This window comes from Calonectris borealis, chromosome 22 (genome assembly GCF_964195595.1).
Source record: "Calonectris borealis chromosome 22, bCalBor7.hap1.2, whole genome shotgun sequence".
NCBI lineage: Eukaryota > Metazoa > Chordata > Aves > Procellariiformes > Procellariidae > Calonectris > Calonectris borealis.
This window is the reverse complement of record NC_134333.1, coordinates 8,098,049-8,150,529: the sequence shown is the minus strand read 5'-3', so window position 1 is coordinate 8,150,529 and position 52,481 is coordinate 8,098,049. Positions and strand designations below refer to the sequence as shown.

Below are 52,481 nucleotides of genomic sequence, written 5' to 3'. Positions count from 1 at the left end.
GGTCCAGAGGCGTTACTTGTCCCCCTGCTTTTTAGCTCTTAGCTGCGTCGAGAGCCTTTGCCTTTAATGCTTGGGGCGAAAGGCTTGTCAAACTATTTGGGAATTTTGGGGGCGCGCATGGGCGAGGGGTCGGGAGGTGCAGAATAAGGGGCACAGAGGTGCTGCACGGCGAGGGGCGGACGGAGCGACGCCCGCGATGCTCCCTTCTCCCTTCTAGCTCTACGTTTTCTCCGGCATTTATCACCTGGGAAGCACTGGCTTTGCTTAAAACTCCTGCTCGATCCAAAGTCGTGGGTTCGGACCTTCTGAGTGTATTCCAGAGAGCTACCTGCGATTAAAGAGGATCTGTGTTAAGGTAGGACGAGCAATAGCAGCGCTTACCTGCGAGGTGTCCTCCACGGGAACGCTGGGGTGGGGTGAGCTCCGCGGTTCTGACCAGGACTGTTAATCATACCCAAATTATTCCTTGGTTAATACTGGTCATGTCCAAGCAGACTTGATCACCCGAGCGGGTAGTCGTGTGTGTATATGTATACACATACCTCTATATGTCAGTATATGTGTTTTCTTTGCTGTGGAGACATTCACGTGTGTTTTGTGATCTCCTGTGGTTCAAGCCTCCGGCATAAAAGTATTTGCAAACAAATTGATCAAATGAGCAAAGACTAAAAGGAAATGGTGATCTCTCTAAGGAAGAAGAGCCTGTGGCTGCTCCAGGCTTTTATGGAGTTGTTTGTTGGGGTGTAATTTCGTGGGAAGCCAAGAACCTCGTATAAACGTTGTGCTTTTAGGCTCGGATTCACAAGACTCCTAAGGACGTGCTTTTAAACAGGGAAGCCACCCTTTTGAAGTTAATGGGGCTGCTTCGATGGTAAAATGAGGCATGTGCTGAATTTGAGCCTAAATATACAACTTTATATGAACTTTATATAGTCATTGTTTAGCGTTCAGTTACAGCTGAACTAATAACGCAACACATTTCGCTGACATCTGTAGCCTCTTCTTGCTTATGGCAGAGATGCAAAGTGGCTGTGACTTTTATACGTGATACGTATTGGGGGGAGAGAATATTTGTGACTTTTTAAAAGCTATGGCTTGAAAGAAGAGTTTCCCCTGGTGAGCCTTTATCCGCCCCGTGATATTGCTCCTGTGCCTTCCTGGCTGCACACCCCTGCATGCCTGGCATGAATATTTGCACAGCGCAGATTTTATATTTAGTTTCCCCAAATACTTGTTCGTGCAACTTTGAAAGCAGCTTTCTGCCACTGTTTGCGCCAGTAAAACTTGGCGATGCGAATGTTTCTGGAAGGCAGACAGGAGAGAGGGCACGAACATGACTGAGGGGAATTCACTTAGGAAAAAATCCAGATCAGATATTCCGACAGCTTTGTGCTGGATTTCCCTAATGGTGCATTGAATTTATTTGGTGTGTGTTTGTTGGGTTGGCTTTTCACGTTGCCTGTGCCAAAGCAGTGGTGGGCTTTAAATGGCTTTGCTTCGGCACCGCTATTTACTCTGTAACGAGGTGAATGGCAGCGGAGTAGAAAAGCCCCATCTTTGCTGTTTTCCAGCTCCTGCCCTGTCCTGCCGGAGCCTCAACCTTTTCCTTTTCTTCTCTTATTCATGACTCCCTTGCTAAAAAAACCCAACCCCAAACTAGCAAACATAGGACGTCTTCCCCCGTCTGGAAACTTTACATCTCCTCTGCTGCTGGTCCAGCTCCGGTGGGACGAAGGAAGCAGCCGGGGGGGTTTAACCCTCTCCCAAACCCGCGTAGATGCCTGCGGAGAAGCACGGCCGCACCCGTGCGGGCTCTGCGGGCACCGCTGGCTTCCTCAGTCGGGCTGTCCGAGGCGGGTCGTTGGCGTCTTTTCTCCTGCCCCCAAAGGGTGATTTTTGTGGGCTGAGCATGAGAAACCTGAATTTCTCATTTTTCAATGAAAACGCTAGGTCGCGTTTTCTTAGAAGAGTTTTGCTTTGCCCTCACCTCCCTTCTGAAGAGGAAATGCAAGAGAAAGCGAGTCTGGCTTCAACCAGATTTGGTGAAGAACTGGGTTCTTCTATTTAAAATCTCTGCTGGAAATGAAGAAGAAGAAGAAAAAAAAAAAGCCTCACTTGTACTTTTTCATCTCTTTACTTTCCCTCAGACAGAAGAACGGAAGCATTTTGATTTCACTTGCACTTTTCAGTGGAAAAAACATCGCAGCTTTACCCCAGCTGGGGCTCAGCCGCAGCCCCGGCTGCGATTCCCATCCTGCTGCAGATCTTTGGGTCGTCCTTGCCCAGACCCGCCAGTGCTGGTGCCAGGGCTCGAAGGGGCTTTGGGAGCTCCTCGCTGGGATCTGGGCTGGGATATGTGCCCGACACGATGGGGACAATTGTGCTGCTGGAGGTCTGAAACCGCTCCCCCCCCGCCACCTTCCCACCCAAACTGGGAGGACTGGCAGGTCTGAGTACGGCGTCACGGGTTTTAACTTGAGTTTTGGCAAAAGGGTCTCCACCCTTGAATTAAGTTCGTAAGATAGTATAATCTGTGTTGTAACTCCTGGATTCTCCCTTTATGAGTCCGCTTTGATCTCGGAGGGCTTGTCTGCGTGCAATCGCTGCACTGGTTCAACCTGATTTGGCTTAAAACAGGCTTGGTGCCGCTGGCACAGAGCCCTGCACGGAGACTCTCGTATATTGATTTTTCATCCAGTCTACTCTGACAAATCTCTACCTGCCAGGCGCGAGGGTCTGCGGCACCGTGCCGCTCTCCGGCACCGTAACGTCGCAGCGGAGCAGCCCTCAAAGCCGCCGGTCCCCGCGCTGCCGCCTCCTCCTCCTCCTCCCGACAGACCTCGATCAGAAAAACCCTCAGAAGTCACAAGCAGTTTTGTTTCCTCTTCCTCTCTCGTGCCGGCGCTGACATGTGCTTGTGCGGCTGAAGTTGTCGGGCTCTGAATCCTTGCAGCTCCCCTCAGCTTTAGCGAATCCCTTATTTCCCCTGCTCAAAGTGCTCCGCGGGGTTTGGGCGATCTCCAGCAAGAGGCCAGTACCCCGCTGTCGGGGGGGCTGGAAACGCAGAATAAAAAGATGTCCCTGGCCACTTTCTGTAGGCAAAATTGTATGAAACGTATCTGAGTGACACCTGTCAATCACCCTGGTAATGATGCTTAATTATTGAGAAATAAGAGTGGTCTAAGACCCACCCGAGAGCCCGTGCTGACGGGCTTTGGGGCTCCCGCTGACACCGACTGCGTGGGAGCTGCCCGAAGCTTCGCTTGGCTGCTTTGCGAAGCCTGAGCTCATCTCAAAGCATCCCCGAGCCCGTAGCACCGCCAGAGCCACTGGAAACCAGTTAGAAATGCATCCCGGGCACTGGAGGAGGGCAGAGGTGCCCTCTCGTGGCAAGGAGAAGTGGGCGAGAGGTTCATGGATGGCACCCAACTGCCTGCTGAAACCCCATCCCCAGCACCCTAACAAAGGCAGTAATGAAGAGCGGGGGTTGGTGTGACCATGCTGTGGGTTTCACACCATCCGAGCTTTTATTTTATGCGTTGTTGGGTTTGGGGGAGGATGGCGGGAGACCTCGGGGACTGAGACATCTCCTGTGTCGGTGGCTGACGTCGCAGCTCCTGGAGGCAGGTGGCTGAGTGAGAATCCACGCTTGGGACCTGTTCTATTCCAAGTCGGTCCTTATGGGTGAAGGAAGATGCTCTGAAATGTGCAGAATGTACCAAAACGCAGAATATACTTTATCTCGTGTGTGCTTTTATTCAGGTTTTTATATCAGCGTCAGGGATGGAGGGAAGCTCACAGCCGTGCGGAGTTGGCAGTGCCCCCTTCGACGCTTTGGGGACGCGCAGACGATGCTGCGTGCTCCCTGGCCCGGCTGCCTTGGAGTTTGTTGCGTTGAGCTGTGCTCTGAAGTGGTGGTCTTGGAAGTGCTTCGAGGTCCACGGGTAAAAGATGGGGTGAGGAACAAGTCCCACTTCTGCCACCCCTCCACATGTAATGGTCTGCAAGAAAATTTGCCTTTGCACATCACGTTTGTTGGCGTGTTCGTAGTCCAGCCAGCGCCAGCTCGGGGGTCAGGTTTGGTTAAGGTCAGTTTGAGAATTGAAATTTTAGATTTTTCTGAAGGGATGAAAATCCCTCAACAGGTCTCACTGGCTGCTGCGTCGCAGTGGGAGGTGGCGAGGAGGGAACTGGTGTGTTAACTGGTGTTATCTGCCACCCGTTTGGCAGAGGTGTTGTTGAGGTTTGGGGTTGGCTTGTCGGTTGTGGGAACCCACCGAGTTTAGCTGGGCTTGGCTTTGGGGCATGTTCAGAGCATCAGAAAGAGCCTTTCAATGCGTGGCAACCCGCCAGCAAATTAGAATGGAAAGATAATGCAAAATGGATGCATTGTATAAAACCCATCCATCTTTCCTCTCTATTACTTACTGTTAAACTTGTCCTGTCCGCAGATACTTATGTATTGACTTTGGCAAGGACTAACTGCAGAAGTCTGGGGGATGATTAGAGTCTTCCTCTGGGCAAGTTGAGGATAAGGGCTTTTGAGATTTCTTTGCCATTTCTTGCGTCTTTTGAAGCACCGAGGTGTTGACTCCTCCTCACTTAGCTGGGTGGATATGGCGTGTGCTCCATGCCAGCACCGTCTACCTGGGGTCAGTGGGGAAAATGAGGAGTGGAAAGGTAGCCCAGCAGTTTAGTAGAGGAGGGAATATAAGACAGAGCATTTTTTCCAGCTCTGGGCATCAACCAGTCCCTTCCTTCTGCACCCGAGATGCAGGAGCTCTTCTAAAAATGGGAATGAGTTCTCCGAGGCTTTCAAAGGGATGCTCATGGACAACTTCTCATTCTCGGCAGCTCCCTGAAAAAATCTCATCAATTATTAGGCGTGATTCTCCACGTACAAAGCGGTTCCGAAAAAGAGCTAATGGGGAGAAACCAATTAGACAGATTTATTAGCCCAAGATCAAATTCTGGTTGCTGAGATGATTGATGGAAAGGATTAATCATGTCATGCTTGCTTGCCAGAGATAACTGCTAGCCAAGGCGAGTGGCTCTGTATGAGACTCTTGCGTGGAGGATGTGTCCGCGTTTCTCCAAAATCCCGTGGCCGATTCACTTCTGGGTCCCTCCAACTGCAAGAAGCCAAATGTCTTTGTTGGCTTGGCCTGATCTCCTCCGGAGGAGCCTCTGGGATCGTTTCTCTGCAAAGGCTGAGCCCAGTTTTCTCTCTGCTTTTCTTTCTGCTGCTGCTCCTTTAATCTTGTCATTATACATATTTGCATATTTCTTTCTCAACCTCCCCTTCCTTTTATTCCACCCCCAAATCTCTTTCCCGTCAACCACCCCGCAGCTCCGGCTTTGCTGTTGCGCCGGCGCAGCTGGGACTTTCCTCCCTTGCCTTGGCCAGGTCCCCCGGTGAACAGCAGCCGCTGTGGCCACGGAGGCTTTTCACTGGTGTGTGGTTGCCAGAGGAGTTGTTTCTCCGTGAAGATTTGTGATATGAGAGCAAGCAGGTCACTGGGGTTGGAAGGAAGGAAGAGAGCAGCTCGAAATAACACAAGATGCTTTTAGGAGAAAGGGTGTTAGAGTTTAAGAGTTAAGTTAGGGTCTGTTGCACTGATGACATTAAGTTGAGGTCTGGTGGGAGAAGGTGTTCTGGAGGCAGGGGGATGGTTCTCTGGGAGACCTGTGCTTTTTATTTATGGGAGATACGGAAAAGTCATTATTTAAATCGGGGTTTCCTGAGCGGGCTGCAAGCCGGGTCCCTTTTCAGGACAAGAAAAGGGATGCTCTTCTCCTTTCCCATTCCATCCCTCCTGGATCCTGCTCAATTGTAGCACATTTGGGGGCTTTTTGGTAGGGTTCTACCACTTTTTTTTCTTGCTCTGCGGGACTGTGCTGGCCTGACCTGCCCCATATCACAGCCCAGGTCGTAGTCCAGACCCACCTCAATCAGCAGCTTCAGCGCTGAAGGCAAGGGGCACAAGAGGGGTGCAGGGGCCCTGGGCAGCGCTGCGGTGGGGGGACCGGCGATGGGGAGCGGCACGGCCAGGAGAGGGCAGTGATGACCTTAACGCTGGCAGAAAAATGCAGTGCTGTAAAAAACTGCCCTTAATTTAGGGCTCACCCCCCAACCTTTAGGCAATGCTAGCCCAGATCTGCCTTTTTTTTTTATTTATATGCTCAGATTGAATATTCTTGATGTTTGACATTGCGGCGTTAATGCTCAAAACAAATGCGATGCCTCCAAAGCTCTGAGCTCTGGTTTTAGGCTCTTTGCAAACTCAGGGGAAGACTTTTCCATGCTTCCTCCCCATTCCCACATTGAGGTTTTTCTTCCAAACCACGAAAGCTCTGAAAGTTCAACCTGGACCTGCTGCACCTCCGTGAGGAGCTGGGTCAGGAGGTCTGGATTCAGAAAAAAACTCAAATATCTCTCTCTGCTTAAGTATGACTCAAACCTTAGTAATGCTGCATTGTGGAGGGAATTAGGATGGCTGGCCTTGCTCGAGCATCATCTGAATTCGGTATGTGGTTTTTTCCTGCCTTGCCATTGTTTGAGTGTTTCCAGCGAGGACCTCGCGTGCCTGGTCCTGCTGGGAGGTCCGCGTGTCGGTGGGTTTAATGGTACAACAACCGACCGGCATGTGGGGAAGCAGAGAGGTGTGTTGGCTTGGGGGGCAACGCGAAAGATCGGAAACCACAGGTGAAGTGGCTAAAACCTGGAGCTGATCCCATCCGAGCGGGCAGACGGCGCTGGGCAGGGATCTGCTGTGGGCTTCCAGCAGGCACCTCCTTGCTTCTGCTTTTCTTTCCTTGTCAATGGAGTATAGGGATAATATTCCGGCTTCGCGGAGATGCCGGCAAATTGAAAACCTATCAGTTTATAAGGGAAAAGCGAGTAATTTCAGCGACAACTTTTCTCCGAGTCCCCCTGGCAACGTTTGTGTCTTAGCAACCACATTTTCCTATTTAAAAATGTTTAAAACATTAAAAAACAACAACAACAACACATTAAGCACAGGATTAAGTGCTTTCCTGAATCAAAGCCTAACTAGATAAATGAAATGCTGTTAATTGAATCAGGGATGCACTGTGTTTTCAGCCCCCAAATTTGCATAACATTTGCATTTGATTGAAAAGCCATCATTAATGTTGTTCAGTTCTAGTAGGTCCCCCCATGTCTCTGGCTTTGGCCGTCCTCCTCCTGCCCCGAGGAGCTGCGTAAATGATTTCGGTAGGAGATGGCCAGGACGGGCTCGGGCAGAGCCCGGAGCTTGGCCGTACTCTGCCATCAGCGCTTGGTCCTTCAGCGTCTTGGTGCCGTTGGTCACCTCTGCTTTGAGAAATACCTGGTGGGGGACGGAGAAGGTCCAGGAGGTGTTGGATGTAAGAGAGATGCTGTAACCAACGTCCCACAGAAAGTGTGTCTGGTGGCTCCGGTGTGACTGCAGAGCTTGATCGCTGCTGCTGGCACCCCACTGCAGAGAGATGGGGGGCAGAGGACCAGCCGGGGTGCTGGGTGCTCAGGGTTGGCCCTTTCTCCAGCAGACGTTCACTAAATCAGCCCCTGGCTTCGGGGCTAAAGAGAAATCAAGTTGTCAGGACAAAACCTGGGCCGGGGAGGAAGAGGAAGGCAATCCGCGGGGCTGGCTGCGCTGGCAACAGCCACGCCGTGGGGCTGATTCACTCGTGGGGGTGACCCCGGTGCAGGGGGTTGTTGTTACCCCCTAAAGATGAGCCTGGTAGAGCATCGTGCCCCGGTAACGCAGGTGGCTGTGAGTGTCCGTTACCTGCAGATCCCGGCGAACGTTATTTGGGGCTAAACGCTCGGAAAACAATAGTCGGGGTGACCTGAGCATCCTGCACCCTCTGCTCTCCTCTCCTTCCCTGCACCCACCAGCTGCCTCCGTGCTGCCGGTGCTGCCGAATCCCGTTGGTAAAATAACCCCGGTCCTTCGGCGAGGCCCTGCCTGCCCCGCGAGGCTCCGTGGGGCGGGGGAAGGAGGCGCATCCGCAGGGCGCGGTGGGGAGATGCGGGTTTTATCCCAAGCTCCGCTGCCGACCCGCTCGGCGGCTGTGGGTGCAGCGATGCTCCTCTCCGAACTCCTCTCCAGTTTTTTTGCGCTGGGAAAGAGCAGCTCTTGTCTCGCATGGGCCAAAACTTTATCGGGAGGAGGTGACAGCGAGTCTCGCTGGGGCTTCTCACCGCAGGCAGGGATGTGCCCGGGCTGGTGATGGGGCGAGGAGCGGCTCTGTCCCTCCCCCCAAAAGCATCACCTCGAAAACACCACGCGGGGCTCGTGCAAAAGGGAGGGGAACCCTCGAGCGAGGCCGGGCTGCGCCGGTGCTGCTTTGCCGTCGGCTCGGGCTCGTGGTGGCCAGCCCCAGCCTGCCGCTGGCCCCTGGCCAGGCTGCCTGCTCCTAACTAGCTAGTGCCCCTTTCTTGGGTCCCTGCCACCACCGCCAGCGTGCCAGTCCACTCCGGGGAATTACCAGCAGATTCTTAATTAAGCGGGAGGCTCTGGCTGCCCTCTCGAAGGCAATCTCTGGGGCTGCATCCAGGGGGGAGAGAAGAGGGATCCTGACGGCTGAATCTGCGCTTGGATGTTTCCCGGTGAGATTTAAAAATTAAAAACCAAACAAAAAAACCCCAAAAAACAAAAATCCCAAAACCTAATTTGGGATTCTTGATGATGATTCTGCCTGCCTGGGTGATCAGGGTTTTCTGCGAAGGTTGCAGCGGGTACCAGTCCGTTCGTGCTGCCTGCAGGGCTCCGAGGATGCGGCGGCACCGAGAGCAGCGATGCTGGGAGGGCTTTGGGTGCCTTAGGGACACAGAGCGGTTTCCAGCCGGCTCCGGGGCTGTCGGAGACCAGCAGCGGGTGTTTTCTGAACAAACGGGGCTTTCCTTTGCTGCCACTTTTTCCCGTTTCACCTTGGTTTCTCCCTTCTGGAGAAGAGGTTCCTCCTGGTGCACGTTGGGTTTGACCCCCACGGTATCGATGGGCACGGCACGAGAGGGCGAGCAATCTCCGGGGTATCTGGGTATTGCAGGATCCTCCGTCGCACTTCGCTCTGTCTCTTTGCTTTTTTCCGCCCAGTGAAGTTTAACCTGTTGGTGTGTTGAGCTCTTTAAAGAGCCGGCTGAAGGAAAACCCGAGGAAAGCCTTTGATGGAGCAGATCTTGGTGCTTCCACTGCTTGGGGGTACCGAGGGACTCACCCAAGATGCTCGTCTGTGGTGTGGCTCTGTCAAGTGGGTCCCATCGCAGCCCCCTGTTACAGTCCGGTTGCATCAGGGTGGGTGGTGTTTTTTTCCCAGTGAGCCCAACCCACGGCTGGGGAGGGTTTACTGAGAGCGTCAAGAGATTTTGGAGGTCTCACTTCGCCTCCCGGTTCTGCAGGAGAGCCAGCAGATCCGCACGGGGCTGCCGGGCGCGTTGGCAGGTTTTTGAGGGCTGAAGGACGGTCGTAGCGGGATGCTAAAATCCCCTGATCACAAATAGCACCGTCGGCGCGGAGCAGGAGGAGGGTGACGCCGGGATCCGTCCCTGGGACCCGTGGTTCCTCTCCCCGTACAGCCCTGCAGCTGATCGCCCTCCTCTCTCCATCCCCAATTTCTTTTTCTTTTTTTCTTATTTTTTTTTTAAAAAAAAAAAGCCACCAGCACGTGGGCAGTTCTGCAAACAGACATTTTTTTTTTTTACCAGGTCGATCAGTCCTCTCCGGCTGACCCCAAAGGATCTGGGAGACTTCGGCGTAAGGCAAACTGTCGCCTTCTCCCGCGGGCTGGCAATGCCAGGGCTGGTCCGTGGCTCCCGCCCGCCCGAGGGGCACGAGCGCCAGTCCCGGCTGGCAGCCGAGGTGGGGCGAGCCGAGGTTGCGGGAGCCCTTCAGCGGCGCGGGAGGGAGGAGCTCCCGCCTTTGGCGCATCGTGAATAAAAAGCCGGGGAATCGCCGTCTCGCCGAGTTATTTATTCGGAGGAAAGCTCTGCTGGGCGCGGAGGTGGGAGCGGGCAGGACCGGGCTGCGGCGTTCGGTGATGCGAAGGGTGGCATTTCGCGACGAGGATTTAAATACGGCGGGACCTGCTTCTAGCAAAGCAAATAGCGGGGTTTATTTATTCATGACTTCCTCTGTAATTCTAACCACAGCCGCTGCCGAGCGCTCGGACGCAGCCGGATTCGAGCAGGGGCTGCTCATCGGAGGGGGAGGTTTCCACCCGCCGTAGGGCAACTCCACGTGGAGCCAGACCCCACTGAAGGGCTGAGGGATGCGGCCCCCATTCCGCCCTCCCCGGGGCAGGGTGGGCACCGATGGAGATGGGCCAGGAGTCAAGTACTGGGAGTGCCGGCTCATCCCGGGATTTCGTGGGATCCCGTTCTGTTTGTGCAGCTCACCCCCTTGGGCTGATAAAAAACCCGTCTCTCCCTCCGAGCGTGGCCTCGCGGGGATTTAATATCCGTCAGGGATGGAGGCCGTTAGGAGCGGCAAATAATCTTGGTGGCGTGGTCGCGGTGGGAGGAATTACTGGTTAATTAACATATTAATAAAAGCACGGTGGCCCCGGTGAGGCGGAGAGCAGCCCCCTCGCCTTGCCCGGCTGGCGCGGATGCGGGCGATGCTCTGCCCGGGCGGGTGCTGCGGCGAGCTCGGCAAAGGAGATCCGATTTTTTTTTTGTTTGTTTGTTTAATTTTTTTTTTTTTTTTTTTTTTAGGGGGAGAAAATTAGATGCCACCAGCAGAATTACGGTGTGAGGACATAAATGGCTCTTTTCTCTCCATAGCACATTTGATTCTGGTCACGTATGTGCAGAACACATGCTCTGCCCGTGCAGATGCTTGTAGCTATCTGGAGAAGTTTCCGTGGCAGGGGTGGGCAGTGGGAGACTACGGGGTTTCCTCTGTCGCTTCCAATCCTTTTGACCCTCCCTGGACTGTGACATTCTTTGCATTCTGGATTTCTTAATCTCTCTCCCGTTCATTTTGGGATGCGGATTAGCGTGTAAACGAGAGCTCTGGTTTCAGAGCATCCTCCCCCCTTCGCTCCCTGCAGCAACACGCTGCGATTCTCAGGGTGGGGTTGGTTTCTTTTTCCCCATCCACCCAGTTCGCATTTGTAGTGGTGACAAAATGGGGTGTTTCGGAGCCTTCCCGGTGGCTGAGCTGGCCGAGAGCACTGAAAATCTTATTTTTTTGTGCTTCATTTTGACTTTTGGAGGGGAGAGCAGCCCCAAATCTGGCCATCCCATCCCTTCGGTCTGAGTCTTTGGGAAATCTTTGATGATTTTGGGAAATATCAGTTCTGGTTTTGTTTGAAACCAACGGACCCAGCCAGCCCTTTCGGGGATTTTGGCGTGTGCGGGTTTGCATCGGCAGCACGGGATGCTCGAGGCAGCTGCTCTCACCTGGCGGGATGAAGGGGCCGAGGAGGAATCCTCCCCTGCGTGGAGGAATCCTGCCGATTGCTTTGGGCCGGTTCATGCTGAGATGATTTCTTCTCGTTGACAAATGAGCTGAGCCACCTTCTGAAGTTGTGTAATTAGAAGATAAGGATCTTGGAATCTCATTTTCTCTCCTTTTTTGCATTATTTCACGTGTTCATAAATACTTTGAATTTGAAGCCCGGGTCTGCGATGAGCAGGTCTGTGGGTATTTACTCGATGCTGCCTGCCACGGTCGCGGCATTTATCTTCCCTTTCTTTAGGCATCTGAAAATTCAGCGGTTTTGGTTATTCCTGAGAAACAGAGGCCGACGGGGGGGACCAGCCATCGGGGGGGGGTTGGCACTGTTCGCATATGGGTCGCACCCGTAAAGCTGCATCCTTCGAAGCGTTGGGCACCTAAAGGTGTCATTGCCTTTAGGTGGGGGCTCTTGGGGTGTCCAACAGCATATGGGGGTGCCGGCAGCCGTAACGGCGTGGCTGCGCGCCGGTGCCGGAGCCGCCGGGCGAGCCCGCGGCTGCTCTCAGCTGTCTGCGGCAGCTGCAGGGCGAGGGGCGGGCGGCGGGGACAGCACCCCCGGGGTAAATTTGGCATCGGAATTAAACAAAAGCGTTTCTATTTTGGGAAAAGTGAGGTTAGGAAAAGCCAAAAACGTGAGTGGAGAAGCAGCCTGAGACCGTCCTGGGTGGAGGAGCTGGGATGCCCCGCGCCTTGATCTCCCCGGTTAAAATTCAACCGGGTTTTTGGATGTGGCGGTGATGCTCCAGCGGGTCCCGCCAGCGGTTGGTGACATCCCGAGGGTCGTCCCTCGCTGCAGAAGGGCAGGTTACACGAACGCACGGCTCCCTTTTTGCTTTCTAATCCTTTTATTTAATCCGGCAAAAGTCTCTGCCTTTCCAGCCGTGCCCACGTTAGGGCTCCAGCCAGTGCCGAAGGGTCGGGGGGGGATTTTGGCATCTTGATCTTGGTGAAGCTCCCGGCGTAAATCCAGCACGGCTGGGCTGGGTGTGGTTAGCCAAAAGCCGTAAGAAACCCCGGTAGCGTATGGAAAAGCAAAGCTTGATTAAATACATCAACGTGCAACAGTTCAAGGCAAGACGGCCGCGTTTCGGACACCAAATCTGCTTTTTAATTGCTTTTCATTTATTTCAGGAGCCGGAAAATTCAAATCCGAAACATCCCACCCCAGCTGCGATGGGAGGTAAGAGGAGCAAGCGGAGATCAGATTTAAGGACTAATTCCCCCCCAGGTTTCTGTACTTGGGATTAAAGTTGATTTATCCTTTACTTTGTTATTAATTGGGTCTGATTATACCAGATCCTTGCGTCCACGTAGCTTATTCCTCGTCCATTATAGGAGTAAATTCAACTGGTAGAAGCAACGTAAGCTACGCCAACAAAATCCCCATTAATAGCAGGGTTATATGATTTATCCATTGTATAAGGAACAAAATGGATCCGTTCTTCCCACCGGCTGCTGGGACTTTTCCGCGACTCTTCCCGACCCCCCAGCTGGCTCCGAGGCCCCTTGGCCCAGCGTCCTGGGGCAGGCAGGAGCTTCCTTCGTCTAATTGCTTGTGAAATCTTAATGACTAGAAAGCTGCCTTTATTGATTGCTTGTATTTCCCTGGTTTGTCCTGATGATCCCAGTGTAAAGTGGGGTTTTTTTTTGTTGTTTTTTGGTCTTTTTGGTTTTTTTTTTTCTCCTTTTTCCAGGTTCTGGATGGTTTGCTCGCCCAGTATGGCACTGTAGAAAACTGCGAGCAAGGTAGGACTGAAAAAAGAAGCTGTATTTAAGATATTTTCTGCCCCAGCTATTTTTGGGGGGGGAGGAGGGCGAGGACAGACACGTGGTTCTCCTTTGTCAGCAGAAGCCGCGGCTAAAGATGTCAAGAGGTCTCAGCCTGGTGGCTGGGGCTATTTTTTGTTCCCCACTGCTAAAAGACGAGTCCTGTGCGGTGGCTTTGGGGTGGGTGTCCCCGCATCGGGTGCCGGGTCGGCATCGTTCCCGCCGCACCCCTGGGTACCCACCCGCAGCCGCTTCGGGGGAAGGTGCAGGATCTCTCCGCGGCTGGCCGGGGACTATCTGTCTCCGCTCGGCAGATTTTATCTCAGCCTCTAATGGCGATCGGTTGAGACAGGAGGTTTAATATTGCCCCTGGGATGTTTAATGAGAGTAGAGTTACCAGGACCCTCCTAGAAATGGAAAGGAGGGCTCAGAGGAGCTCCTGGGACCGTCCCCGGGCTCTGGCGAGGGATGGCAGGATGGAATTGGCTTTGGTGGCTTTGCTGCAGAGCGCAAAGGAGTATCGGGGTCCTTTAAATACGGCAGGAGGGTCTGTGCTGCTCAGGATGGGTCCCAGCGTGGCCTGAGCTCTTGGACGCTCTTCTTCCTCGCAGGAGAAAAATGTTTGCAAATCCCTGGGGAGCCCCGGCGGGGACTCGTTGTCCGAGCGGGGACTCTCCGCTTTTCGGGGGGCCTTGGCACTCGTGCTGCCTCTCTAATTTCTGCCTCTTTTGCTCGCAGTGAACACGGACAGCGAAACCGCCGTTGTCAACGTCACCTACGCCAACCGGGAGCAGACCAGGCAGTAAGTGCCCCAATTCCCCCGGGAGCTCGGGGTCTCCTCCCTGCTGCGGCTCCGGCCCCTTCCCCGCTTGCAGAAAACAGGGTTTCCAGTGCTGGGAGTCAGATTACCCCAGAATTCCTAAATTTTGGCTAAATCTTTGAGGAAACCCCCCAGAACTCTGATTTCTTTTCCTTCACCTTCAGATGAAAGCCCTTCAGAGGACATCCACGGTTTTAGGCTTTTCTCTGCAGTTCAGAGAGTGAAAACATGACTTTTTGGCTCAAGGAAAAGTAGAGATTTTCTTGTACTTGCATGATTTCAGGAGTTATGTCTCCAGAAAAAGTTATAATGAGATCAAATATCCTAGGAGCTGGTAGGTGTCGGGCAACAACCAGTGTCCTCTCTGGTGATGGCCGTGCCATTGGGGGACGTGCAGCTCCGTTCCCTGTCCTGCCTGGGGAAGATCAAGCTTTGCACTAAATGCAAATGGAAAATTAATTGGGTTTTCACCGCTGTTTATTTCGCTTTCCTTTTGCCCCAAGGAAGGGCTCTGGAAAGCAGGAAAAGGGACGGGATCAGCACTTTCCTTGGAGGGAAGCCTGGAGGAGTGCGGGGGTTGATGGATAGGTTTTTATTGGGCAGGTTTCCATCACCGAGGTGGGCATGTCTCAAATGTGGCCACCGCGGCTGTGCCCCCCTCCCCGGGACGTCGCCTGTGGTCCCTCCGCCGAAGCGCCAGCTCCCAAATGGCCGCCTGGCTGATAATACTTCAGCTGTGGCCACCATGAATTTGCTGTGGTCGCGTGTGCGGCTGCAGCAAACCTTCATGGGGCAACCATGGTCTTGTTTTACTTTCTGTAATAACACGGGGCAGGGTCCGGCCGTGGAGCCCGGCAGGGGGAACGGTCCCGGTTTGTCCTCCTCTCCCTTGTCCATCCACACCAGCCCTGCGCTTTGCACCCCATAAGGTGAAATATTTTGGGTTTCTTTTACCGGGAAGCACCCAGCAAAAGAGTTCCGTGCAAGTGGTTTTGCTCTCAGATCTGCAGACCTTCTCCCCTGCTTTTTCCTCCTCCAGGGATGCATGTGCTTCATCGAGCATCGTCCTCTGGTCTCTTTGCATCCTGCAGGGACAGGGCTGCTAGCAGGGAAAGTCTCTGTTCAGTCAGTTTTAGGGTTTTTTGGGTGGTTTGTTTTTTTTTTTTTGCAAGAGTTGAGTCCCTGTCCACTTTCTGGAGAGCTGCAGTTTTGGTTTTCTCCGTAGAAAGCCAGGGAGGTTTGAAGGAGCTGCGGAGAGCGGTGGCCAAAGCCGTCGCTTTGCTCTTGCTGCCAGCCCCATCTATCGACAGCTTTCAGCTCTTGCAGTCCCTGAAGTCCCGCCAGGAGAGGGATTGGAAATATCAGCCAAAAGTCATAAGGTGGAGGAGACGTGGGAATCGCTCCCTGCGCGATCCTGTCCTGCACCCATCGCTCCCATCCCCTCCCCCGGGTGCTTGGAGAGGTTCCCCTTAAAATACTTTGGCTCATCCAGGCTGGGTGGAAAGTCCTGCCAGGTCCCCACGGCATCGGTGACATCTCTTTTCCCCGCTCCCGGTGCTTCCTCGCCGGGCGTTACGCCAGGGAGGGCTTGGTCCGTTTGGGATTGAGCTGATGCTGCCGCGCTGCCGCTCGGCGTGGGAGTGTGTTGGGAGGGACCCCCACCCCAACCCCTTCTCCTCTTCCAGAGCCATCATGAAGCTGAACGGCCACCAGCTGGAGAACCACGCGCTCAAGGTCTCCTACATCCCCGACGAGCAGTCCATGCAAGGGCCGGAGAACGGGCGGCGGGGCGGCTTCGGGGCGCGCGGTGCTCCCAGGCAGGGTTCCCCCGTCACCGCGGGGGCACCGGTCAAGCAGCAGCCGGTGGATATCCCCCTCCGCCTCCTGGTGCCCACCCAGTACGTGGGTGCCATCATCGGCAAGGAAGGGGCCACCATCAGGAACATCACCAAGCAGACGCAGTCCAAGTGAGTCCGTTCTCCCAGGAGCCGGTTTGCGCCTTGTTGAGCCGAGCGGTCTGCAGTGATACACGAGGCTGGATTTTTTGGGGAGAACGGGCTATTTGAGGCCCCTCTGGCTCTCCCGCCGTGCAGGGCAGCGTTGTCCAAGGGCCGCCTTCCCATGCCCTTCCCCAGCCAAGCTTTCTGGCTGCCCTTCCCCACGTGTCTCCCTTTGCCGGGGCCGCCCTGGCTGGGCTGGGACCCGGGGCGGCAGCGGGGAGGTCGCTGCTTCAGCCGGGCTCATTTAGCACGAGCTTGTTGAGCTTCACCCGCCTGCTCTTGCGTTTGGCCCCTGAGCTTATGTTGGCTACGGCTCTTGTCCCCCAAGGAAGGCTTTATCTACGACGTGAAGTGATGGACAGCCCATCCCGTCCCCCAGGCGCGTGCTTGTTCCACCACTTAATCACTCCTGTTGCTTAAAATAAATAGATCCTGATGCCTTATTTGGATTTCTGTGATTTGAGCTTCTAGCCGCTGCGTCCATGTCGAGTATCGAGCCCAGAATTAATTCCTCTTGCCTTCCCTGGGTGCATAGAACCTTACAGCCGAGTGCGAGCTCCGGGTGGTTCGTGGGGAGCGGAGCAGCCGGCGCTTGTGCCGCCTCCAGCGCCCATCCCGTGCTTGCAGGATCGACGTGCACCGGAAAGAAAACGCGGGAGCCGCGGAAAAAGCCATCAGCATCCACTCCACCCCCGAGGGCTGCTCCGCTGCCTGCAAGATGATTTTGGAGATCATGCAGAAGGAAGCGAAGGACACCAAGACGTAAGGTTTCCCCCTGCCTTTCTGTGCGCTTCGTGGTACCATCCTAACGCCCGGAGCCGTGTGACGCTCCCATGCGTGCAGGAGCTTTGGGTTGGGGGACCCAGGGACTCCAAGCAAGGGGACTTGAGCTTCCCCCATGCCTCTGTACCAAATCCCTCCTCTTCTGGCTGCAGAAATCCTTCATGTTGGTTTTTTCCCCATTCCTCCCTCAAGAGCTGATGAAGTGCCTCTGAAAATCTTGGCCCATAACAACTTTGTGGGGCGCCTGATCGGCAAAGAAGGGCGAAACTTGAAGAAAGTGGAACAGGACACGGAGACAAAGATCACCATCTCGTCGTAAGGCTCCTCGCTCCCTTTGGGGAAACCAGGGCAGACCTTCCTCAGGCCGGGGTGGATGGGGAGGATGAGGAGGAGACGGGTGATGTGATGAGCAGCCAGAGAACCAGCCTGTGCCGTGGGTGCTTTACTCCCCAAAGCTCTCTTGAAAAATCTTGGCTTTGTATTTTCTGTATTCCCCTCCCTGGCCCTTCGGTGTCCCCTCCCTGGCCCTTCGGTGTCCCCTCCCTGCCCCTTCGGTGTCCCCTCCCCATCCCTGCAGGGCTGCAGAGCTCACCACCAGCTGGTTTGATGGCCAGGACTGGGCTTTTACTTTTAAGCCATGGTTTTGGGAGAAGGCAGAGTGGACTTCCCAGTGCCAACCATGATGCTGGTCCCCACTCTGACTGGGACCAGGCTGTCCCAGTGGCACCCCCTGTCCCTGGCACCCCGATAGCACCCATCAGAAGGACCGGAGGACCCGGCGTAGCGCTGGGTGGGCAGGGCAGGGTCTCGGCGCTGACGCTGGCTTTCCCATCAGCTTGCAGGACCTGACTCTGTACAACCCCGAAAGGACCATCACGGTGAAGGGCTCCATCGAGAACTGCTGCAAAGCGGAGCAGGAGATCATGAAGAAAGTGAGGGAAGCCTACGAGAACGACGTGGCCGCCATGAGCGTGAGTGGGGTTCGGTCCTGCCCTGCGTCTGGGCTGACGGGAGCTCTCTAGGAGGGTGCCCCGATAAAAACCATGAACATTTCTCTCCTCTCGCCCTCAGTTGCAATCTCACCTCATCCCTGGCCTTAACCTGGCTGCGGTTGGCCTCTTCCCTGCCTCCTCCAACGCAGTACCTCCTCCGCCGAGCAGCGTCTCCGGGGCCGCGCCGTACAGCTCCTTCATGGTGAGTGAACACCCAGCAGCTCAAATCGCTCCAGCTTCCAGCTCGGGGGTCCCCCCTGCGTGGAGAAGACCCTTGCGATGGTCAGGGTTATGCCTTCAGCACCCTGTGCTGCCAGCAGCCAGCTCAGGTCCAGCGTGGGTGCAGGATTTGGTGTTTTAAATGATTGCAAATGCGCTGGAGAAGGTGCTGAGACCCCACGGGCGTCTGGTGCTGGCTCAGCCCTGCACCCTTGGGAGAGGTGTGGGCATCACTTGGGGGGGAGCTTCCAGCCCTGATCCCCGTGGTGGCATTGAGCCCTGAGCGGTGACGCTGTACCCTGAGCGGTGACGCTGTACCCGCAGCCTCCGGAGCAGGAGACCGTGCACGTCTTCATCCCCGCGCAGGCGGTCGGTGCCATCATCGGCAAGAAGGGCCAGCACATCAAGCAGCTCTCCCGGTTCGCAAGTGCCTCTATCAAGGTAGGGTTGTCCCATGGGGACCCCCCCTCTGCCAGCACCCACCAAACGGCTGGGAAAACCACCTGAAAAGCCCAGGCGGTTGGGCTGGGGGCCCGATCCTGCGGCGCAGGGGAAGGAGGGCACGGCTGCCATCCTGCCCGTGCCGCTCCCCACCGCAGCCGCCGTCTCTCTCCCCCCTCCAGATCGCCCCTCCGGAGACACCGGACTCCAAAGTGCGCATGGTCGTCATCACGGGCCCTCCGGAAGCTCAGTTCAAGGTTGCCCTTGTGCTGCCGTCACCATTGGGAATTCGGGGTGTCCCTCTCTGCCACCCCCCAGAACCGGGAAGGGAGGAGCAGGGTGGTGCCCCCAATTTTGAGCCCCCCGGTCTGCAGCTGGGGAAACCCAGCATCAGCTCTCCCAGGGGCTGAGCTGGTTTGGAACCCCAAGGAACTGGGATTTCTTGGGATGCTGTCCCATCCGGGGTCCCGGGGATGGAGACCCACTGGGCCACGGGGACACGCGGGGGTAGGACACCTCGGGCGATGCCTGACTCCGCGATCCCTCCCCTCCGCAGGCGCAAGGCAGGATTTACGGGAAGCTGAAGGAGGAGAACTTCTTTGGACCGAAGGAAGAAGTGAAGCTGGAGACGCACATCCGGGTCCCCGCCTCGGCCGCGGGCAGGGTCATCGGCAAAGGCGGCAAAACTGTAAGCAGAAGCGGTGCTTGGATGGGGATGGGAGCACCCTGGGTGGGGGGGACGTCCCTGGGAGGGTGGCTGCTTCGTGCCGGTGCCTGGGGACATCCCAGGGACAGATTTCCCGGTGGCCTGGCTGGGATTTCCCGGAGGGGCTCATCCTTCCTGCACGGCACGACAGGGTGGTCTCTGCCCCTTCCCCGCAGGTCAATGAGCTGCAGAACCTGACGGCGGCGGAGGTGGTGGTGCCGCGGGACCAGACCCCCGACGAGAACGAGCAGGTCATCGTGAAGATCATCGGGCACTTCTACGCCAGCCAGGTACGGCCCCGGCAGCTCCCGCACCGGCACCGGTGGATTCTCTGATGGCTCGTATGGGGTTGTGTCCACGGGTGTATCCTCCCGTGGAAGTTTCTCCCACGCCTGGCTGGTGGTGTTTGCAGAAGTGGGGGATGGCGAGCTGTGCCCTTCGCCGTGGGTGGTGGTGGGGGACGGTGGGAGAAGGAGGGAGAGCTGCGGGAGTGTGTGCGTGACCTCCCAAACCCAACTTCTGGAGGAAACCACGGTAAAAATAGAGCAGGAGGGGATCTCCGGGAGCAACTTCAGCCAGCCCCGCCGAACACTGTGGCATCTTTCACGACACGCAAAGCCCTTTCCCTCGCCCCGGGGTCCCCCCCAGCTCCCCGCTTTGCTCTTCTCATCCCCAGATGGCTCAGCGCAAGATCCGGGACATCCTGGCCCAGGTGAAGCAGCAGCACCAGAAGGGACAGAGCGGCCAGACGCAAGCGCGGAGGAAATAAGAGCAGCACCGACACCAACGTGAAAAGCGGAACAAGCCAATGCCGGGCTTAAGAGTGGCTGGGAATCAGTTACCGTAGACAGATGCTAATTTTTTTCATTAACCGATCGAGATTAAAAGGAGTTTGATTGGCTTCCGAGGTAGATGGCTAGGGTAAAAAAAAAAAAAAAAAACAACAACAAAAAAAAAACCGAACAAAAAAAATCAGATCTGTGTTTAGCTCCACGTGCCAGGACAGCTACTTAAATGAAGCGAGAGGTGCTGCAACCCGCCGGGTCAACCGGCTGCTCTGCCGAGGCCGGCGCGGCGCCGGGTGCCCGGGGACGATGGTGCGGCAAAGCCACGGCTGCCACGGCGCTGGGTCCCCTCTGGCGGGTGCAGCATTTGCCCCTCTCATTTAAGTAGCCTTCGGAGGTCCCGTCCCAGCCGGGGCGCCCGGCGGCTGCGTCTCCCCGAGCCCTCGCTCCCTCCCTCCCCGCGGCTGTGGATATTCCCAGAGCGATGTTAAGCCTTTTGGAGCATTTAATGTTGATTTATTTTTTTTTTCCCCTATTTTAATTGGTTGTTTTTTTTTTTTTTTTTGGAGAAATTCCAGTGGATTCTTACCAACCCCCGTGGGTAACGGGATTCATTGCAGGGGGGAGGGAAAAAAAAAAAAAAAAGATAAACCCCACCTTAGCACCAAATGGATTTGGGTCCCGTGGGAGCTCTGCACCGCTCCGGTCTCAGAACCACCGGCGGGAGGGCAGGATTCCTCCTGCCTGTGCTGCCTGCGGGGCAGTGCCTTGTACAGCCTTAGAAGCCAGGAGAGCACCTCTGTTTTCCAGGATGATTTTTTTGTGTTGATTTTTTTTTTTTTTTTCTTTCAGTTGTTCGAATGTTTCTTTTCATTTTAGGTTAGTTTAAAGAAAGGTTGGGTTTTTTTTTTTTATTTTAATTTTTTTTTTTTTTTGAAGCCTATGAAATAACAGCAGAAGCGGGACGTACGACCATTTTTCTCAGTGATCTCCGCTGCGGAGGTGACGACCCGTCCTAGAGACGAGGCAAAACTGTCCGGGGAAGGGAAGGGGCGAGGGAAGAGCTTTTGCTTTTCCCTTCTCCCTTCAAGCAAGAGCAATAAACCACCACCAAAAAAAAAAAAAAAAAAAGGAGCAAAGAAACCCCTGCTTGGTAGGAAACATTGAATTAATCTTCATCTCTTTAGTAATCAGATTATGGGAACTAAATGCATGCAGAATGGCTTGGGGGGTCGGGAGGGAGCCGGGGGGCCGAGGGGTGCCGCCGAGGGGTGCCCAGCCGCGGGGGACTCGGCTTTGCCGCTCAACCGGCGCCGGTTTTGTTCCCGACTCCTTTGCCCCGTCCTCTGCTGGCTGCCCTCAGCCTCAGTTTCCCCACCCGGAGCAGGAGGTTTGTGCCCCAAAATCCCATCGGAGCCTTTTTTTTTTTTTCCAGAAAACACCCAGGGAATATTTTTATTAGCAAAGTGGGGAGGTGCCAGCTCAGCTGAACTCCCCTGGGGCTATTTGTGTCTTATTCCCCCAAATCTCTCTAGGTGGGGAAAAAATATTCTTGAAATTTGGCAGATTTTTATTAGTTTATAAAGATTTTTTTTTCATTATTTAAAAAAACAAAAACCCAAACAAAAACCCCACCAACCACCCCCCTCCTTTCTGCAGTCAGATTAACTGTTCTCATGGGCCGATACCAAATATAAACGTCAAACGAATGTAATATGGTTACTGATTCCCGTCACTCTTATGTGGATTTTATATTTTAGATATATTTTAATGATTTGTTTTTAATATTGAGTATTTGGAAGGGACAGTAACTGCTGCCATCACCTCTTCCAGGCGGGGGAAGGTCTTGTCTCCGCGGCCGAACCCCCGCGCCGCGTTTTTCTGCTGCCGAAATACGGATTTAACGCTGATTTTCCTGCAAATTGGGGCGGGAGGGTGGAAAAGCAAAATTGGGATTCATTGTCGGGGGAGAAGGGTGACGCCGGATCCCGCGCCCGCCGGCTGGGAGGAGACCCGGGAGCAAGCCCCGGGTGAGCCTAAATTTGAGGCTAAAAGCAGGGAAATTGGAACAAACCTCGCACTGATGCTTTTCCCCGTTTATTTTCTGAAGCGGGGACGAGCCGTCCCGCTCGAGCAGGCGTTTTCCTGGGCGCGTTCCTCCCAAACTAAAACCCCGGCTTGAAATTCGGCGGCTGCAGCGTCAGGAAGGCGGGTGGTTCGGCGATAAGGGAACGCGGCAGCAGTTCCTGTCCTTTAAACCATTGCAACAACAGGGAGATGTGGGGGAAGGCCAGGTATTGCTGTGTGTTTGAGCAATGAGAGGAAAAAAAAAAAAAGAAAAAAAAAAGAAAAAAAAAAAAAAAGAAGAGAAAAGAAAAAAAAAAAGCTACCTCAAGGTATGAAGTTACCTCAGCAATTGATTTTTTTTTTTTTTTTTTTTTTTGGGCTTGCTGATATTTTATATAAAAGCTGATAGTCTTGAATATTTTATTTTTTTAATGAAAAGAGAAGTTAAGTTTCATAATTTCTTATGAGCCAGGAGTTATGTGCAGGTAACCAAGTGTTATGAGCTCTCTATGGAGAACGACAGGAATTTCAGACATAGTGGAAAAGATGGCAGCACCTTCTTTTATTTTTGGTTTTCGGCCTTTTCAAGCCAGTGAATGAATTTCACCACAACACAAGAGCTGGCAGATGTCGCGACTCTTCGAGACCTCGGACAAATTTGGAGCCCGCCAACTTTTTCAATTGGAAAAACTTCATTTCTTTTTTTTTTTTTTTTTTTTTTTTAAAATTGAAAAGAAAAAAAACCCCAACCAAAACCCGCCTCTGGCTGAAGGGCCTTTCTCAATCCAACTCCAGCGAGAAATCAGGTCATTAAAGAGCTTCGGGATCAGAAATCTTCCCCTCCCAACGCGAGGACGGACTCCTAGGCAGCGCTGACTATGCAAAGTGGGGTACACGGGGTTCGCTGGTATTTAAACCGCACCAGCTCAGGCGATTTTTTTTTTTTTTTTAAAAAAAACACTTGGAAGCCATATATATATCTATATATATACCTGTCTATATATATATCTATATATATCCCAGAACCCAAATGAATCGGCCTCCTGTGTTGCCACGGAGGCAGCGTCGAACCATCTTCTCCACTATGATGCTGTGAAATATTTTACAGAGATTTGCCTCCGTTTTACCGAGGATAAGCGATTTTTAAAAAAAAAAAAAAAAAAAAAAAAAAGTGAGAAGGAGAGAGAGAGAAATTAATGGGAGCCAATTTTTTTTTTTATATAAACGCACATCGAGGAGAGAGGACGGATCCGGCCCTGAGGACCGATGGCCTGAACCTCTCTGCCCGCTCTAAAAGGTTCACGGGGGTTTTTTTTAAAGTCCCATCTTGCTATTTTTCACCGTACCTGCAGGAAAAATATCCTTTTTTTGAATGTTATTTAAAAAAATATCAAAAATTCAGTGGTGCTAAAGTGAATTTAGGAGCGGCAGGCGCTGCCGCCCCCATCCCGCCGCCCCGTGCCTCTCCCCCCGCCCCCCCAAAAAAAATATTTGGGGTGGGTGAGGAGCGCGGGATCCGGCCCGTCACTGACCCTTTTTTCCCCATAAATTAGGGGTGAAAGGAGTAAAATCAGGGCTGGCAGCGCCCGGCCGGCAGCTCCTGCCCCTCGGGGCGGTGGGAGAGGGGCTTCCGCGGGGGTTTCCTCATTTTTTTTAATTTTTTTTTTTTTTTTTTTTTTTTAAGGAAGACTGGCATTTGTCCTAGGAAAAACGGTTTCTTATTACTTGAAATCTCTGGCTCTCTACTTTTTTTTTTTTTTCCAGCCTTGCACAGAACAGTGTATTCAGACATCGGTGATTATAATTGTCTTTTCCAACAGCAAGCGTTTTTGATAACTGGTTCAAACTGTATCATTGAGGGATAAAAAAAAAAGAAAAAAAAAACCAAAAAAACCCCCAAATCCCACCCCAAGCACCCCCAGTCCTGTTGATCTGGTTGTTGCAGTGAGAAAAATCTTGACCTAAAATCTAATGATTCAGGGAAACCTTTGATGCTTCTCCCCCTCCCGAGCCCGTCCCGCTGCCGTCACGTGGGGGCGATCGGTGCTTTTTTTTTTTGGGGGGGGGGGGGAGGCGGAAAATCTCTTTGTTTTCCCAAGGGAAATTATTTATATAAAGTGATTTGCAGTAAGGAAGACGCCTCCGAGCATCTCCCATCTTTCTCCGGAGAGCCAAGCTGAGCTGGAAAGCGTGAGAGCGGGATAAACCGGGCTCCCCGGCGCGGCTGGCCGGTGGGATGGGTGGCAGGAGACGCGAGCGAGCGCCTGGATCAGGCCTGGAACGAATAAGCAGGAGAAAACAAAAACAAAAAAAAAAGCTCTAGCGAACCCCGAAAGCGAGCAGGAAGGATCCCCGGCCCCGCGGTAGCTCCTCTAGCCGCTTCCTTTGCACCAGAATAAAAGGTAATTTAGGGGGAACCCCCGCACGGAGGGGCGAGCGGCGCCGTCGGCTCCTCTCTGCCTTGGTTTGATCCTCGCAGAAATAATTTGGGTTGAATTTTGCATTTTAATTTTTTTTTTTTTTTTTTTTTTCCCTATGAGCCCTGCCCCGTCCTGGGGGTCGGAAACGTCCTTGTCCGTGGGGTGAGGAGGGATGCGGAGTTTTTAAGTTGGGGCGAGGGGGGGGACGTAGGGAGGGGTAAAACGGGGTTCTGCTGGCCGGGTCGTGCCGGGGAGGAGGTGGAGGCAGAGCTTGTGCCGCTGCTCCTGCCATGGGGCAAAAAGGAAAGGAAAGCGCAAAAAAGGGCTTCTCCGTGCCTCAGTTTCCCCCCCCCCGGGATGATGCTGCTCTCCCACCTCCCGGGGCTGGTGGGAGGATGAACAAATTCCCGTCTGGGAAGCACTTGGTGCTCCTCGGTGCTGTATCCCGTGCCAAACATCGCCGGAACGGGCTGCCGCCGCCCTACGGAGAGACTTGGATTTGGGGGTTCGCCTCGTTTTAATGCTATCAGAGTCTTCTTTGGCCATTCAGCTGGAGAAAAAGAGAGAAAAAGTTTTAAAAAAAAAAAAAATCCCCAAATCCCAGCTAATGTTTCTTCTCTTCCAAGCTCCGAACGCTTTCCTGGCCGCAAAGAGCATCCGTGGGCTCAGCCGCGCTGCCGGGGCCGTGCTCCCTCCCTGCAGCCCGACCCGGCTGCCGAGCGTGGAGGGGTTTTACGGAGTCAAACTAGAGGAAAATCCATTGTAAATATTGAAAAGAAACTGCCTCTAAGCTACATTTTATGTTTCCTGGGCATTCGGTTTTGGGTTTGTTTTTATTTTTTTAGTGCGTATATTAAAAAAAAAAAAAAAAAAAAAAGAAAAAAGCAGTAAAAGTTAGTCGGGTAGTTAATCAGTGCCAGAAAAAGAAAAAAATCTTTTTAAATTTCTAGCTCCGACTATTTTGAGTGTTTTTTAGACTCTGGAGAAAAGATCAGAAACGCAGACTTGCTATAAGACAGTTGAAGACATTTCTTTAATTTAATTTCTTTTTATTGATGTAGGTCTTCCCTCCCTGTCCCCTGCTGGTCCACACGACATAGGCTCTTGAGATTTTTGGAACTTTCTTGTTTTCAGAGAATTTAGTAACCGAAGGGGTTTATTTTGGGGGGCGGGGGGTGTGTTCTGATTTTTTTTTTTCCCAGTCGTTTTTAATTTCTTTTTTCCCGTTGTAGCTTTTGTTTTGTTTGGATGAAATGGGTGTGATCCTGTGAAACACGTATTCTCCTGAGGGGGCACGGAAGTATTTAAGCATCCTCATAACGCGCTGGCTCGGGTTGTGCCGTGCCGAGTACGACCGTGGGCTTTCCCCGCCGGAGGGTGAAGGATTTGGGCTTCGGATTTGCTTTGGGATTCCGGGATTCCGGGAGCGGCGATGGGGCAGCGGGATGCTTGAGCTCGGGAGGCTTCGGTTTGCTGCTCGGAGGTGGGTGCCGGGTACCCAGCGCTTGGGAAGCGGCCTCGGAGCGGGTGCTTGGCGATGACTGTTCCAGGCTAGAATTAATTCGGGATGCCCGACGGCAGCTCCGCATCGGCGGTGCGTGGGGAGGAGAGAGATGCGTCCCCGTTCGGTTAAATCAGCCTTTTTTCTTATTTTTGTTTTGGTTTTTTTTTTTTTTTTAAATTTTATTTCTTTTTTAACTCATTTGCGATTGTGGATAAGATCCAGAGCAGAGCGAAACCAGCCAGAGGCTCTTAAATCGTGACTTTTTGTGGAGGTGCTGCGAGCTGGAAACGTACACGTGCAAACTACCTCAGAGCTGCCAGGGAGCCCCGAGGGACGGCGGGGGGTCCCTCGCCGCCGCAGGAGCCGGTCTCCGGCACCCCCGAGCTCCGCAGAGCCCCTCCCGGCCGGTGCGGAGGCAGTTCTGGGGTCCCGACTTTCCGCCCTGCGGTGAGGGAGAGCTGCGTGGTGGAGGAGGAAGAGGAGAGCCGATGAGGAAGGCTCCCAGGGGTGCCGGGAGGGATAGCGGCCGAGTCGGACCCCTTGGAAAGTCAGCCCCGGGCTGACGCGGGTGTGCGTTTGATCCCTGCTGCTGTGCTGTCCCTGTCAGAATTATTTAGTTTTTTGTTGAAGACGAATACCTCTCTGAGCGGCGGCAGGGCGCGGCGGCAGTGGGTGCTCTGCTGGACCGTGGGAGTGGGGTGCTCTGCCAGGGCACGGTGGGGTGCTCTGCCGGACCATGGTGGGGTGCTCTGCCAGACCACGGCCGCAGCCCGTCCCCGCCGGCGCGGGAGAGCGGTGGGTTATGAACTGTGGAAAGTATTTGGGTGCTGCAGATCAGCACAAGCTAACACCGAAAGAGATTTGCTTAAAAAAAAAGAAAAAAAAAAAAAAAAAAGAATTAATTAATAATTTAAGCCCCGGGAGTCGGGATGTACGACAGAACTGAAGCCATTTATTTTGGACCAGTTTGGGAAATGGTCTCTGCAAAGCAACACTAAGGCCAGCGGGAAGGAGTTTGCCGATGTTTTGGGGTGGGGAAGGGCTGATCCGGAGCACGGCCCCGGCAGGGCTGCCCGCGGCAGGGACGGGAGGCAGGGAACGGTGCCAGGCTCGCCGGGCTCTCCCATCGCTGTTGGTAGATCATCCCGGGAAATTGATGGGATTGACCGGAATCAGGGCAGAAAGTAATCCTTAAAATGGCCGTAATCGGTGTGAGCGTTCGTTATCCAGCAGTTAATCGCGTCGGTTCTTTCGAAGCGCATCTGGATTCATCTCGGGATCGAATTCCTTGACTTCAGGAGGAAACCTGGCCCTACACCCCGACCCCCTCCCCGTGCCACTGCCGCCTCCCTCGGCTCCCGTGGCCGAACTGAAACCCGGCGAATTTTAGGGTGGCTCCAGAGGAGGCGAAACCCCCCGCGAAGCTCAAGATTCTCCTGAGAGCCCCGAGCGGCCGGTGCCCGTGGAGCCCCTCGGCTTCACCGCACGTCAGACCCGGGGGCACGACCTTATATATAACCAATTCATTTTTGTTTATCTACCTCTTAGCGACAATAGATTAAAAACTAGGTAGTGGCAACTCCACATGCTGTAGTTTAGGGGAAAAAAAAAAAAAGAAAAAACTTACTCTCTTTTTCCAAAGAAAAATGTTCTTTAAAAATAGAATTTATGGGCTTTCTTTTCACTTTAAAGTGGTCATTAGTTGTAAAAGCTCCAGACCTCAGCAGTCCGAAATGTTTGGTTGTGACTGATTTTTTTTTTTTTTTAAATGCTCAAACTTCCATTTCTTTTTTTTTTTTTTTTTTTTTTTTTGCCTTTTGAACTTTGATATTTACTTCTTCCATCAGCAGTACACCTCCATCCTCCTCGCTTCCCCGGCCCGGCGGGGCTGAACCCCGTTTTTTGCTGGGGGAATTGCAGTCGATGGAGTTTTGGTTTGTTTTTTTTTTTCCAGCGGCTTTTTTGGGGCAGGACGGCGGCAGCGGGTTGATGGCAGCACGAGGGGGGTGATTGAGCTGAATTTGGGGTGCCACATCACTGCACCCTGACGCCGGGAGCACCCAGCACCGCCTCATCCACGGGACGGGTGCACCCAAGGGTGCTGCTTCTCCCGGCAGCCGCCCCAATACAATTTCAGGCTATTCAGAAAAAAAATAAATTGTACTTTCCTGTAATGATATTGTTTTTCCTCTTTTTCAGCTGATTTGTTTCTTTTCGCCTTTTCCCCCTCCTTGCCTCTTCTAATCCGTGTTCTTCCCTTGTCCCCTCGCGTGAGGCAGTTTGTCGGCTTGGATGTGGAGTTGGGATTACGGATGGACGTGGGCTCCATTTCTCTTCCAGCGAGGTTGTTTTTGTTGTGTTTTGTTTTTTTTTTTTTTTTTTTTTTTGGCCACAAACCGCTTTACTCCACTGTTTCATTTTTAAAAATAAAGAGAAAAAAAAAAAAAACAAACAAGCAAAAAAAAAAAATAGTGTTTGTGTGTTTTTGTGGAGTTGGGGGGAGGAGAAAATAGAGAAATAAAGGGGGGGAAATAGAGAAATGAAGGGGGGAATAAGGAAAAAATAGAGAAATAGAGGGGTGAAATAGAGGGGAAAATAGAGAAATAGAGGGGGAAATAGAGAAATAGAGGGGGAAATAGAGAAATAGAGGGGTGAAATAGAGGGGGAAATAGAGAAATATAGGGAAAATAGAGAAATAGAGGGGTGAAATAGAAAAATAGAGAAATAGAGGGGAAAATAGAGAAATAGAGGGGTGAAATAGAGGGGGAAATAGAGAAATATAGGGAAAATAGAGAAATAGAGGGGTGAAATAGAAAAATAGAGAAATAGAGGGAAAAATAGAGAAATAGAGGGGGGAAATAGAGGGGGAAATAGAGAAATATAGGGAAAATAGAGAAATAGAGGGGTGAAATAGAGAAATAGAGGGGAAAATAGAGAAATAGAGGGGTGAAATAGAGGGGGAAATGGAGAAATAGAGGGAAAAATAGGGAATTAAAGGGGGGAAATGGGTGTTGAGGGTTGGGGACGAGGAAGGAGGGTGGCAGCGATGAAGCTCAGGGACATCCCAGATGATGCTACGGCCTGTCCTCGGTGCCGGTAGCACCCAAAGGGGGCCGGTACCGTAATTTAATAGGGATTGTAGGAATAATTAATATAATTTTCTTGCCCGGGGGTGCTGGGAGCGGGGGATGGACCCTCTGCAAAGCCCCCCCCCACCCCCGACCCCCACGGGGATGCAGCTGCATCCCGGGCGTGCGGCATCGGTGCTGCTCCCCAACCGCTCTGCAGCCTCCGGACCCTCCCGGTGGGGGGCTCAAGGGCACCGAGAGCGACCGGTCGGTGCCCTTGAGCCCCCCCCCGGGAGGGTCCGGAGGCTGCCCGCGGTGGACACGGGACGATCCCACCCACTCCGTGCCCCCTCCCCCCCGCCGGGTATGGAGCGGAGCTGCGCCATCCCCGGGCTACGCGGACGTGCACGGAGGGTACCGGAGGCTGCGGGGGGGGGTTTGAGAAGCAGAGCCCCGCTGTCACGGGGGGGGGGGGTGTCGACCGGGGCGTGGGGGGTGCTCCCCCGTGGGCGGCGGCGGGGCAGACTGAGGGCGCGGCGGCGGGGTGTGCACGCAGCGGTCCCATGGTGTAATGGTTAGCACTCTGGACTTTGAATCCAGCGATCCGAGTTCAAATCTCGGTGGGACCTCGTGTGCTTTTTGCCCTCTTCTATCGCCGCTCCGGTAAAGCGGCGGGAAGCGGCAGCGAACCGGGCCGGGGTAGGGCGGGGGGGGCGGCAGCACCGAGAGTCCCGGCCCCGCCTCCCCGCGCCCTCCCGGCCCCCGCCGGGCTCCATTTTGTGCGGGGGCGACGGCTCTTCACTGCGCATGCGCGGGAGCGCCGGGGCGGGGCAGAGGACGGCGGGCGCGCTCCCAGTTCCCGGTGCTAATTGGGCGCGCGGGCTGACACTCTTGCCTTCCCGCGCTGCTATTGGATGGAAGCGCCCTCCGCTCCGCCTCCCGTCGCGTTATAACGTAGCGACGCCGCCTCACAGCGGCCTTACATCGTAGCGGCCCCGCGGAGCCGGTGCCACGGGGGGGGGGGGGGGAATCGCGAACGCGAGTGGGCGGCGTGAGAGGCCTCAGGGAAACGGCCCCAAAGGCCCGGCCCCAAAGGCCCGGCCCTGGCTTGAGCCCAGGCCAGAAGCGTCCCGAATCCCTTCAGCAGCGGCTTAGCCGGCTCTGACGCAGGTTTCCAGCCATTTAACGTCGATTAACGGGTCAATCCCCTCCGAGCGCAGGAAACGCGGCTGCAGCCGGGTTATTGCCCCGGATTAGGGGCAGCCCGGGCCCCGGCGCTCTGCTTTGGCCCCGGGGCCGGGCCCTGGCGTGGCTGGCATGGCCCAGGCGGAGGCCACTGGCCCTGTGACCCCGCTGCCGCAAGGAAGACAGAGGCCGGGGTCGAGCTGGTGGGTTTATTTAGCGTCTGCGAGAAAGAACAAAACCACTTTTATTTTTGTCTTTTTTTTTTGGCTAGGGAGATACGCGGAGTGGAGGTACTGGCTGTAGGGGAGTGGTGGGGAACCCCCCGCCTGAGGAAGAGCCTCTTCCTTGTGTCCATCCTCAGCTGGGGAACCCCCACCTCGGAGCGTCTCTGGGGATAAGGTGCTGAGGGACCCCCTCTGCCCCAGGGACTCGGTGCCGAGCAGGGCCGGCCCATCGATGAGACCAAGCAGTGGCCTGGAAAGCAGGAAAACGCTGCTCCAAGTGGGGTCGAAAGCAATTTCCTACAAGCACAGTGTTCAGATGACTCCCAGGCCCGTCTCCATGTGTTCCCGGAGCCCCAGCAGCCGCCGCCAGCATCGCAGTAGACCCACACCCTCCTCAACACACGGCAGAGACCTGCTGCACCATCGCCTCTTCCCAAACACCCTGTCCGTGGGGTGCAAGAGGTTTGTTCCTGCCCTGAGTTTGCAGCCGTTGTCTTCACTGTGTCTAAACCTGCCATGGGACCTGTGTAGCCTCCGAGCAGAGGCTGGCTGGGCCTCGGGGGAGCGTTTCACCATGGGCCCGAGGGCTGCCGCAATATCGGAGGTGGGCTGGCATGAAGCAGAAGGGGGATGGGGACAGATTGCGGCAGAGACGGGACCTGAGGGACTCTGAGAAATAAACAGAGCTGCTGCTTCTGCTTGGGGTTGATCGTCTGGGGATGTTTTGGGGAGTTTGCTGAAAGATAGTATGTAGATGTAATGGACTTAAAAAAAACCAAGCAACCAACCAAAAAAAAACCCAAACACCCCACCCCCAAACAACAAATGCCATGGATCTTCCCCAAAGTATCACCCTACTGAACTGGGAAGCAGGCTGTGCTCAGCTGCTGTGCTTTTTCTATCAAGCAGGGGATGAAATTTGTCCTAGAAAAAGGCTGCCCTTGAGAGCGGGAGGATCATGGCCTGGCATTGCTAGCTTAGGGCTTGGCGAGTCCTGTCTCGCTCCAAGGAGCTGCTGCCCCCCCAAGTCATCCCCGTCACTGATGGGGCACGGTGGGACGAGACTTTGCAGCCCCTCTGCCCGTACGGGGCCTGGCAGCGCGGCTGCAGCAGCGGAGGGGGGGTGATGGCGAAGCAGAGGCAGCACTTGGAGCCACCACGGTCGCAGGCAGGACCTGACAGCCCTGGGCTTGCCAGGGAGTTTCCAGGGGAGGAAGCGAGACCAAAAGGCGGAGTGAGGGTTTGAACAAGCTGCCTGGGGCCTCGCTCCTACCCTGTGTTGGGTGAAGCCCACCCAGATCTGCTCTGGCCATCCCCTGGCTCTTGATGCAAGGTGCGTGGTGGGTGCGAGCCGTGGGCTGTAGGAGCGGTGGGCAGCGGTGGTCACCGGCTGGGGGGATGTCTAGGAATAAAGAGAATAAAGCTTCAGACCCCTGGAAGCCTCAAAACAGTGGGGTGGGTATTGCCCTTCTGTGCCAGATGGGGAAACTGAGGCACTGAGAGGAAGAGACTTGAGCAAGGTGCTGCTGGGAGGCTTTTCTGCAGCAATCGGGGGCTCGGCTGCGGGGTTGGGCTGCTTGGAGAAGTCTGAGACCAGACACAGTTCTGCAGTTTCATTAAAGCTCAGTTTGCTGCTGGCTGCTAAAAATGCAGAAGTTTTGCTTGCAGGAAACCAAATGTAAATCAGCCGTGAGAGCACAAAAGCAGACGCTGCGCTGGCTGCTGAACCTCATCTCCGGTGGCAGTGGGGTAATTTTTTTTCTTTTTTTTTCTTTTTTTTTTTTTTTTCCCTTTTTTCTCCCGCTTTTTTTTTTTTCCTCTTTTGCCATCCTTTAGATGTGCTACGCTTTGGTTTCTTTTCTCCCCAGTGCAGAGGTCATACTACAGGGAAAGCAGGTTTCTGACAGTCTTGGCTTGCACATGGGAACATCCCTCTGCCCGGTGGTGACAGCAGCAGGGGTCAGCTTATTGTACAGCCGCCCTTCTCCTTAAAGGGGTTCTTGTCTTCGGGGATTCCTTTCAGCAGCGGGTCCTCGCCCGCCATGGACTCGATGTACTCCTTGATCTCTTTGCCGGTCTTGGAGACCTGCCAAGGAAGGAGATGCTCTGCGTGGGTTACGGGAACGAACCCTCACTGCAGAGCTGCGCTCCCGCTCGTCGGCTGCCTACGAACCCCTTCGTGCAGCCGGGAGAGGGGAACCGTGGCCATGAACGTCCCACCCAGCCTGGGGTGTCCCCGAGAGCATCCCCGGGGTGCGACGGGCACCTCGCTGCGCGCGGGGCTGCGGTTCCCAGGCTCTGGGATGTGGGGCTGAGCCCGAGGGGCATGGTTGCCTCCAGGGGGGAGGTGTGAATGCACATGCTTCTGCCTGTATTTGAGGTTTAATTTCAGGGGTTGTGGGGTTTTTTTTTTCCCTTTGCAGCACGATCAGGTCAGGAAGTTACCCCAGGGAAGGGCCCCTTTGCGTTTTAGGTGAAAAACTCACCATTTGCCTCTCGTTCTTCACCTCCTTCTTCAGCTGATCCAGCTCCATCTTCAGCAGCTCCTTCTCTGTCATGTCCTGAGCCATTTTGCCCTGTAACCACAGGGAAACGGCGCATTATTAGATAGAGGTGGGCTTCTCCTAAGGCACTTTAGGATTAATGCTTTGGCCCTAATAGTATTGCAAACGTTGCTAATGTCTCAGCTACCCCCATGGCGAGACATGGGCTGATGCTAAAAAAAAAAACAACCCCGAGGCAGGGGGCACCTTTCAGAACCCTTCTTGTAACATCTACTGTAACCAGATTTTCGTTTGCTTGTTCTCAGCCGGCGCATCGAGCAACAGATGCAGTCTGAGGGCAGCGGAGGAGGATCCAGCCTGGTTTTTAAAGAGGTCTTTGCTAGCACAGGGGCTGTTTCCCCGAGACATGAGGTGGCCAGTTCAGCGGGGCCGGCTGAGCCCGCAGAAAAGCCGCTGCCTCGGGGCTGTTGGAGCAGCAGCCTCGTAGGAGAACCTGGATGCCCAGATCTGCAGACTAGGCTTTCCTGATCTGTGTCCTGTGCCTGGGCGAGAGCATCTTTGCAGCTTTTCTAAGGAACTAAACATTTTATTTATTTTCTTCTCTCCCCTCCTTATGCCCACCCCCCAGGTAGGTGCTAACATGGATTGAGGCCCCTTCATTGCTGTGAACTCGGCTATTTGCACGCAGAGGCGTTGCTTGCTGCGACAGAAGGATTTTGGGGCCGTGTGGGTTGGAAAAGCCCAGCTCTTGTTTCACGAAAGCCCATCCCAGGGTTATGTGAGATTCCCGCACAGCTGGCCTGCGCTGCTGAGATCTGTTCCCGTGTTTAAACTCGGGTTTGAAAGCCTGGCCCCAACCTTTTAAATAATAGAAAAAGTAAAGGTGATTAAGCTGAAACATGCCTCGGCCCTGCTTTGGAAGGCATGAAACTTGTGTGCCCTGGACCCCGCTGGTTTTCTGCTCTCCCCATCGAAGCCCTCCGCGCACAGCCGGCCCCGGCAGATGCTTGTGCGGAGCCAAAAGCCACAGCACAGCCGTGCTCCCAACCCACGGAGGAGGTGGCTCCCAAACCGCCTGGACCCCACGATACCATTTGTACCTGGAGGGAGCAAAGCCGCTTACCTCCGGGGACGAGGGGCTGCCTCTCTCAGCGACGGAGACGTTCAGAGATCCATCCGAGAGGAGACGCCGTCGACTGGACCCTCGCTCTCCTGATCCAGGCTTGAAGACTCCTTCAGCTCTCTGGGAGGGTAGCGGGGAGCAGATGTCTTGGTCCTTAAGCTGATAATAGACTCAAGCAAATAAGCTGGTCAGGTGTTGGGCATTAGCCTGAAAGCCCCGGGGTAATCGGGGGGGGGGGGCTGTGGTGAGGGTGAGGATGGGGGAGGAAGGGTGGGGTGGAAAAGTGCTTTATGGGGTGGGTGACTGGGGCAACTGGGAAGCCCTTGAGCCCCTGGCATGGGTATCTGGATCCTGCCCTGGCTGGGACATCAGGACTGTCCTCTGTGGGAATCGGAGCAGCTTTCATGGAGTTTAGGAGGGGATGGAGAGGTGGGGAGCTGGGGCGAGGGGACCTCGGGGGCTGACGCAGCCTCGTCGGGGGCCGGGAGCAGCTCTTGGTCCTTCGGGGTGTGAGGAGCTGGGCCCGGAGGAATTTCCTCTTTTCCCTCGTCCTTGTGCTGGTGGGGCCGCGGGCTCAGGAAGGGCCAAGCCCTAACGTGGGTTTTGCTCCTGTCTGGCTGGTGCAAAGCCGCTGGGGCTGAGGACAGAGCCAGGGAGGCCCCGAGGAAGCGCCTGCGGGCGGAGGAGAGCGGGGAGGGGGATTTCCAAGCACCGGGGAAGTGGGAATTTCCTGCCCTCCACACAGGCTCACCCGCGGGGATGTGAAACGTTAGCAAAGCACGGAGAAGGACACGCCGTCCGGACGAGGGAAGGACAAGGACGCTTGTCACATCCCTCTGTGCCCTGAGCTGAGCGAGGTGCGGGTGACCGGGGCGATGCCATGCGGGGTGCGGGGCTTTTCCAGGGAGGAGGACCTGGCAGCCGAAGTGCTGCCCTTGCCTGTATCCCTTCCCTGGCTGATAAAGGCGAAGGGAAGGGACCCTCCCTGGATGCGACCAAGCCAGGCGCAGCCCCCACCCACTGGGAGGGCTCATGGAGGGCGGGCGCAGGTGGCAGAGATGGGGGCCGGGATGTTTTTCGGTCGCTCGCCCCCACCCTGCACCGCCGGTTCCTCCGTGACTCACATCCTTCACCACGGCGGCCGCTCTCATCCCCTGCCCCAGTGGGGTGACGACCAGCCGTGGCCGGGGGCTACCCCCCAACACGTCCCCAGTGGGGTTAGGGCCACCACGCTGGCTTCCTCCCCACTGGCCCCCCACCTTTCCTCGCTGCCCCCGGCTCTCCTGAGGGTCACGATGTGAAGGTGGCCGGGGCGGGCTCCACGCCTGCGGGGTGTCCCCTGGGGGACGGGGACACGGCGGCGCCCGCGGGCCCTGCGTCAGCATCGCCACGAGCTTCAAAACCCGGCGCTGAGGCGGCCGGGGAGGAAGTGGGAGCCGAGCCCAGCACCATGTCGGAGCTGGAGCAGCTGCAGCAGCGCGACATCCCTGCGGGCCGGCAGGTCCTGCGCGACCACCACTGCAACCTCCGCAGGGTCGCCGACTACTGCGAGAGCAACTACCTGCAGGTGAGGGGGACGGGGGCAGCTGGGGACGTGGCGGGACGAGCTGCAGCTTTGGGGCTGGGCATGATGCTGGAGACAGCCGGGAGCCCTGGCGGGACGGTGGTCGCAGAGGGGTGGCTGGCGGGTGACGGCGAAGGCTCTGCCCTTGGGACGGGAGCCTGAGCATCCCTGTTAGCTCCCTCCCGAGCATTGCATGTCGCTGTTTGTATTTTTTTCTTTTCTCGTGCCTCAGTTTCCCCTCTTGCTCCACAACAGCTTTTCTGCTCAGCTCTCTGGGTGGGGTTTGGGACGAAGGGAGAGTCCTCCGAGGATTTGGTGCCTCCGGAGAAGCCCTGGGAGGGGACCAGGGACACCAGCCCCGCCTGGGCTGTCCCCAAGCTGTCCCCAGGGTTTCGGAGGTGCCTCCTGGCAGGGCAGAGGCGAGCTGGGTGCCGGCACATGCAGAGCAAGTGTGAAGCTCTGCAGCCTTCAGTGTTCCTCTTCCTCCTCCTCCTCTCTGCCTGGCCCCCCTGTGACCTGCTGAGGGAAGGAGGGGGCAGGAGTTTTTGGGATGAAATAAGAGAAAAAAGAGTTCTGGCCCTGTTTGCTGGAGAGGGTGTCTTGGCCAGGGGGGTCTCTGGGTGCTTTGCAGAGCCCATCTTGGTGGCCTTGCTCGCCCGTGCCGGACCCCAAGGCTGCTGCCAAGGGGCTGGCGGTGGCCGACCCACTGGAGCGGAGCTGAAGGGGAAACGTGCTGAACTACGCAGGGAACCGAGACACCATCCCCAGCACGGCTGGTGGCGTGGCTGGCTGGTGGCGTGGCTGGCTGGTGGCGTGGCTGGCTGGCCCACGCGTGGCTGGCTGGTGGCGTGGCTGGCTGGTGGTGTGGCTGGCTGTCCCCAAGGGTGGCAGGAGGCTGAGCCGGGCACTCGGCTCCGGCGCCTGCCGAAAAGGCAGCATCCCGGGGCGGAATGACGGTGAATCCCCCGTGCCGGAAAAGCCGAGCGCCGCTGCCTGCCGGGTGTCCGGGTGTCCCGCCGGCGGAGCCGGAGGAAGTTTGATGCATTTGGAAAGCAGAAGGAAGCATCTTTGCTACCGTGTGACTCCGGCGTGAAGACGGAGGGCAGCGGTGGCCGCCCGGGGTGGGCTCGTCCCACCGGCTGGGTTTTCCTCTCCAGGCGAGCGACAAGCGGAAGGCGCTGGAGGAGACGATGGCGCTGAGCACGCAGTCCCTGGCCAGCGTGACCTACCAGGTCAGCAGCCTGGCCACCGCCTTCCTCCGGCTGCTGGACCTGCAGGCGGCCGAGCTGCGGAAGGTGGAGGCCGACGTCGGCTGCGTGGCCCAGGTGGGACCGTCCTCCGGTGCTGGTGCATTTTGGGGTTTGGGTCCTGAGAAGGGGCTGGGCTCTGGGAAAGGGGGTTTGGGCAGCTCGAAGGGGCTGAAGACCCTCCTTCCCCACGGCTTGAAGAGCCCGCCAGCCCCCGTAGCATCACCTTGCAGTGGAAATGCAAGACCTTGGGTGGTGGTGGGAGTCATTCAACACGTCATGGGGGGATGAGTCCACCTGGGGCTGGGAAACTGGTCTGCGGGGTGTTCTCCCAGTCTGGGCACTTGCAAATCCCAGTGGAGGGGACCGTAGGAACTGCCCGGGAAACCTCAGAGGAGCCCAAGTGGAGTGATGGGGCTCAGAGTGTTGGCTTGGCTGCACCACTGTCCCCTTGCTGGGGCCTGGCCTCGCCCTCCCAGAGCTTGGGGACACCGATGCGGAGTCCCGTAGCCACCCACCCTCTTCCCGGCACTTGGAAGCCGCCTGGAGCCCTTCCAGCCATGGGAGGAGAAGGGACCCCGTGGTCACGCTGGAAGCAGCAGGAAAACAACTTACGGGTGGCCGAGGCTCATGCACCCCCCGGCCACTGCCCTGTCCCCCTGTCCCCTGCTTTAGGAAGGGCCAGATCCGCTGTGGTGGCATCAAGGGCATCGCTCGCTCTGCTGTGATGGAGCAGAGCAGGACCTGCCCCTGCGACCTTGGCCAGGCTGGGGGGTTCAGGCTCAATCCTGATCCTTCCCTGCGACCCCTTCCCTTACAGGCAGGGAGACGGGGCTGGGAAGGGTGGTGGGACTTGGAGGTGGCAGCAGGAGAACCCGGGATGGGACGGTGGGGACAGTGTCATCTCCGCAGAGGGTTGACATGCACAAGGAGAAGGTGTCTCGCCGGGAGATCGGCTCGTTGACCGTCAGCAAGAGGTTCCCGTCCTACCAGAAGATCGTGTCCCCCCCCAGCCCGCCCTGCCTGGAGCCCTACTACAGGAAACCCCTCAACTTCAGCGTCCTGGACGACATCGGCCACGGCATAAAGGTCAGCCCAGGGCTAGGAGGAGGTCCCCCAGGGGTGAGGGGGCTTGGATGGGCTTTTTCGGTCCCCAGCGTTGCACTGATGGGTGCACAGGTGGGCTCAAACCCCTCCTCGATGGAGAAGCGGGGTCTGTCCATGCCCCACAGCCCATTCTGGGACTCATCCCGCTGGGGCTCGGTGGTCCCAGCTTGGGGAGGGGTGACACGGTCCAATACAGCAAAGGGAAACTGAGGCACACAACGCTCAGCAAAGGCTGTCAGCGCCGCTGGGGCCGGTGCTGAGCCGCGATGCTCTTACCCCCACAGTGCCTTTCCCAGCACCAAAACCGCCCACGCAGGAAGGTGCCTGTGGTGGGGGGGGTCCGGCAGCCTCGCAGGCGCGAGCCCCCGGCGAAGCCACCGCAGGGCTGGAGGGGAAGTGGTGGCTGCGGTTCCCACGGTGGCGGGCGCCTTTCGGTCGCCTCCGCATCTCAGCGCCGGCGGCTCCTTCCGCTCGGGTGCTCCCGTCAGCGGGGGGGTGCAGGAGAGGGCTCAGGGTGCTGCCGCCCATGGCGGGGGGGTCGCAGCCCTCTGGGGTGCAATGAGTTTGTGGGGCAGCTGCGGCTGCCCTCACCCATCGCGTCTCTGTGTCTCCCTGTGCCCGCAGGACCACAGCACCCAGCTGTCCCGCACGGGCACCCTGGCTCGGAAGGGGATCAAGTCGGCGGCGCAGGCTGCAGGCACCCTGGGGTGAGGCTGCGGGTGGGGATGGGTGCAGCGGCTTTGCTTTTCTGCGTCACCGAGCGGGTGACGATGGCAGGGACAGAGCCATGGTGCACCATGGGGTGCACCCATCAGGGTCCCATCCCTGTGCCGAGCCGCCGGCGGGACTGGGGGGTCAGCGGCTGCTCTGCCCGCAGGAGAAGCACCCGCGTCCCCGAGCCCATCCAGCCACCCGTGGTTCCCGAGGGCAAGCTCTCCGCGGCCTCCTCCACCTCCTCGCTGATATCTGTCAGGTACCGGCGCTGCCCGGGGGGTCGGGAGGGCCTGGGGGGGTCGGGAGAGCCCGAGGCAGCCACCGTCACCCCGCTGCTCGGGGGAGGTTCTGCTGCAAAGGGGTTTTGATGAAAAATACAGGTTTTGGGAGCGGGAGATTCGCTGCCCTGGGCAGTGCTTATTTCTAGAGGAAAATCCCATTACGGAGAAGGTACCCGATGGGGAAACTGAGGCACAGAGCGGGGAAAGGGCTTGTATGGGGTATACACACAGATGCCGGGGTACCCTGCCCACAGTGACTGCAGCAAGTGGCACCCCGTTCTGGCATGGGGCAAGTGTCTGTGTTCAAAGAGGGGGGGGCAGAGCCAGCCCCCCAGCCTGCCCCCCCCCCCCCAACACCGCCACTCCTCCACCCTCAGCTCGAGCGGAGCCCCGGCAGCCCCCGGTGAAGGCATCCCCGCACCGCCGCCGCTCCCCTCCCTGCCGGGGCCATCCCCACCGCCTGCGGCTGCCGTCCCACCGCCCCCACCTCTCCCCAGGGACCTGCCACCGCCGGGGGACCTGGCCGTGTCCCCGCCGGACCTCATGTCCCCCCGTGAGTGCTCGGTGGTCCAGGGATGCTCAGCATGGGGGGTTAGCGGGGAGGTGGGGGCTGCATGTGGCCTCTGCTCCCCATGGAGCCCTTCACCCCCCATTGATTTTGTGGGGGTTTTGCAGCCCCCGTTGACCTCGAGCTGCCGCCGCCACCACCGTCAGCTTTGCCCGACTTTGAGGATTTGGCCCCACCGCCACCGCCCGCCGCAGAAGATCCCCCTTGGGTCCCGGAGAGCTACCTGGAGAAAGGTACGGTGGATCCCCAGATCCCCCCCGATCTCTTTGCCCTGGTGCTTTTGGTTGAGCCCCCGCCCACAACCACGGCACTGAGGGGCCAACTCTGCCCTGGCATTGCCCGGGGCTGGGATGGCGAGCGACGCCGTGGTCTGCTCACGTCCCCCCTCCCGCCCTTCCCGGCGGTGGCCTGTCCCCTGCGGTGGCCTTGCCGGGCTCCATGGCCCCTCTCCCTCCTCTCGCAGTGGTGGCCCTCTACCCCTACACGCGGCAGAAGGACAACGAGCTCTCCTTCCAGCCCGGCGCCCTCCTCTTCGTCACGCGGCGGTACTCGGACGGCTGGTGCGAGGGCCTCATGGGCGAGGAAGCGGGTTTCTTCCCCGGCAATTACGTGGAGCCCTTCTGAGCACCGAGGGCAGGCAGCCCCCCCCCCCCCTTGCATCCCCCACCCCGGATCACCCACCCGGATCGGCCGCATCCTGCTCCTGCGGGGACAGGGCTGCGCTTCGCCTTTGCATTTTGGCTTTGCACAGCTGGGGTTTTGCACAGCTCAGCCCTCGCGTGGGCAGCCAGAGCGGGTGCACCGCTGCACCCTGGCAGCCTCCAGCACCCAGAGCATCCCCCTGCCCGGCCCCTCTCCCATCTTCCTTTTCTTTATGTGTTTAAAGACAGCAGCGCTGGCTGCTGTTGATGCCGGGAAGGTCTAGCACCGGGAAGGTCTAGCACCGGGAAGGTCTAGCACCGGGACACCGCAGCTCTCAGCCGATGGGAACGCGGCGGGCAGCACGTCGGTCCCGTGGGCTGATGCCGGTGACGCTCCGGGCCCCGCAGGACCAAAGTGCAGATACAGGAGACGGGGCCGAGCGCCCGCAGGGACAAGGAGGAGAGCAGCACCCGGCTGTGGCCTCAGGGAACCTGCCCGCCGTCCCCATCCGCTTGAGATGCAGAGGGGGATGAGAAGGGCCCGATGCTCCACCAAAGGGGTCCCCACGGCATCGCTTGTAGCCTGGCCCCGCTCTGCTGCTCCCGGTCCAATGCTGTCCCCCCTCCACCAGCCCGAGGAAGAGAAACAACACGTACGTCCCACTCAGAGAGCCGTTTCACACCCAGGTTTATGTCCTGGATACAAACAACTTATGTATATCTGTAATATATAGATATATATCTATATACATATATATGTATTTTTTTAATTCCATGGCTTTAAGTTCCACACAGTTGAACAGGCTCCAGAGGAGGAAGAACAAAGAAGGGGGAAATGAAATAGAGGAGGAACAACTCAGGGCTGCTTTGGTTATTTCCTTACTGCTCAGGTTTGCTGTCAGGGTTTCTACGCTTTGGAGGAGCGACGAGCCACCCTCGGGGGCCGGTAAGGCTGTGGATAAATCCAGGAGAAGCCAACACCAGAGAGCAGCAAATACTGTAGGTCCCCCCTGCAGAGTGCAATTAGAAGGGGCAATTAATACTGCAGCAGGGCAAGGGGGCACGGGGAGGGGGGTTTGGTCTCCGGGACCCGATGCCAGAAGTGCTACAGCACCACACCTCCCCGGGGGAGGCTCAGCACCTCTCGACCAGGTCAGGAGGGAAATTCCACCCCCCGGGGTAAGAGGGGAGTCGATACGATCCAGCAAACACCAGCAGACAACCAGTAATGGCTCGGGGCGAGGAGGAACCTGTCCGCCCTGGGGACATGGGGGACGTTTTGCCCTGGAAGCAGAAGCAGGGGATGGAAGTGGAAGGCAAGGGCAGGTCCTCCTCCCCGCAGCGGGATGCAGTCACCGTGCCCGTGCCCTGGGCAAGTGGGTTTTTTTCCAAGATACCACCTTTCCAAAAGGTTTCCTGTTCCTCGTGTCATGTTTTTTTTCAGAGAATAAAGTCTCAAGGGACAATTAACTCCATCGCAAGGCTCAGCAGCTGAGCCAGGGGCTGCCCTGCCCAGGCAGGGTGCAGAGGGCAAGCACAAATTTCCCAGATTAAATTTCCAGTGGCCTCACGAAGAGGCAAGGAGCCCTCGAGCATCAGGTTCAAGGCAACAGCACGCAGCTCCTGGCGTGGCCGGCGGAGGTCGAGGGGGATGAAGGCAGGAGGAAGCATGTGCAGGGCCCAGCCCGCAGGGAGCCGGCTTCTGGTCTTTTACAAATTGCTCTTGTGAAGTCAAAAGGGAAAGGAAAAAAAAAAAAAAACCAACAAAAAAAAAATCACCATTAGTGTTGGCAAACACCCACGCTGGAGTAGATGTCCGAGCTGCATAGAGAAGGCTTCATCTCAACGTGGCAGGGGCAGGAGAAGGGGGGACCTAGAGAAAGTGCTTTAATCACCGGGGAGAAAGGAGCTTGGAGAGGAAAGGCAGGAAAGCAACCCAGGAGCGGGGGCTGAGCGAGCAGTGCCGATGAGCGTGGGGTACAGGGCGTGACCCCCCCAGGCTTCTCCCTTCCCAGCCGCTTATAGTGCGCAAGTCTCTTCTGAGCCACCCTCAGCACTTCTTCTTGAGGACCTCCTGGAGATAACGGGCGACCTCTGCAGCCGACTCCCAGGGGACGACAGTGGCCTGGAAGGCTCCAGGCTGCTTCTTCTCCATCTCTTGGGTCATCCGGTGCATGGGGTAGCCTTTCCGCGGGAAAGCCACATCAGCTGAAGTCAAAGTCACGGAAGGGCAGAAGTCATTGGCACCGTCTCCCACGTAGAAGACCCTCTCGAACTCCACCTCCTCCTGGGCTCTCTCCGCCAGGTACTCCGTTAGGATTTTGCGTTTGCACATGTTGGCCGGGCAGTCAAGGCACTTGTGGCTGTGGTAGGGCCCCAAGGTGAAGTACCCCCTCTTGTCAAAGCCGGATGGGTTGCTGAAGATCTTGCGGAAGAGGGAGTAGAAACCGGCTGCCCTCAGATTGCATTCGATGCCGAACATGTTGGCATCGGAGATGAGGATGATCTCGAAGAGCTCGTGGTTCTTGGAGAGGAACTGGAAGAGGTCCGGCATGCCGGGGGACAGGGGAATGTTCTCATAGACTGTCTTGAAGTCCCCCATCTTGACACCCTGATCCCCCATGTACGCCAGGACACGCTGCATGTACTCGTTGTAGAAGCCCTCGCGGAAGGTCTGTCGGATGTGCTCCGGAAGCGCCTGCCCCGGCGCCGCCCGGACGATGGAGTCATCGCTGTTCTCATTGATGATGGTCTCATCAAAATCGAAGATGAGGAGGTATTTGGGAGGCCGGGGGCTGGCCATACCAACACCCTGCGAGGTGGAAGGATAACGCCCAGCCGTTAGTTCAAAGCGCTTTGCTTCGGCCCTGGCACAGCAATGGTGGCAACCACAGCAGCAAGAGGCTGCCACCCCCGCAGAGCGATGCTCCTTGGCTACCTTACCCCCAGGCAGCTTATTAGCCCAGCTGGGCTTGGGGGGGGGGCTAATCCCCCCCTGACATACCTCAGCCCCAGCCCTAAAGCCTTTACCCTGCCTATAAAGAGATCATTTTGTCACCGCTAATCCCGTTCCTGCAGTCAAGGCGATCACTGTGCCGAGCTACCGCCGCGCACGTCCTCCCAAGGGACGCGGGGACAGCACGGGCCTCGGGGTGTTTTGTGCAGGGAGAGTCCCTGGGGCGGGGGGGGGGGGGTTTACCCCCAACCTGCTCCTGTCCCACCTCTGAAAAGGGGTTTGTGTCCCTGCAGACCCCTCTTGCTGCCAAGTCTGGCTCTTCCCGACAGAGGAAAAGATTTTGCAGGTTGATTTTTGCTCCATCACCTGAATGCAGTTTCCCCCTGGATTGGGCTCCGCCGGCTCCTGAAAAGCCTGGGATAACTCAGAGCCGCCTCCTGCCCTGCTCTAAAACCAAAATAAACCCACTTTGCCAACACGGTGCAAAGCCGGTGAGCCCCAGCCCAGCCTCCCGGTGCCCACCCGTTCCCCTCGGCTAAAGCCACGATGGCCCCAGCAGCACCCGCTCACCTCCCGGCTGCTCCCCTGCCGCCTGCGACCAAAGGTCTGCAGGATGGGGACCCGATTCCTGCTCCCTGACCCTGAGAAGAGAGGGGACAGCCCCGTTCAGAGAGGGTAAGACGGGTGAGAATGGCACTGACCTTAAACAGGCATGGCAGCCCGACGCCCTCACAGCACCTTTTCATTTTAAGACCATCACTCTGCAGGCAGCGCGTCGCTGAAGGCAGCGCTTAGGGCTTGCCGGGCTGCTCTCCTGGCTGCAAACCACAAAGAAGGGGGAGTCTGGTTAATGGCTTGGGTCTTCCCCGGCTGCCACCTTCGGGCACAGCACCAAACGGCACGGCACGGCCGGGTTCTACGTCCTGCAGCGAAGTCCCAAGCTCGGGACCTTTCGTACCAGGAACAGAGGAATTAGAGGAGTCTCCGGAGAGCAGGGTGAGCGGGCAGAGCCCGTTTAATGCTTCTGATCCCTCTTAATTCCTCTGAGCACCCGGGCTTTGCCGCACGTGAAAGCAGCCAGCAGAACGACTCGGCAATAAACCCCAGCAACACATGCCCTGTTCCAAAATTGCCCTGATTTTCTTCCAGTATAATTAGTTTTGGGGTGTTTCTTTAATGGACTAATTATCCTGGAATGAAACCAGGTGCCCAGGCAGCTCCGGTGAGGATGTGCCAGTCTGCTGCCCCAGAGCGAAGGCAGAGCCCAGGTCACGTCTCCTGAATTTTGCCGACCTCTTGTGGTCCACAGCGATCAAAGCAGAGCGATGGGAAACCTCAAAAAAACCAACTCGCAGCCAAACCGGGCTGGAAACTCAGCCGGATGGTTAGTGGGAGGAATAACACACTGGGAAATTTTAACTGGGCACCAGTAGCTTGGCTTAGCTGGGTCTAGGAGGATTTCAATGATTTTTTTGTCATCAGCATGACAACAGGAAGAGTTTTTCAGCTGAAGGTCTGGTTTGAAACCCAGCATCAAACTATTTTGAGCACAAATGCGATTCATGACTCTGCTAAAATAATAAACCACAACTGCAACTCAAAGGTGGCATACTGCAAAAGGAAGCGGACGCTCCAAATTAAACCCTGGGTTGAAATCTTGTAAAAGCGACTTTTTGTGAAACCTTCAAACCAAACCCTACTTATTTCTTTGCAGAAGCATCCAGCATATGCACCAAAAGCTGACGTTTATTTACAGACATCATTTGAAGCCAAATAATGCTACAGCCAGCCTGGGAGTGGGATTAGCCACCACGATTTTCAGGTCCAAACCAAAAGAAACAGAAAAAAAGACTCAACATGAAGGAGTAATTGTAATTTTTGTCATTCTATTCTAAAAAGCTGCCAGCGATGAGAAAATAATTTGGGTCTAAGCCTTAAGGAGACGTTGCGGTACGATGCAGCGGCACAGGGAAAGAGCCCTGGAACGGCTGGTTAGCCCCGTGGACACTGATATGGGTAGCTGTAAGGGACGACGTGGACACAGGGAGCTCACCCACCCCTCAAAAAGCTCTTCTAGGCTCAAGATTTTTGCATTTTGCAAAACAGGAAAGGCTGACAGCACACATCTTGAATTTCGGGCAGATTAGGTCAAACACAGACCTGAACAGCAACCTCCACGCAATCTATAGTCCCTTCAGCGCTTTTCAGCGGAGGTTCCCCAAACACCTTCCCCCTAGCCACCTCTCCTGAATTAACGTTTTGTAACGCACATAAAAAACTGACCTATGAGCTGGGGAAAAGCCAGTTTGGTCTCTTTTGGCTTATTTTAGCTCTGCTTCCTTCAAGACCAGCACGAGGTTGGAAGGAGCATCAGCCACCCTGGTCTGACGTTAACTTGTCCTCAGCGGAGCTCCCTGTGAGCTCTTGCCTCCCCTCCCCACCTCCCAGGCATCACTTTGCTCTCCCTGAAGCACCGTGGACACCAATAGCCCCAGGGGGGATAAATCCAGCCGTTCCCAAGAGCTGGAAAACCGAATCAGTTGCTCTGCCAGGCTCCTTGCCCCGGTGTCCCTGCTGCCACCGCTGCTGCCCAGAGCCTCTCCCGGCCCAGGGCTCTGAGCCAAGCGCCCTGACAGCAGCTTCCCCGTCGCGGGGGAGAAGAGAGGCCACCGGACCGTTTTCTATAGGATTTCTAAGGAAAACGATAATCCGTGAAGTCAGCTTGGACAATTGCTGTCCCCATCTACCAGGAGGAAATTGGAGCATCCCTGGCACGCTTCTGCAAGAGCCGCCTTCTGCTCTCAGCTGTCCCCAACACTGCTATTGCCTCTATCAAAATGTGCATTGCTTTTATGCAAAGCAGAAATTAAAATCTAAGCATTATTTAGTGAATAAAGGTCCGGGATGGGACTTCTCACCACCGGCCTCCGGGGGCTGTTGGGCAAATCACGTCCTTCCCCCACGTGCTGTTTTCCCCTTACAATACAGAAAAGGGAGATACCAGCGTTGGGAGCGACTCTTAATAAACCAGCGCTCGTCCTCTCCAGCTAAAGACAAGCAGGCTGAGCTGTGGGGTCTGGCAGCTGCCACCTCAAACCCCGACTCTGCCCCGCGCAGGAGGGGAGCGGAGATGAGAAAAAAATACTTAGCAAATCTCCCAGCCCTGAATTAGCCCGTTAAATCCAGCCAGGAGCCGGCGGTGCCCGTGGGCACACCGCTAGCGGCGTGGGATGGAGCAGCCGGCTCCATCCGGGGTAGGGAGAAACGAAATCCCTGCAGGACCGTGTCACCGCTCCCAGCAGAGCTATTTCTGCGCGGAGATGACTCACCCGGCGGCTGCTTCCCGGGAGCGCGTCCGTCCACCTTCTGCAAAAAAGGGACTCCCTCCAAAATAAAAGAAAAGCGGCCGCGCTTCCTAACATTATGCAAAGCCTGAATATTGAAACAGAAAATAAAACAGGTATTTGCTCATTAATTGCATCAAACGTAAAGGCTTAAACAAACTGAATTTGGGATGAGGGTCAAAATACGCCCAATAAAAGCGGTGAGCTGCCGGGCTCACCACGAGAACGATTTCCCAGGGTAGTTTATCCCCAAAATCTCGAAGTTTTCTTCCCCCCTGGCAACACCTCCAGCCATCCTCAGGGTCTTTCTGCCCTGAAGAGGTGCAGAGAGGAAAGGCTGGAGCCCAGCAATATTCGCCGCCCTCTCTATCTCCGCAGATCAGCTCTTGCTGCGCGTCCCACGGGACCGCTGCACCCCCCCGTGCGATTTAGGGATTAATCCCATAACGGGTTCAGCGCAGGACGAGCTGCACGGAGAGGAGCAGTGCTGCGCTACGCACCCATCCTTCTCCGCAGGATCAGGCCCTACGCGAGCCCCTGGCGCATCCGAGCGAGCATGGACAGGGATCAGCACCTAATTTCGGAGCTGAGAACTGCTGAGCCGCAAAAGCGAGCGGGCACCGGGGCACTTCCCAATTGCAGGCACAGTCCCTGGGCTGGTTTTAATCCCAATCCTGCTTTTGGCTGTTTTTAACATTTTTAACCTTAAAAAACCATTTGATGTTTCTGGTGCTTACAACATGTTTGGGTTTTTTTTTAATTTTAACTCAAAACCCAACCACTGACCTTTAGCAAACATGTTTGCCTACCCCTTAGGACTGTACTAAGGGCAAAACAAGAGGACAGAGTCCTGCTGCCCCAAAAGCAAAGGAGGGAAACCCCCCCTCTCCAGCACAGATATCGGCACCATCAGGCACATCATCGGCATCATGAGACAATTTCACCGCTCCTGGAATAAAACCCGACCTGCTCCCATCCCTGGCCAGCTCCACAGCTCCTGAAGCAGAAGCAAATGAGCAAATTAATACCAAATCACCCGACAGCAGAGCTCAGAGGGGTGTCTCAGCCAGCCCTGACCCCCTCCAGGCACTGAGGTGCCACCTCGCCCCTTCTTCTGCCCCACAGCTCCCGCTTCACCCCAAATCCCCGGGAAAGGGGTGAACGGGAACACCCTCGCTGGGGCCGGGGCTCGTCCTCCCTGCCCGCACGGCTGCGACGCCGCGGCCGGTCACCTCGGGTTATGGGGATGTTCCATTTTTTTTTTATGGTGTTTATTTTTTCTGCCGCCTGCCAGGAAGCCGCGGCGTTACCGCAGCCAAGGGCTCCCGCTGCGGCCATCGGGCCGGAGCTCTCTGCTCTGCAACAAAAAAACCCCACCAAACCCTGAAACAGGTGGTTTTGGCCCCAAAATGCGGCAGGCGGTGGGTGCCAGATTAGCGGCTGGTTTGCGGGAGTCCAAAACTGGATCCCAGATCCCGGATTCCTTCACCGCAGTGCCGATGCCGGACCCGCCGCTCGGCACACGCATCCCACGGCCTCTGGTCCTCCGGGGCACCGGTGCCGGTGTCAGCTCCCTGCGGCCGGTGGTGCCGGGACCCGCAGCGGCTGCTGCTGCTCCGATACCGGCACGCTCCAGCCCGCCACCCCACGGGGAGCGGGACCGGTGCCGACTCACGCACGGCGGCTCCTCGGGTCCTCCCGGTACCAGCGACAGCCGCAACGGGGCTGACTCATGCACGATCGGTGCTTGAAGGCTCCTGCCCGGTCGGCACCTCCCGGTAACGGCACCAGCCGCACCGGTCCTCCGAAAGTCCAACCGGGTGGGGACCCTCCGGTACCGGCACCAGGCATCCCGGTACCCGAAGGGTCGCACCGGATCGGCACCTCCCGGTACCGGCACCAGCCGCCCCGGCCAGCGGAGACCCCCACCGGGTGGGCACCTCCCGGTACCGCTGCCAGCCCTATCGGATCGGCATCTCCCGGTGCCGACACTCGGAGCCACAGAGCCTCCTGCCAGCTCGGCACCTCCCGGTACCGGCCACCCCGGTGCGGACTCACGCCTGATCAACCCCCGGAGCCTCCTTACCAGGTCGGAACCTCCCGGGAGCGCCCGGTCCGCCCCGGTGCCGGTGGGTGCGCAGGCAGCCCGGCGTCTCGGCCGTGAACGGGGCCCGGCCCCGGCGGCTCGGGAGCGCGGCGCAGGGGGTGCGCGGTCCGGTCCGGTCCGGTGCGGCGGGGCCGGCGCCGCTGCCGGGGCTGCCGCGAGCGCGGGCCCTTTAAAGCGACGCAAACGGAGCCGCGGCGCGGCTCCGCGGAACAACCGCAGTCCCCGCGCGTCACCGCCCGCACAGCCAATGGCAGCCGCGCCGGCGCGCATCAAAGGGGGCGGTACCTGCCAGAGCCACGCCCTCACCCCGCGGGGAGGGGGGAGCCGATAAGGGCGCTATTCCCCCCCCATGCCCTCCCCGCTCATACCGCGGTAGCGCAGCCCGTGGGGCCAGCGGCGCGGCTTTTCCTCCCAAAAGTTGCAAAATCGGCAAATAAGCAGCAAAACCCCTCCTAGAAATAGCCAATTTAACAATTTTGTAATTTAGACATTTAGGGGGGATTTTGCCCCAAAACAAGGTCAGGGGACTAAAAAAAAAAAAGGCAGAAATGCTCCCCAAAACACAACCCCGGGGGTCGGGGCCAGCTGCGCCTTTCCTCCTCTGGGGAAAGGAGCCTCACCGGGCACCCACCGGCCCCCGGGGACCCAGAGCCACCGGCCCCGGGCCGAGCTGCTGCCCGCAGCCGCGCGGGGGGGGAGCGGGGAGCCGAGGCTAATTTTGGGTGCTGGCTGTGCCCCGGGACACCGAATTGCAGGGTGCCCAGCCAGGCACACAAGCAGGGCAGCCCCAGCAAGCATATCCACACCCCAAAATACCCTCCTCGGCTCCGGGGTAGTGTTTAAGTGGTATCATGGTTTTGCAGGATGTCCAATTTGTACTGGAATTGCCTGCGATAAAAAAAACACATAAGGCCAGCTTGTTCAAAGGCTGGAGGCAGAGGGTGTGGGCAGGGAGGAGACGCAGCAGCGCGGCCTTAAAAACATGTAGTTAAGAGAGCACCAGAGGTTGGGTTTTGTCTTGCTTTTTAATTAAAAATGTCTAAGAATGGAAGGACGCAAACAAAATTCAAAAGGTCTGTGAAAACCACAGTTTTCTGCTCCCTACGTGGGCTGGACGAGGGCCGGCCGCCCCTGTGCCGGCTGCTCCAGGGAATGCCACGTTGTCCGAGCGCTCGAGCCGTAGCCCCCAACGCTCTAAAGTTTCCCCATTTCGGCAAAATTCAGTTCCAGCCCCAGCCAGGAGCAGAGCTCAAGAGCATTTCTGCAGCCAAACCGCTGCTATTCCGAGACCTTTCTTAACAGCCCTTGCTCCCAACTGCTAAAGGACACCGACCTTTACATACCGATAGCTGCCTGCAGTCACCGTCCTCTCCTGAGAAACAACGCTGGTTATCAAGGAAATATTTTATCGTCTATTTAGTCTGAGACATTCTGGCTTTTTGATGCAGAGCACACCCCGATTCCTCTGCACGTTCCCCCCCCTTTGGAGTTACACCAGCACAGGAGACCGCGTTCGAGCGATTTGTCAGTGGGTATAAGGCAAGTGGGAAACTCACAAAGGGCAAATTCTTCGCTGCCTTCTGTCTCCTTCCCACTGAAAGGCAGCAGGGCAAAGATCATTCCAGAAACATCACAGACGGAGGAGTTTGGCAAGGGTGATCCTGTATCCCAGTGATTTTCCACTGTTAAGAACCCCGGAGAGCAAGTGAGGACAGCGCTTTTCTGCATTGGGCTGACCTGGCTCCTGGCAACCCCTGAATAGACAGGCAACCCTCTTAGGAACACACGGATTCCCCACAATGGGTGTAACATCCCTGCGCTACAAGAAATACATGGATGCACACTTCTTTCCAAGTTTGTCCTCCTGTTTTTTCACCAACAAGTGGATTGCATCAGCACATAAGCAACTCTAAGCTCACAATGTCCATGCAGCTGTCTGTCTGTCTGTCCTGTCTCCCCCTTGCTTTAGTTCCATCCTGCAGCACACAAAAGAAGGGTTTAGACTCGTTCAGTAGCCCCCACAAAACCAATCTGGCCGCCTGTGTCAGACCTTGCGCTGGCGCCCATGATCTGCAATACATATTTTGGGGAAGCTCAAAGTAAAACTGAAGCTTTCCTTTACTCACAAGGGGAACTAATCCCTACGGCTCGGTCTTCAAGGCACACGGATAAGGAAACGGCAATTACAGTGAGTCACCTCATGCCACCTCCTCAACACAGTATTTTCTAACACACAGTATTTCTTTTATAGCAATAAATTTTTGGTGGCCAAATAATATTTATATGGTCAATATCACGAAAAACCTCAAGAACTAACAAACAACAAGACAGCATACTCCAGTCATTTCATTTCACCACGTGGGGTGACGTTCCCAGGCATCTCTTTCTGTGAGTCCCCCCCAGCTGGGACGCTCGACAAAGAAAGTGGCCAGCTTTGCTCAGTGCGGGCTACACCAGTCCGAGCCGAGGTCTCCCTAAGTTTCTCCTGTTGACATGGGCTTCAGTTTTGTATTTAATGCTAAAAGTCACTAAGGAAGAAACAAGGACTCGCTTGTTATGAGTGGTTAGGTCACCACCCATCAGGAGTCTAAGTATTTTATATGCTCTGTTCCATATAATGAGGAAACATAGGCAACAAGATAGGGCTTTTTATCAGGTGGGATAAGCTGCTGAAGTGGCACAGGAGACGCACAGATAATGCCGCCTATCTCCACACACTACAGGTCAGCGGTATCAGCCGCTCCGGCTGCTCTCACACCACCACGCCGGTGGTCAGAGCAAGATGATGCTCTCAATAACTGCAGCCCACTTTGTAAAACACATTGCACTCATTCAGCTGGAAATCCTATTCACATGGAAGTAAGTTCAATCTCTATCTGCTTTTTCATAAACCAAGCCTAAAAATCCTCCTACTCCTTGCCAGTCATCCAGTGTAACAACTGACATCAATCATCACAACGGTTTCTAAAGAGACTGACAGAGGTGACAAATCTCTCACTGCAGCCTCAAGTTGCTGAGCATATCTAGAAAACATTCGAGAACAAAACTCTCCGGGCTCTGTCCCAGTGCAATTCATAAACGAGCTCAGACAATTCTGGTGGCAAGAGCCACAATGGAGAGTCACTGCAACTGCAACACGGACTTAACAGTGGTCAGTTAGGGAAATACAACTTAAGCAGTGTGAAAATCTGAGGTAGCAGGCATATTAGCAATTCACTAGAAACAAGCTGCAAATTGGAAGTGTTTTCTAATTCAGTAAGTCACTTCATGCACAGATTCCAACATCGATACCGTCAGAGGAGCAAGCTGCCTTCCTTCATCCACTTCATCTGCTTCTTGGAGAAGCAGGCAGCGATCCGCTCCACTGCCATCTCCTGGCTAATCCTCCACAAACTGTTCCTCCTGCAGATCTGTCTCCTCCTCAACAGAAAGGACATTAAGATTAAAACGCAACCCTCTGGGGAATGATTTCTCTGTGGGATGGGAAAAGCCAAGAGCTATGACAGCAACATAACGTATCACAAGTTACATTAGCTTGAATTAATTTAAACCACTGAAGTTATCTTCTGTGACAATTTAACATTATTTCTGTATTTTTTTAAACAGTAGGCAGAGTGGATGGATTACTGTAATCAATAAAAATATATGCCTGAAATAAGTAAATTAAAATCCATGAGACACTGTATAATAAAATCCAGTTGTTTTCTGGTAGTAACAAACAGCTTACATTTTCACAGAACACGAGACAACATTTCAGGCCAAGTAGGAATTTTCCTATGAATTAACAACCCTAAATTACTAAAAATACGATTTCTAGAAGAAAGGGGCACAAACTCTAACTCTAGGTAAAGTAGTATATTCTGACACACTCCCTGG

The 52,481-nt window shown here is 55.8% G+C and overlaps 3 protein-coding genes and 1 non-coding gene across 8 annotated transcripts; 3 read left to right on the top strand and 1 right to left on the bottom strand.

The window, feature by feature from the left end:
* Positions 1 to 12,414: 12,414 nt before the first annotated feature.
* On the top strand, positions 12,415 to 21,112 carry IGF2BP1 (insulin like growth factor 2 mRNA binding protein 1). The gene is made up of 13 exons (XM_075171447.1): positions 12,415 to 12,648; positions 13,163 to 13,214; positions 13,974 to 14,037; positions 15,741 to 16,022; positions 16,683 to 16,817; positions 17,031 to 17,153; positions 17,674 to 17,809; positions 17,910 to 18,032; positions 18,374 to 18,490; positions 18,673 to 18,747; positions 19,047 to 19,178; positions 19,373 to 19,486; positions 19,873 to 21,112. Exons 4-13 carry the CDS (start codon positions 15,748 to 15,750, stop codon positions 19,963 to 19,965), a joined length of 1,323 nt encoding a protein of 440 aa, XP_075027548.1. The 5' UTR covers positions 12,415 to 12,648; positions 13,163 to 13,214; positions 13,974 to 14,037; positions 15,741 to 15,747; the 3' UTR covers positions 19,966 to 21,112.
* Positions 21,113 to 29,597: 8,485 nt separating this feature from the next.
* TRNAQ-UUG (transfer RNA glutamine (anticodon UUG)) lies at positions 29,598 to 29,669 on the top strand. The gene has a single exon. It is a non-coding gene; the product is annotated as a tRNA-Gln (tRNA).
* Positions 29,670 to 32,409: 2,740 nt separating this feature from the next.
* On the bottom strand, positions 32,410 to 49,128 carry PHOSPHO1 (phosphoethanolamine/phosphocholine phosphatase 1). Of its 5 annotated transcripts, none has more exons than XM_075171467.1 (4): positions 48,585 to 49,128; positions 34,077 to 34,235; positions 32,936 to 33,025; positions 32,410 to 32,535 (listed from the first exon to the last, which is right to left on the bottom strand). In XM_075171467.1, exons 1-4 carry the CDS (start codon positions 48,873 to 48,875, stop codon positions 32,410 to 32,412), a joined length of 666 nt encoding a protein of 221 aa, XP_075027568.1. In that variant the 5' UTR covers positions 48,876 to 49,128. The 5 variants fall into 5 exon arrangements, with proteins under 5 accessions (XP_075027568.1, XP_075027565.1, XP_075027566.1 ...); XM_075171464.1 differs by lacking the exons at positions 32,410 to 32,535; positions 32,936 to 33,025; positions 34,077 to 34,235 and adding exons at positions 40,940 to 43,010; positions 43,856 to 43,972; positions 46,484 to 46,586 and having other exon boundaries at positions 48,585 to 48,695; XM_075171465.1 differs by lacking the exons at positions 32,410 to 32,535; positions 32,936 to 33,025; positions 34,077 to 34,235; positions 48,585 to 49,128 and adding exons at positions 40,940 to 43,010; positions 43,856 to 43,972; positions 46,484 to 46,586; positions 47,285 to 47,492.
* ABI3 (ABI family member 3) lies at positions 34,781 to 40,951 on the top strand. Its single transcript, XM_075171462.1, has 8 exons — positions 34,781 to 35,643; positions 36,798 to 36,965; positions 37,800 to 37,976; positions 38,619 to 38,701; positions 38,872 to 38,967; positions 39,367 to 39,542; positions 39,665 to 39,790; positions 40,021 to 40,951. The coding sequence occupies exons 1-8, from the start codon at positions 35,527 to 35,529 to the stop codon at positions 40,179 to 40,181; spliced, it is 1,104 nt and encodes a 367-aa protein (XP_075027563.1). The 5' UTR covers positions 34,781 to 35,526; the 3' UTR covers positions 40,182 to 40,951.
* Positions 49,129 to 52,481: the final 3,353 nt, after the last annotated feature.

Excerpts from the sequence above, each read along its gene's own strand:
- IGF2BP1 (XM_075171447.1), top strand. The coding sequence starts at position 15,748 with ATGAAGCTGAACGGCCACCAGCTGGAGAACCACGCGCTCAAGGTCTCC. Across the intron at positions 16,023-16,682 it reads ACCAAGCAGACGCAGTCCAA|GATCGACGTGCACCGGAAAG; the intron begins GTGAGTCCGTTC and ends CCGTGCTTGCAG. Across the intron at positions 16,818-17,030 it reads GAAGCGAAGGACACCAAGAC|AGCTGATGAAGTGCCTCTGA; the intron begins GTAAGGTTTCCC and ends TCCTCCCTCAAG.
- ABI3 (XM_075171462.1), top strand. The coding sequence starts at position 35,527 with ATGTCGGAGCTGGAGCAGCTGCAGCAGCGCGACATCCCTGCGGGCCGG. Across the intron at positions 35,644-36,797 it reads GCGAGAGCAACTACCTGCAG|GCGAGCGACAAGCGGAAGGC; the intron begins GTGAGGGGGACG and ends TTTCCTCTCCAG. Across the intron at positions 38,968-39,366 it reads TCCTCGCTGATATCTGTCAG|CTCGAGCGGAGCCCCGGCAG; the intron begins GTACCGGCGCTG and ends CTCCACCCTCAG.
- PHOSPHO1 (XM_075171463.1), bottom strand. The coding sequence starts at position 48,875 with ATGCGCGCCGGCGCGGCTGCCATTGGCTGTGCGGGCGGTGACGCGCGG. Across the intron at positions 43,011-48,584 it reads TCCCGGGAGGTTCCGACCTG|GGTGTTGGTATGGCCAGCCC; the intron begins GTAAGGAGGCTC and ends TCCACCTCGCAG.